Raw genomic sequence first — 72,089 nt, 5'->3', positions numbered from 1 at the left:
GCAGGTCTTGGCTTGCAGCGTTTCATACATAAGAAAATAAGTTTTATTGACACATATACTATGAGGGCAATAACAGTAATGTGTATTATGAGCTGCAGAACGCCCCCTATCCATCCTCCTATGCCAGGTAGCGGGATTCAATATTGAAAAGGTATCCCCCCACCACTTATCCCTGTTGATTTCATTGTCTTTGGCATATTTGTCCCTTAATTTGTGTATGTTCTCAAGCTGGTGGTGCATCTGAATTGTTCCTGAAGTGTCTATGTAATGGCAACAAGTAGGACCTATGCAATAAGTCTTTAGGCATTTTTTTTTTTAAGTAACACCAGAAAGGTATCTGTCCTAATCTACCGCAGTAGCCCACATCTGGGTTATTCCATGTTGGTTCAGTAAGTTGGTATTCTAACGTGTCATTGCATGGTTGGTGTCCTGTTATATTATAGCAGTCTACGTCTTGAGTAGCCTGAGTAAAGAGGGTGTTATTTGGCCACCTTGGGTCATGTAAGTACCTTTCTATCTGACTGGGTTTAAGAAGATCAGTACTTGCAGATGTCCTGTTAAAACTAACTTTTATTCCTTCTGTGGGGATCGCTCCTAGGTCTAGTATATGTGTGACCACTCGAGTTACCCAGGAACCCCCTTTGAAGACCAACATTTGGTGTGGTCCTGGGCCTGGGCTCCTTAAGTTTCCCTGCCACCATGGCTGCCCCACCCATCCTACTATAGGAATTCCCACTGAGGTGTTTCAGTTCTTTGCATATGGTGTCTCGTTGTCAGCAAGCATGTCAAAACAGTCTCCCTGAAATAATTGATATGAGTGCACAGGGATAGCAAAGTAAGGCATGCTTTGGGCAGACACAGGGGCTAACATTATATGGTGTTTCAGGAACTTATTGTTTGGCTGTCTCTCTAATTCATTCTGCAGAGTCACCGTGGGGTGAATCAAAGTCAATAAAGTCATTAATGCAAACATCATGAGACTTAGTTTCTTCAACCATCTGCCAGAACAAGGCCAGGGCACCAGCGGGTACATCTTTCGGTAGGCTTTCAAGGTCAGGGCTGTCTGCCCCCGTTATTACCTCCTTTGGGTGATGTTGGACGAGTTTGATCCGAGAGGCGTGGATGCAAGAAGGGCTGTTTTCTGTGAGGACCGCCGTCCTTGTCATGGCAACGACTGTAGTTGGGGGTCCAAAGGTGAAGTCTCCGGGCTTCTTTCCTTTCGACAGAGTCTTAACCAGGACAGTGTCGCCTTCCTGGAACTGGTGTGTTGGTTCCTGTGGGAGAGAAAGAGAATTACAGACAACTTTTTGTTCTACTTTATCAAGGGTTTGGATGAGGTCTGTGACATATTGTTCCCTTATCTGGTCGAGGTCCCCTTCTTCTGTTATAAGTGGTCATTGGGCCCATGGAGTCGGGAAAGGCCTACCCATGGAAATGAGCAATAAAACTGGGGCACTGTGTTGGGTTATGCATGGTGTCCCCTCTTTGCAGATCAATCCTGTTACAGGATTTTTCTGCAATACCGGATAACACCAATCATATTCCTCTTGTTCGGGAACAGAGGACTGGAGAGAGAAGAAGTTGTGTGTCTTCGAGTGAAGGAGGTGTAAGAACTGGTAACATCAGTGAGACGGGTTCTTGTGTAGCAGCCAGTTTGGCGGTGTGGTCTGCTAGAGCATTGCCCTTTGAAATGTGATCAGTCCCACGTGTGTGTGTCCTGCAGTGAATGAAGACTAATTGTGATGGTAGGGTAAGTGCATGTTAATGGTGACAGGTTTCTTAGCAAAAAGGGTACAGGCTCTTGTGAGGGCGATGAGTTCTGCAGCTTGTGCGGACTTATAGGGGATGAACTGGGCCTTGAGGACAATGTCAGGTAATTGGACAATGGCATAACTGGCATAGTAAACATTGTCATTGGGGCGGGTGCATGACCCATCTACAAAGACTTCTGGAGCATCAGGTATGGGCACTGAAGAGAGGTCGGGTCTGGGTGAGGCGTCAGTGTGGATGACTTGCAAGCAGTCATGTATGTCCGGCATTACATCATCATGAATTTTCAGGCCAACTAGTGCGCAGGGCCAGATGTAGGGGAGGCATACACCATTTTCAAGGATGGATTACTGAGGAGAATTACCTCATATCCAGAGAGCCGTTGTGTTTACATGTGTTGTGTATGTAGGCCTTTAAGGAGAGAGATAACATCATGAGAAGTGTACAAGGTAGTGTCATGTCCTAAAGTAAGGGTGGTAGCTTGTTCAACAATCATAGCACAGGCAGCAAGAGCTCGCAGACATGCCGGCATCCCCTGTACGGAGACGGGCATTACCTTTGAGAAAAAAGCACAAGGACGCAGTTTGCCTCCGTGAACTTGTGTCAGCACACCCGCCATGGTTTTACAATTGTCTCATGCATACATGTGGAAAGGCAAATTGTAATCTGGGAGACCTAGCCCTGGACTTGCCATTAAAAGCTTTGTACATTTATGAGGACCATTTGATGAGATCTGGTTTGCCTGACAGGGTTGCATCTCTATGAGCAGTCGGGAATCCACTGTCTGCAGTAGTTTATCATACCCAAGAAAGATTGCATTTCCTTCTGGGCGTGCGGGGTGACCAGGCCCGCTACAGACTGAACTCTAGACGTACTCAGTTCCCTTTTCCCTTTTGGCAGAACAAAATCCAGATATTCAACCTGTTCACAACACCATCCTCAAGGCAGGCCTCCTCAGAGAAACTACACAGTAACAAATCATCAACATATTGGAGGAGAACAGAACCCTGGGGGGCGTGCCATGATTTTATAAAGGCTTGGAGGACAATGCTGAACACAACTGGTGAATCAGCAGACCCCTGGGGCATTCTACACCAGGTTAACTGTAGTCCCTCAAAGGAAAAAGCAAAAAGGAGTCTGGTCTCTTTGTCCACTGGGATCGAGAAGAAAGCATTCTTCAGATCGAGGACAGAAAAATTAGTTGCCTGTGCTGGGATTGATGACAACAGTTGGGTGACATCAGGAACTTTAGGGGCAATAGGCACAATTAGTCTGTTGATGGCTCTCAGGTCTGGTACAAAACAGACAGTATCATTGGGTTTAGAGACAGTATGTTCCAAAACTCAAGTTTGTAGGAAATGTTTGATCATAGGGCAGATACCTTTGATTTGTTTCCTGTGACAAGGGGTGCTGTTTATGGTAGACCGGGAGAATGTCTGGTTTGAGTCTTGCCTTGTATGGTGTACAGTCAATGTGTCCCACATCATGGTCACCATGTGATCAGACAATGGGGTCTACCTCAGGTGGGACTTGGGTCGGGGACATAACAGGATAATGTTAGTACCCTGCAGGTGTGACTATGGGTGCGAGGTCAGACGTGACATATAACCTGGACTGGGATGAAGTGATATGTAATTTGAGTTTACATATGAGGTCTCTTCTCAGGAGGTTTACAGGGCATTCAGGTATGATGCGAAAGGAATAGAAGGTTAAATGGTCACCCTCGGGGCATTGTGTATACAGGTACTATGAACATACTCTATTTCAAACAGTAGACATATATATATACAAACACACATATCTATATATATATGCACATACATATATATCCCCTGAAAAACAAAATTACTCCAGATCCAAAGAAGAAGAAGAGGCTGTCATGCTCCCTGTAAACCCCGCCTTACTCCTCCCAAACCTCTATGTCACCAGTCACCGCCCCTTTGAGTCTGGCTTCTTGTCTTTCCCCAGTTCTGGTCAGTCACCATGAAACGTCTATTATCACATGTGTTACTGACAGTGTTACTTAACATCAAGAGACATACAAGAAACATGTAACATGTAACAATACCGACATTTACAAATACTTAACGTACAACACACAGGGCCCACATTCTCACCAAAGATATAAAAATAAAAGTGTACACAGCTCTCTCAAAAATTTGAAAAATAATTATCTCCAATGCGCATTGTTTATAATCCTGTAAACCATTAGCTTGAGTGTAAATGCCTAAAGTAATATTTATCAATTAAATAGTGATCACTTTTTATATTTATTTTATCTTCTTGGCCAAATTTCTTCTGTTATTACTCCTGTAATATAATCAGACAATTAATCGCATTTCCTGATACATTTCATTTTTTTTCATCAACCCTGTGTTACTGTGAAGGCAAGAAATTAATGAAATATCATCAAATAGTTCAATTTAATACCACGTGAATATATTTTTCTTTTAACACCATTTTCATTACAACACAACAGCTTCACAGGGAAAACATTCACTGGTCATTTTCTATACACTCCTGATTCTATACACCTCACACATATATAACATACTTTATATCATAAGAACCATCCTATAAACGCCATCATATGACCACATACACAGGGCTTTCCTAGCGATTTACCACATCACTCCATTCCATAGCATTGAACACTCATCTTCACTTCATTTATTCCAGCAGTGTCAGCTCTGCTCATCCTACATTCCTCACACTGCTTCACATGCTTTCTCCTTCACAAATCACCTGCTTCTCCACCAAAACGTTGAGTCTCTATTTCTGACAACAATCTCAAATCCTATCAAACAATTTACACAGCCCTGCATCATAACGCTAACATGCTGTGAACCTTTTCCAAAAATCCAGTAACAGTTTCACCTAGCTTTTTTGTTTGCATGCCACAGCAATGGGCAGTGATGATTTTTGTTTGAAAACTTGGTTAAGTTCCTCTTCTAATTCTCTCCATATACGCTCTCTACCCTTCTCGAGATTACAAATGTAGTTGTTAGAGTGGGGGTCAGGTGGTATTTATCATTGGCCCCCTCCCTTGGGAATGGGCTGGAGTCCTTCATGAATTCTGACCAACCAGCTATATCATCTACCCACGGATTCACTAAGTCCCATCCTGTAGGGCTAACTCGGGCCACATAATCCTTACATGTTTCACCGGGAAGGGGAGGAGGATAGGACTTAGATGATTTGGAACCCATGTTCCGTAATTGGTGCAAAACCACAATCTCTGGATTTGGCTGTACTGAACTCTGAAGGTTCCGACAATTCCTCTCAACAGATTAGGGATTCTCTGATTTAATTGCACCAATCACTGAGCATGCACGGTATCTCTGAACAAACTGTCACTTGCTTTCACCACATCCCGGGTCAACAAGTTTCCTCTAGCCGGGAGGGTGGGGCGTCTTACAGATGTTTTGAGAACCAGCAGATTATTACTATTATTATTATAACAGTTATATGCACCTTACTCTAGACATTAAAGCAATGGGTAGTATACTCACGTGTCTTCTTAAGCGTAAGGGAAAAAGTTACAAGTTACAAGTAAAACACTAAACAGAAATTCCAAAAGTTTTGTAAGCGTTAAGCCAAATTGAAACATGACAACCACCCTGGATTGTCAAATTACTCTTAGTTCCTCATCCCCTGTTCCCTGAACAGAAGTAAAATACTGTAATACTGTGTCCTAGACACGATATGAAAGTAACTCTTATACTTACTGGAATCGAGACGTGGCCAGTGCCCCCCGGATCGCCAATACCACACAAGGATATGGTTCTTACCGGTCCGGAGGATGACCCTCTCGATCCCGGACGAGCCCCCAGCTGAAAGGTTCTCTTTCTACTCAGTACCCCTGGTACTGGTTCTCTGTCTTTTCTGTACCCCTGGTACTAGGTCCAATTTGGCTTAAGGCTTGTACTGGCCAGGAGAGCGTCTTGTCAGGTGTGGAAAAAATACATGCACACAAGATGCCCTCTAAGTACGCTCTGTTTTACTATTTGCCAACGTTCATATATATATATACCATGTTGCTTAATAGTTACAAGTCAGCAGAACACAAATACAGGATGTACGTGCACAACAGTTAGGAATCAGCAGTTGAGAAAACGAGAAGTACGGTACGAGCCTTGCGGTTCCAAAAGGCAGAATTAAGATATATCATACAGTATTACAGAATTAAGATATACATCATACAATATTACAGATCTGTATTATTTTATCAAGACCCTTGTATCCTTCAATAACTACTATAATACTGCTCATATATACAAGAATATAACTACTATAATACTGCTCCTATATACAAGAATATAACTACTATAATACTGCTCCTATATACAAGAATATAACTACTATAATACTGCCTCCTATATACAGGAATATAATTACTATAATACTGCTCCTATATACAAGAATATAACTACTATAATACTGCTCCTATATACAAGAATATAACTACTATAATACTGCCCCCTATATACAACAATATAACTACTATAATACTGCTCCTATTTACAAGAATATAACTACTATAATACTGCTCCTATATACAAGAATATAACTACTATAATACTGCTCCTATATACAAGAATATAACTACTATAATACTGCTCCTATATACAAGAATATAACTATTATAATACTGTCTCCTATATACAAGAATATAACTACTATAATACTGCTCCTATATACAAGAATATAACTACTATAATACTGCTCCTATATACAAGAATATAACTACTATAATACTGCTCCTATATACAAGAATATAACTCCTATAATACTGCCTCCTATATACAAGAATATAACTACTATAATACTGCTCCTATATACATGAATATAACTACTATAATACTGCCCCTATATACAAGAATATAACTACTATAATACTGCTCCTATATACAAGAATATAACTACTATAATACTGCCCCTATATACAAGAATATAACTACTATAATACTGCTCCTATAAACAAGAATATAACTACTATAATACTGCCCCTATATACAAGAATATAACTACTATAATACTGCTCCTATATACATGAATATAACTACTATAATACTGCCCCTATATACAAGAATATAACTACTATAATACTGCTCCTATATACATGAATATAACTACTATAATACTGCCCCTATATACAAGAATATAACTACTATAATACTGCTCCTATATACAAGAATATAACTACTATAATACTGCCCCTATATACAAGAATATAACTACTATAATACTGCTCCTATATACAAGAATATAACTACTATAATACTGCCCCTATATACAAGAATATAACTACTATAATACTGCTCCTATATACAAGAATATAACTACTATAATACTGCTCCCTATATACAAGAATATAACTACTATAATACTGCTCCTATATACAAGAATATAACTACTATAATACTGCTCCTATATACAAGAATATAACTACTATAATACTGCTCCTATATACAAGAATATAACTACTATAATACTGCTCCTATATACAAGAATATAACTACTATAATACTGCCCCTATATACAAGAATATAACTACTATAATACTGCTCCTATATCCAAGAATATAACTACTATAATACTGCTCCTATATACAAGAATATAACTACTATAATACTGCTTCTATATACAAGAATATAACTACTATAATACTGCTCCTATATACAAGAATATAACTACTATAATACTGCTCCTATATACAAGAACATAACTACTATAATACTACTCCTATATCCAAGAATATAACTACTATAATACTGCCTCCTAGCTGAGAGGTTGTGTGTGTGTAGCTCTCCTGATGTCTGGAGAAAGCCCGGGGAGGGGCCACCCTGGGTGGGGAGACTCCCCAAGCAAGGCCCAGGCTTCTCGGCCTATTCTGGGAATTAATCCCCAGACACCACAAACCATGGATGAAAATCCTAAAGTTTCTCTGGATGTGAGAAATGTTCAGAATGTTGTCAGTTCTGGTGCAGTAAGAAGCACAGATGAGAAGAAAGCTGTGGAACTAAAGAAGGAATCATCAAGTAAGGTAATGGCTGCAGGTACAATCCACCCCTCCTGCAGTCAGACAGAGGAGAACATCCCTGGAGAAGCAGACCATGCAGGAGAATCTGCAGCAGCCTGTCCTGATACGTTCTGACCGCACAAGATACGGGAGAGGGAGCAGCGCAAAAGTTACAAGCACGCCAGAGGGGACCAGAGGGAATACACCAGGAAGGCTTCAGGGGGCCACAAGTGCGGTCACTGGGAAAAACAGGGGCCCAGTCCCCAGTCTGGAGATTGTGACCCCGCAGCAGTGACCACAGCAACACCGAGACAGATCCCACCTCAGAAGCAGAGTCCTGTGAGTACCCCACCAGCGCGGCCCCCCAATACTCAGCGGGCACCTGAACTGTGTTTGGCCGAGCAGATCCCAGCTCTGGTAAAGAGACTTGAGACTTTAAAAAAGACAAAGTTACAGCTGCAGAAACAAATTTACTGTATATACAAGCTAAAGGCAGCAAACCCCAATAACCAGGCCGTCCATGACAAGAAGCTGAGCTCCCTCGCTGTGCAGCTCGCTGACACTGTGCAGGACATGGAGGACGTATTGGACCAGATGGGACCAGTCGCTGAGACCTTCAGGAATCAGCAAAGATTTGAGGGATATAAGGAGAGACCAGCAACAAAGTCCTCTCCATCTACTGCTGAACCCAAGTCTTCAACCTGTCCAGATGACATCCAGCAGTCCTGTGCAAGACAAGAGGACATCCAGCAGTCCTGTGCAAGACCACTCCTCAGACCAGCCAGCTTCCCTTTTGAAAAAGGGGATTTGTACAAGCAAGGGGGAACAAGCGTCCAGCAACATCAGAGACCTGCAGAGACTCCTCCAGAGGTACCACAAGTCCCAGCAGTCAGCACGGTGAAGCAGGACTATGGACACGTACCTGAAGGTAACTCTGTAACAGTAGTGCAGTCACCACAAGCCCCTGGGGGCAGTAGAGAGCAGCAGGACTGTGGACTCTTACCTGAAGGCAGCAGTGCAGCAGAGAGTTCACAGGACATGGCTCTGCAGGGCTTGCTGGGCTCTGTAGTGCAAGATCATTCTGCCAGTGACTGCATTGATATGAATGTGTGTGATATTACTGATAATGTGTCTACAGAGGGGGGCGCTTCACAGTCTGTGTGGGATCTGGGGTCATCTCAGGGGTCAGGTCCACCATTAGTTCAGCCTTCAGAGGCTTGTGACCCCCAGAGTATAGAGGTTGATGGTGGGGAGGGGGCTGTACAGTCTGATGCACAACACTTCCCCCCTTTAGTCACACAAGTATCAGAACCCCCTAGTACGGCTGGTCAGCAGCCACCACAGCGCCCCCAAGTACAGCAGGAGGGTAGAAGTAGTGGCGCCTCCTCTGGTAATGCCTGGAGTCGTGGATCACCATTCATGTCCAATGTAAACTACACGGGTCAGGCTTTCAAGAGGAGGAACGTGGTCAGGTTCAGACATAGAGGGGCCAAGGAGGAGCTGCCTGACAGGAGGTTTGTGGTCCGTGAACTTCTGTGCCACCAAATGGGCTTCCTGCCATCTAACATCCTGGCAGTGATAAACCTTCCTGACAGGCAGGGCTATGACGTCAGCTTCAAACTCATGTCTGACCTGGACCGCTTCTGGGCCCATGTCACCCGGGTGAGAGATGCTGATGGCTGGAATAAGTTCAGCTTTGTCCCCATCTCCAGACCGGACACAGCGAATGTCACCATTATATTCTGGAACGAGTCTGTCCCCCCCCAGGATATTGTCGTATGGTTAAAGAGACACTGTGACCTAATGTCAGACCTGACTAAGACCAGGGATGAGGATGGCATATGGACGGGCGGGTGGAAGGTCCTGGTGAAGTTACGGCAGATAAATAACATTACCCAACATCTGCCCAATTCTTTCTTCATTGGTCGGGAGAAAGGGGTTTGCTTCTATGCAGGTCAGCCCAGAAAATGCTTCAAGTGTGGGAAGACCGGTCATATTGCGAGTGTGTGCACCCTGGTGAAGTGTAATTTATGTGGGGAGATCGGCCATGTCAGCGCCACCTGCCAGAATATCCGCTGCAACCTCTGTGGTAAGACCGGTCACTCCCACAGGGACTGTCCTGACGCCTGGCATAACATCTGTAAGGACTTCCCTGATGAGGACCTGCTGGAGGGGGCAGAGGACCTGGAGGGGGAGACATTGGTGTCAGGGTCAGCAGTGACACAGCCCGAGCCTCAGCATAACACTAGGGGTGACAATATGGGTGACACAGTGCCCGACCAGTCCCAGCCAGGAGCCACTGAGGGGAACAGGGAGGTCACTGAGCAGGTTGTGGCCATGTCTTCTTCTGCCCCAGCATCAATAAATCTGCAGAAGAGACGGAAAAAAGACAAAACCAGCCGTAAGCCTGAGGAGGGCTGGACCACTGTCCAAAAGCGCTCCAAAAAGAAAGTAGACCCCGGGTCAGGTGTAATGACCATCACAAATAGGTACAGTGTGTTGTCAGAGTCAGACGCTGAGGAAGAGATGGAGAGGGAGCTAAAGAGAGTGATAGAGGAATTTAATGAAGACCAAGAGGGTGATCCCCCCACAAAAAGGAGACCCCAACGGGATAAACGTCTGTCCGAATCGGACATGGAAAGAGGTGGTCAGCAGGAGGGCTCGGACTCAGATCTGTGATGATGGGGGTGACATCTCTGCTTCTTCTGCTTTCCTTTGTTATAATGGCCGACTTTACCCTTAAAGTGTTCTCCAGTAATGTGAACAGTGTCAGAGTGAGGAGGACCAGACACGCGGTTTATGACCATCTAAAGTCTATTGATGCCGATGTCTTCTTCTTACAGGAGACACGTTTAAATACTCTAGGACTGTTACGTGAGGCAGAGCGTGAATGGCGGTCTGGTCCGTCCTTTTGGTCACTGGCTGTGGAACCAAGTGCCGGGGTCTCTATCCTCTTTACCACCAATGATGTAACTATACATAGGCTGACAGAGGTATTGATGGGAAGGTGCCTAATGCTAGAAGTTACTATTCGGGGTAGAAGGCTCCGATTTATTAATATCTATGGTTCACAGACAGTGACTGAAAGGGTTAACCTTTATAATGAAGTGAAGCCATATCTCTTCACGTCTGTCCCTGTCATCTTGGCTGGAGATTTTAATGCCTCCAGAACATCTAGTGACAGAACATCTAATAGACCTCTAACCCGAGACTCCAAGGTCTTAAACCAAATCATTCTACAGGCCAGGTTTTCAGATGTGTTTGTGCAGGGTGGTTGGAAGGCAAAGTTTACCTATTTCTGTGGTGGAAGAAGCAGTAGGATAGATTTGGCTCTGGTTAGTCCTACAGAGACGATTGTCCTTATTCTGACCATCTGGCCTTATATTTCTGTTTGGGTGTCACACAGTGTCCTGAGACAGGTAGAGGGTTGTGGAGACTGAATTCCAGCCTATTAGAGGATCCTTCTGTGCAGAGACAGGTTCACTCTCTTATACAGAGTCAGCTAGAGAGGGTGGACTTCTATGATGATATGGCCGCCTGGTGGGAGGATGTCAAGGATGAGATCAGAACCCTCTTAAAGAGACTGTCAGTTATAAAGGGGAAGAGTAAGTATGGCCAGTATCTCAAGCTGCGCAAAGAATTGGAGTCACTATATTCGGCGGGTGGGGACCAACAAAGGATAGACCGGCTGAAATCTGAGATAAGGCAGTATCAGTACAGCAGGTATACCTCCCTGGTTATTGAACGGGATTATGGGTCCTTAGGGTCTCCTGATCCCTTTGAGAATTGCCGGGAGCGGGTGGCAAATAAATCTGTCACCGGTCTCACTGACTCCCAGGGTGTTTTGCAGGCATCTCGGGAGGGTATCCTGGGGGTGGTGAGATCGTACTATGCTGACTTGTTTCAGAGGAAGGTTTTGGATAGAGACAAGATGACCCAATTCTTGGAGACAACTCCGCTCCCTGATACTAATGATTTGGACTTTTCTCCTTTGACAGCAGAATTGACGGTGGCGGAGGTCAAAGAGGCCATTGATAAGTTACATCTGAAGAAGGCACCAGGTCCAGATGGGATAACAGCAGAATTCTGTAAGACATTCAGAGACCTCTTGGCCCCAATCCTCGTGGATGTTTATACAAATTGTCTAGAAAGTCACCTGATGCCTCCATCCATGAGAGTGTCCTCGCTGATTCTGCTGTCTAAAGGTAAAGAGCCGAGTGACATCAAGAACTGGAGGCCAATTGCCCTTTTGAATGTCGACAGGAAGATTCTGGCAAAGATCCTGTTTTCTAGGTTAGTTTGTCTGTCCCCGACACTGTTGGCAGGCTGTCAGTATGGCACAGTAAAAGGGCGGAACATCTCTGGGGCAGTGATCTCCATAAGGGAGATGTTTGAGAGATGTAAAGCCCTGAGGTGTGGGAGATATGTTGTGAGTCTTGACCAGGCTAAAGCCTTTGACAGAGTAGATCACGAGTATCTATGGGCCACTTTGTCAAAGTACGGTATTCCGGGACAATTCATCGATTGGCTGAAGACTTTGTATTGTGAGGCCGAGAGCTTTCCTCTGATCAATGGTTGGCAGGGTGACACGTTCAGGGTTGAGGCGGGGGTGAGACAAGGTTGCCCACTGAGCCCGCTGCTGTATGTATTTGCCTTAGACCCGTTTCTGAGGTCACTGCAGGAGTGTGGTTTTCAGGGGGTGCCGGTCCCCCACTGCCTGCCCCTGAGTGTTGTTGCCTATGCGGATGATGTGACTGTAGTGATATCTGAGCCTCGTGAGGTGGAGATGTTGTCTGCGGCCATCAGAAGTTACTCGGAGGCCTCAGGGTCTCTGGTCATCCTTGAGAAGAGTCAAGCTCTCTGGGTATCAGATACTGATCCAGATTTTGATCTGCCCCAATTTGTGAGAGCCTCCTCCTATATTAAAATCCTAGGGGTCAAATTCGGGAGGGACGATAACGCCAAACTAAATTGGGAAGAGAAGTTGGAAGCCGGAAATGCAAAGGTTCAGCGCTGGAAGAACTGGAGGCTGACCTATAGAGAAAGGGTTACAATGTTGAAGACTTAACTGGTCCCCGTCTTCTTGTATGTCTCTGTTGTTTTTCCTTTGCCAGAATCTTTCTCCGCTCGGCTCTTTAGCCTGTTCTTCCAAATGTTCTGGGGGAACAGGTTGAATCTGATAAAAAGAGGCGTCACCTACCTACAGAGGAGAGAGGGTGGGTTGGATATGCTGAATCCAAGGGTGTTCTTTGACTCCATGTTTCTAAAAGTTAATTTTGGTTGCTTGGACTCAAACAACAGCTCCCTGTGGGCGAATAGTATCAGGGACTGGATATTGCCTTTTGCAGAGTCTTGGGTGCGAGACGGCAGTCTCAAGAGGGGGAGATGGACGCGTGACTACCTCCCCCCGTACCTGGAATACGGGCTCAGATGTCTGAAGAGATGGCGCATTGAGAAGTCTTATATAGAGAGTAAGCCAAGGAAGGATCTATACGTAAGGGTTTGTAGGGCTTTCTTCTGCTCTCCGCTTGCCTTGAGGGACTGTATGACCGGCACTTTACAAGAAAGTCTTAAGTTCCTCAATGGGAAACGACTCCCCGCAAAATTCTTTGACATAGCTTGGCTGTCGCTCCATGGGAGGCTCTTTGTCAGGGGTAACCTGAAATATCTAAGCGTTTCTGATAGGAACTGTCCTCTGGGTTGTCAGCAGGAGGAGACGATGGAGCATTTCATATCTGACTGCAGGGGCGGGAGGAGGATATGGGAAGAAGTGTCCAGTAAGCTGAACATCCCATTACTGCAGAACCTGACGTATCCTGACATCATATATGCTGTACCATCCAGTAACAGGACTGTAGACAGAGAGACAATGTACATAATTATAACAATCATTAAATATTACCATTGGCACATGAGAACTAGAGTGTCCATACACAATGAGCCATTCCATCACATCACAGCAGTAAGACAGATCATGTCCGAGCTCCAGTGGGTAAAGTCATTAGAGATACGGAGGAACCAAAATAATGGGAAATTATGGAGAAATGTTTCTTTGGTTTAACACAGATGATGTCATGTTATTTATTTTTTTTTTTTTTTTGTGTTTTTCCTTTTCCAGCAAATGTGGACTTTCTAAGTTTAATATTACTCTGTACATACTCTAGTTGAGTAGTCATTGTGTGTACAATGCTTGTTATTTTTGTTTTGCATTGTAAGAATTTATGTTAATTGTAATTTTGTTTGTTTTCACAATAAAAATTGCCTCCTATATACAAGAATATAACTACTATAATACTGCCCCCTATATACAAGAATATAAATACTATAATACTGCTCCTATATACAAGAATATAACTACTATAATACTGCTCCTATATACAAGAATATAACTACTATAATACTGCTTCTATATACAAGAATATGACTACTATAATACTGCTCCTATATACAGGAATATAACTACTATAATACTGCTCCTATATCCAAGAATATAACTACTATAATACTGCTCCTATATACGAGAATATAACTACTATAATACTGCTCCTATATACAAGAATATAACTAGTATAATACTGCTCCTATATACAAGAATATAACTACTATAATACTGCTCCTATATACAAGAATATTACTACTATAATACTGCTCCTATATACAGGAATATAACTACTATAATACTGCTCCTATATCCAAGAATATAACTACTATAATACTGCTCCTATATACAAGAATATAACTACTATAATACTGCTCCTATATCCAAGAATATAACTACTATAATACTGCTCCTATATACAAGAATATAATTACTATAATACTGCTCCTATATACAGGAATATAACTACTATAATACTGCTCCTATATCCAAGAATATAACTACTATAATACTGCTCCTATATACAAGAATATAACTACTATAATACTACTCCTATATACAAGAATATAACTAAGTCCAAAGTATTAGGCACAGCTCACTCGTACGCCCTTTCTGCGTCTCGGACGAGACTGAACCACAACTCGTATAGTAATATAAAGAATGAAGAGATGTCCAGCGCAGGTTCCAAGCAATACGATATAATTTATTCAGCGGTAACACGACATGATGACAGGTAGGTGACGTGTTTCAGCCACAATCTGCGGCCTTAGTCATACAACAATACATTACAAATGAATCTCTTTTATAAGGGAGAGAGGCAGGGTTCTATCCAGCAGGAAGGGTGTGCCCGGTGAGTAAAATCACCCTCAGGGTTAACCCGTTGCTGGAAGTTAACTCGCTCATCCCCCGTGCAATTGTGGTATAAAAACGCATGGTTTGTGTGAACACATGCTAAAAATGACAAATATTACAAACAAACCCATATTGAATGGGATTCACAATTATAAAAGGTTCTTATGTACGGATTGAATAATGGTGTCTGTAAATTAGTCATAAACCAATATTTGATGGTCACTATATAACTTATAAAAATAGCAATTTCATATGAAAATATTTATCAAATGTATATAATGCAATAATTTGCTAAATTTTATACGACAAACACCATGTCTTAGAGAAATGGGAAGAACAATGTGAAAATACGAAATATTGAAATAGACTCATATGTGTTAGTGTTGCGAATTTATCTGGATTTTCTTCATACGAACAAGATCACATGTTGATGACAATAATTTAGTCCTAAATAATTAGATAATATTCATTATATTGCACAGAGGGCATAAGGCGATATAAATTCAATTTGATTATCTGTGTATTTTAAACATTAAATATTTTAACTACTAATTTCGTAATATATATAAAGAGTCATAATTTCAATAATGCAATATCACATCTTGTCTTTGATTCAGACCTTGGGGGTACCTAGTTTGTAATTTTATAATCCAATAAACTTCCCTATCCAGTAGTTTTTGTTTAATATTTCCACCCCTAATTGTGTGGGCAACTTTTTCTATTCCCTGAAGGCTAAGACCGGAAAAATCCCCCTCATGGTTTTCTGCACAATGTCTACTGACCATGGATAAATGTCTAGTTTGGAAATGAGGAATATCAGACAGGTGTTTTCTGATCCTCGCCTTCAGGGGATTCGTGGTGCACCCAACATATTGGACTTGGCATAGTTCACATGTCATTAGATACACCACGTTATTAGTGTTACAATTTATGTATCCAGACATGTTAAATGTTTCTTTTGTTGTAGTGGAGAAAAAAGTTTTACTGTTTTTCATAATTGTACAACAAATACATTTATTATATATATATATTATATATATAATATATACATTTGATAATTATTTTCATATGAAATTGCTATTTTTATAAGTCATATTGTGACCATCAAATATTGGTTTATGACTAATTTACAGACACCATTATTCAATCCGTACATAAGAACCTTTTATAATTGTGAATCCCATTCAATATGGGTTTGTTTGTAATATTTGTCATTTTTAGCATGTGTTCACACAAACCATGCATTTTATACCACAATTGCATGGGGGATGAGCGAGTTAACTTCCAGCAACGGGTTAACCCTGAGGGTCATTTTACTCACCGGGCACACCCTTCCTGCTGGATAGAACCCTGCCTCTCTCCCTTATAAAAGAGATTCATTTGTAATGTATTGTTGTATGACTAAGGCCGCAGATTGTGGCTGAAACACGTCACCTACCTGTCATCATGTCGTGTTACCGCTGAATAAATTATATCGTATTGCTTGGAACCTGCGCTGGACATCTCTTCATTCTTTATAAGAATATAACTACTATAATACTGTTCCTATATACAAGAATATAACTACTATAATACTGCTCCTATATACAAGAATATAACTACTATAATACTGCTCCTATATACAAGAATATAACTACTATAATACTGTCTCCTATATACAAGAATATAACTACTATAATACTGCCACCTATATACAAGAATATAACTACTATAATACTGCTCCTATATACAAGAATATAACTACTATAATACTGTCTCCTATATACAAGAATATAACTACTATAATACTGCCACCTATATACAAGAATATAACTACTATAATACTGCTCCTATATACAAGAATATAACTACTATAATACTGCTCCTATATACAAGAATATAACTACTATAATACTGCTTCTATATACAAGAATATAACTACTATAATACTGCCCCTATATACAAGAATATAACTACTATAATACTGCTCCTATATACAAGAATATATCTACTATAATACTGCTCCCTATATACAAGAATATAACTACTATAATACTGCTCCTATATACAGGAATATAACTACTATAATACTGCTCCTATATACAAGAATATAACTACTATAATACTGCCCCTATATACAAGAATATAACTACTATAATACTGCTCCTATATACAGGAATATAACTACTATAATACTGCTCCTATATACAAGAATATAACTACTATAATACTGCCTCCTATACACAAGAATATAACTACTATAATACTGCTCATATATACAAGAATATAACTACTATAATACTGCCTTCTATATACAAGAATATAACTACTATAATACTTCTCCTATATACAAGAATATAACTACTATAATACTGCTCCTATATACAAGAATATAACTACTATAATACTTCTCCTATATACAAGAATATAACTACTATAATACTGCTCCTATATACGAGAATATATCTACTATAATACTGCTCCTATATACAAGAATATATCTACTATAATACTGCCCCCTATATACAAGAATATAACTACTATAATACTGCCCCCTATATACAAGAATATAACTACTATAATACTGCTCCTATATACAAGAATATAACTACTATAATACTGCTCCTATATACAAGAATATAACTACTATAATACTGCTCCTATATACAAGAATATAACTACTATAATACTGCTCCTATATACAAGAATATATCTACTATAATACTGTCCCTATATACAAGAATATAACTACTATAATACTGCTCCTATATACAAGAATATAACTACTATAATACTGCTCCTATATACAAGAATATAACTACTATAATACTGCTCCTATATACAAGAATATAACTACTATAATACTGCTCCTATATACTAGCATATAACTACTATAATACTGCTCCTATATACAAGACTATACCTACTATAATACTGCTCCTATATACAAGAATATAACTACTATAATACTGGTCCTATATACAAGAATATAACTACTATAATACTGGTCCTATATACAAGAATATAACTACTATAATACTGCTCCTATATACAAGAATATAACTACTATAATACTGCTCCTATATACAAGAATATAACTACTATAATACTGCTCCTATATACAAGAATATAACTACTATAATACTGCCCCTATATACAAGAATATAACTACTATAATACTGCCCCTATATACAAGAATATAACTACTATAATACTGCCCCTATATACAAGAATATAACTACTATAATACTGCTCCTATATACAAGCATATAACTACTATAATACTGCTCCTATATACAAGACTATACCTACTATAATACTGCTCCTATATACAAGAATATAACTACTATAATACTGCCTCCTATATACAAGAATATAACTACTATAATACTGCCCCTATATACAAGAATATAACTACTATAATACTGCCCCTATATACAAGAATATAACTACTATAATACTGCTCCTATATACAAGCATATAACTACTATAATACTGCTCCTATATACAAGACTATACCTACTATAATACTGCTCCTATATACAAGAATATAACTACTATAATACTTCTCCTATATACAAGAATATAACTACTATAATACTGGTCCTATATACAAGAATATAACTGCTATAATACTGCTCCTATATACAAGAATATAACTACTATAATACTGCATCCTATATACAAGAATATAACTACTATAATACTGCCTCCTAAGTACAACCATGTTTCAGGGAAATCTTTATTGTAATAACTTACAGATTTTCATAGCGCCCCACTTAACCAATTAACGATCGGACACACACATTGATTATCTGCAGCCATAGACCTAAGGCGTAGACATTTTAACCCCAGCAGTGCCAGAGACGCGACCTTTTACAGACTATAACAATAAGCAGCTGTTATGAACATCTCAGAGGAGCCTATTGATGAGAAATGCTGCCAAGAGATTTGCGCACTGTTGCGACACTTTTCACATCTGAGTCTGATCTTGCAGCATTGTTGTTCCCCTTGTTGTTATATTTCTTGGTTCTTTCTTTGGTGTTGATTTCTGGGATGTATCAAAAGAATTAGATCAAAAGACTGGGTGAAATGTATCGAGCTGCTTTGGTTATCTTGGGCGTTAAAAGTGGTGAATTTTCTTTGCATGGCTTATAAAGTAAATGTGATCTTTGCACCTTGGTTTTTACATTACTCACCTAATGGGGCGTGGCTTCTAATTAGCATTTGTTTTAGTGAAATTTAAATAGTACCTTTCATATCCCACAAAAAAAAACTAAAATGTTATATGTTAGTCAGTACCTAATCCTGATCATGTAGTTATCATTTTTATGCGTCTAGCACCTATATTTCTCTCAAAATACCTTATGTGGTGTCCCAGTACTGCAGTGGGTCCTGTCAGGTAAACATTGCTTGTGGTGCCTGCGCTGGGCCCCACTGCCAAGGTGATGCCTTAATATTCATTATAGTCTTTGCCTGTTGATTTGTATTGTTTTTTACTGTATCTTTAAGAAACCTAAAGGATATTTGTTAGTATGTATGATGCAGAGTTCCCATGCACCCCTGATTGCCCAATGGGAGGCCCCCCTAGCTAGGCCATATTTAGTGTAGGGGGAGGAGTTGTCTAATCTTAACCTAGTCTTAGCCTAGCTCTAGGCTAGTGTGGAGTGCAGAGCTCAATTTTAGCTGCAGTGTGGAGAAGAGACAGCAGGAATGTGAGGTGATTCAAGGCAAGCCTAAAGAAAATCTACAAGCCAGCGACTGCGACATTCTGCAAGTATTCCCCGCTCAGGAGGAGTCAGAAATTCCTAGCTGTGGGCACATGAGCCAGTGAGTTGACGGGCCACATAGTGCTAGTTACAGATACAGTAAAAAGCCTTAGGCAGCTGGATGCCAAGGGCTAGTTCATACACTGGCTGTGTAGTGTTAAATGGACATTATCACAACCCTAGTCAGCGTGGGAGGCCTCAAACCTAAGTCTAAAGTCCCAAGTCTGCAATAAGTAAAGTCAAGTGGGTGTAAAACACTACAAGTCACAGCAAGTCTACAGGGCTCCCAAGGGATACTCTGCATCTCCTCTTCTCTAATCTGGGCTGTGAGGATTGTAACAACTACTTACTGCCTCAGTAAGGACAGTTTTTCGTAACCTGGCATCAGTGTATTTATTATCTGACGCCTGGTCCAGGAGAAGCTATCAGATCCTCGGACCGTGTAGGTTAATAGTTCCCTGGCGTCACACAGTGATACATCTAACCACCTTGAGTCACGGTCCACAGTCTGTCTAACTCCCCATGGCTGCCACACTTATTTCTGTGGCTCACTTAGTTTGTCATCCTGTGCTCCGGAGGGGGCATGTCCTCACTCTGTATCACTCCTTTTCCCCCACAAGTCTGCTGTGCTGTGCTGGGTCTCTTTATCCAATCACTGCAGGCTTCTCTGTAACCCCCCTCCTCTCTGTTTTCATGCTGCAGTCTGATAGGACAGGAGTGAGCACAGAGGAGTTCACTTCTCGGACTTTGTCCCTGCCTGTGCTCGAGCTGGGACAAAGATGATGCTGCAGCCGGGCAGGAGTATGTTGTGGATGGTATGGGGACCCATTAGTGGTCTTTTTTTTAAACCATGATTTCTACAAAAGAGGACATTTTTCTTATGTATATATATATTCATATGTATATTATTAGAAAGGTTAATGTTTTGCAAAAATGTACAACACCCCAAAAATTTTTTTGTTGACCTGACTGTGACTATTTAACATTTACACATTTTTTTTTTTATACTCCACCTCCAGGCGCAGTTCATACACACTTAACTGAAAGGTAAGGCGAATAATTATTTCCGCAAAATGTATCAAGAACTGCGCACTTTTAAGTATTTGGTGCTTAAAATATGTGCCTCAAAAACCTGCAAAAAATTGTAGCCAAACATAACCCCCCCATCTCTTTGTGAAGACTCCCCCTACAGTCTACATTATGCCATGGTTCACACTATACACCCCCAGAAGAACACTTTTTAATGCAGTTTATTTTTTTATTTTTTTTTTGGGGGGGGGGGGGGGGGGGGGGGGGTTAGTAATACTACAGTGGTGAGGATGATATAGATGCTCCTTGTATGTTCTGTTGGAAGGATTTAGTTCTCCTGCCCTGCACTATAATGACCACTAGATGGCAGTGTAATATAACCAGGTCCTCTGATCCATTATTGTTCTCGTATTCCATGTTTTACTCTGGGGGTGTTTATATTTCCACCTTTTAAATCTTTTTTGCAGTCTCCTTAATGTAGGACCGACGCTTCACACGCCACACGGTCACACTGCGTTAGCGCTGCTTCGTCATTTTATCTTGCTCTTGGCAGTGGGGATTATTTTCGTATAAGGTGACGTGAAAATAGTTGAACATTTTTCACCAAATTTGTCACTTAAAAAAAAAATTAAAAAAATTGTTGGAAATAAAGAAATAAAAAAAATAAAAATAAAATACAACCAAGACTTTTTTTGAGTTTTAAATATAAAAGCAGGAGATAATATATAATATAAAATAATAATAATATTAATATTAATAATAATAATAATAATAATAATACTATATTTAAAAAAATATATAACAAATATTCAAAGTGAATAATAAAAAAAAACAACTAAACAATACAAATAAAAAGCATTTTCATTAACTTATCAAGTCTAAAAATGTAATTAACAAATTAAAATAAATAGTTACAACTGTCTATAATATTATTTTCCAAGCAGTGCGCCTTCAGCTGTTGCAAAACTACAACTCCCAGCAGGCCTGGACAGCCTTCGGCTGTCCAGGCCTGCTGGGAGTTGTAGTTTTGCGCCAGCTGAAGGTGTCATCCAGTAGTGCACAAGAAGTCAGCTGACCCAGGACTAACCACTTTCTCTGACATGTTAAGTGATTTTCTGGTGGTCTGACAGCTGGTCACATGACTCAGTTACAGTAATGAACAGTATGGATTCATCTGCATGCTGGGAGTTGTAGTTTTGCAACAGCTGGAGGTATCATCCATAGTCCTCAAGAAGTCAACTAATATGGGCCTGACCACTTTCTTTGACTCATTGAGCACTGTGATTTTCTGTCGGTCAGATTTGTGATCACATGACCCAGTTACAGAAATGAAACATATGGAGGCAGCTGCTGGAAAAAAAAGTTATATCACCGTAATGAGGATAAGTGCACATGTCAGTGTTTCTTTTTTCTCACAATTATAGCATCACCCAATCCAAGATCCCGGCTTCGGGACAGAAAGGAAAACATAAAACATCGTCCACAAATATCAGGGTAAAAATCTCAATAATCAGGGCAGAAAAAAAACGAGTCTGATGGTAAATAATCTCATCTCCTGTATAGTGATCAATAAAAAAATCATTAAAAAAAGGAAAAATAAATAAATAAATATTTTGTCTATTATTGTTGTTACTTTTGTTATTTTTGATTCTTATATATTTATACTTATATTTTTATACTCATATGATATATATTGATACTTATAATATATAATGATAAACATATAATATATTAATATATTGATACCCATAATATACCGTATTGATACTTATAAAATATATTGATACTCATAATATATTGCATTGATACTTATAAAATATATTGATACTCATAAAATATATTGATACTCATATAATATATTGATACTTATAAAATATATTGATACTCATAATATACTGTATTGATACTTATAAAATATATTGATACTTATAAAATATATTGATACTCATAATATACTGTATTGATACTTATAAAATATATTGATACTTATAAAATATATTGATACTCATAAAATATATTGATACTCATATAATATATTGATACTTATAAAATATATTGATACTCATAATATACTGTATTGATACTTATAAAATATATTGATACTTATAAAATATATTGATACTCATATAATATATTGATACTTATAAAATATATTGATACTCATAATATACCGTATTGATACTTATATATTGATACTTATTTATATTATTATTATTATTGTTGTTACTATTATAATTTATACATCTTTCCGGCCTCCCCTGCCCCCCCCCCCCCAATCCCTTTGCACGCTGTTTCTGCCCTTTTCCAACATTAGCGTCACATAATGAGTCTTAGGCGTTTGATACAATGTTTCGCCCGTGACTTTTCATTAAAGTATAATTAGCAGCTCCTCGGTATAAATGGCGCTGGGCTCGCGAGGTCACCGCTCTTGAAGGACATTTACAGAAATGTAAATACTTGCAGCTGCTTTTCTTTTCGCCATTTAAAACCTAATGAACGAGGGAAACGCACAAAAGACAATTAACGAGGCCACGGCGACTTATCCGCAAAGTATTAATGTGAAACCTAATGACATTTTATGTCGGGCATTTAGAAGCGGTTGGGGCCATTTTTTACATTAGTAGAAACTTTGGGGACTGGGAAGGTTTTTCGATCTATTGAAGATTTTGTTTTGCCTCCAGATTCTGCAAGTTTTACTTTAGGTCATAAATTCATTTACTTTATTATGAAACGTACCACAATCCAGCGCACTGCAGCACTGCGCCACCTGGAGGCGACCTTGAGCACTGTTTACCTTGAACTTAAAGGGGTACTTCGGTGGAAATATTTTTTTTCAAATCAAATGGTACCAGAAAGTTAAACAGATATGTAAATTACTTCTATAAAAAATCTTAACCCTTCCAGTACTTTTCAGCTGCTGTATGGATACTGCACTTAATGTGGGGGAACTATACTGTACTTAATGTGGAGGAACTATACTGCACCTAATGTGGGCGGAACTATACTGCACTTAATGTGGGGGAAACTATACTGCACTTAATGTGGGGGGAACTATACTGCACCTAATGTGGGGGAACTATACTGCACCTAATGTGGGGAACTATACTGCACCTAATGTGGAGGAACTATACTGCACCTAATGTGGGGAAACTATACTGCACCTAATGTGGAGGAACTATACTGCACCTAATGTGGGGGAACTATACTGCACCTAATGTGGGGGAACTGTACTGCACCTAATGTGGGGGGAACTGTACTGCACCTAATGTGGGGGAACTATACTGCACCTAATGTGGGGGAACTATACTGCACCTAATGTGGGGGAACTATACTGCACCTAATGTGGGGGAACTATACTGCACCTAATGTGGGGGAACTATACTGCACCTAATGTGGGGGAACTATACTGCACCTAATGTGGGGGAAGTATACTGCACTTAATGTGGGGGAAACTATACTGCACTTAATGTGGGGGAAACTATACTGCACTTAATGTGGGGGAAACTATACTGCACCTAATGTGGGGAACTATACTGCACCTAATGTGGGGGAAGTATACTGCACTTAATGTGGGGGAAACTATACTGCACTTAATGTGGGGGAAACTATACTGCACTTAATGTGGGGGAAACTATACTGCACCTAATGTGGGGAACTATACTGCACCTAATGTGGAGGAACTATACTGCACCTAATGTGGGGAAACTATACTGCACCTAATGTGGAGAAACTATACTGCACCTAATGTGGGGGAACTATACTGCACCTAATGTGGGGGAAACTATACTGCACTTAATGTGGAGGGAACTATACTGCACCTAATGTGGGGAACTATACTGCACCTAATGTGGAGGAACTATACTGCACCTAATGTGGGGAAACTATACTGCACCTAATGTGGAGAAACTATACTGCACCTAATGTGGGGGAACTATACTGCACCTAATGTGGGGGAACTATACTGCACCTAATGTGGGGGAACTATACTGCACCTAATGTGGAGGAACTATACTGCACCTAATGTGGGGGAACTATACTGCACCTAATGCGGGGGAACTATACTGCACCTAATGCGGGGGAACTATACTGCACCTAATGTGGGGGAACTATACTGCACCTAATGTGGGGGAAGTATACTGCACCTAATGTGGGGAAACTATACTGCACCTAATGTGGAGGAACTATACTGCACCTAATGTGGGGGAACTATACTGCACCTAATGTGGGGAAACTATACTGCACCTAATGTGGAGGAACTATACTGCACCTAATGTGGAGGAACTATACTGCACCTAATGTGGGGGAACTTTACTGCACCTAATGTGGGGAAACTATACTGCACCTAATGTGGAGGAACTATACTGCACCTAATGTGGGGAAACTATACTGCACCTAATGTGGAGGAACTATACTGCACCTAATGTGGGGAACTATACTGCACCTAATGTGAGGGAGCTATACTGCACCTAATGTGGGGAACTATACTGCACCTAATGTGGAGGAACTATACTGCACCTAATGTGGGGGAACTGTACTGCACCTAATGTGGGGGAACTGTACTGCACCTAATGTGGGGGGAACTATACTGCACCTAATGTGGGGAAACTATACTGCACCTAATGTGGGGGAACTATACTGCACCTAATGTGGGGAAACTATACTGCACCTAATGTGGGGGAAGTATACTGCACCTAATGTGGGGAAACTATACTGCACCTAATGTGGAGGAACTATACTGCACCTAATGTGGGGGAACTATACTGCACCTAATGTGGGGAAACTATACTGCACCTAATGTGGAGGAACTATACTGCACCTAATGTGGAGGAACTATACTGCACCTAATGTGGGGGAACTTTACTGCACCTAATGTGGGGAAACTATACTGCACCTAATGTGGAGGAACTATACTGCACCTAATGTGGGGAAACTATACTGCACCTAATGTGGAGGAACTATACTGCACCTAATGTGGGGAACTATACTGCACCTAATGTGAGGGAGCTATACTGCACCTAATGTGGGGAACTATACTGCACCTAATGTGGAGGAACTATACTGCACCTAATGTGGGGGAACTGTACTGCACCTAATGTGGGGGAACTGTACTGCACCTAATGTGGGGGGAACTATACTGCACCTAATGTGGGGAAACTATACTGCACCTAATGTGGGGGAACTATACTGCACCTAATGTGGGGGAACTATACTGCACCTAATGTGGAGGAACTATACTGCACCTAATGTGGGGGAACTATACTGCACCTAATGTGGAGGAACTATACTGCACCTAATGTGGGGGAACTATACTGCACCTAATGTGGGGAAACTATACTGCACCTAATGTGGAGGAACTGTACTGCACCTAATGTGGGGGAACTGTACTGCACCTAATGTGGGGGAACTGTACTGCACCTAATGTGGGGGAACTGTACTGCACCTAATGTGGGGGGAACTATACTGCACCTAATGTGGGGAAACTATACTGCACCTAATGTGGGGGAACTATACTGCACCTAATGTGGGGGAACTATACTGCACCTAATGTGGAGGAACTATACTGCACCTAATGTGGGGGAACTATACTGCACCTAATGTGGAGGAACTATACTGCACCTAATGTAGGGAACTTTACTGCACCTAATGTGGGGAAACTATACTGCACCTAATGTGGGGAAACTATACTGCACCTAATGTGGGGAAACTATACTGCACCTAATGTGGGGAAACTATACTGCACCTAATGTGGAGGAACTATACTGCACCTAATGTGAGGGAGCTATACTGCACCTAATGTGGGGAACTATACTGCACCTAATGTGGGGGAACTATACTGCACCTAATGTGGAGGAACTATACTGCACCTAATGTAGGGAACTTTACTGCACCTAATGTGGGGAAACTATACTGCACCTAATGTGGGGAAACTATACTGCACCTAATGTGGGGAAACTATACTGCACCTAATGTGGGGGAACTATACTGCACCTAATGTGGAGGACTATACTGCACCTAATGTGGGGGACTATACTGCACCTAATGTGGGGGAACTATACTGCACCTAATGTGGGGGAGCTATACTGCACCTAATGTGGGGGAACTGTACTGCACCTAATGTGGGGGAACTATACTGTACCTAATGTGGGGAAACTATACTGCACCTAATGTGGGGGAACTATACTGCACCTAATGTGGAGGAACTATACTGCACCTAATGTGGGGGAACTATACTGCACCTAATGTGGAGAACTATACTGCACCTAATGTGGGGGAACTATACTGCACCTAATGTGGGGGAACTATACTGCACCTTCAAATATGCTTTAAAATGCATGATTTAACCTTTTATGAACAAGAAAATGATAACGTGCTGGTATAATGACGCAACACTATGGGGCTGGTATGTCATTTTTTCCAGGTTTTCACACCCGGTCCGGCCCTGGTCTCAGCATAACCTAGTTGTGGTGTCCCAGCACCAATAGCTGTCTCAGTTTGGTAGCGCGCGGTGTTGGGCCCACTAATAGACTTACTGTTATATTAATAATGATTGTATTCCATTGCAAAGTAATATATTTTTCCAAATCAATTATATTCTCGTTATGTGTACAGTGATCACTCAACATACGATGGCAATTCGCTCCAAATTAACTATCATTACTTATCATCGTATGTTGAGGGATCCGTGCAATAGTAATATAGAATGTTATACTCATGTGTCCCCGCCGCTCCGAACCGTCACTGCTGCCCTGGATCGTCGCTCCCATCACCGTCATCACGTCCCCGGGGTGTCCCCGCCCTTCCCAAACGTCACCGCTGCCCGGGATCGTCGCTCTCCATCGCTGTCATCACGTCCTCAGGGTGTCCACGCTGCTCCGGACCGTCACCGCTGCCCTGGATCGTCGCTCCCATCACCGTCATCACGTCCCCGGGGTGTCCCCGCCCTTCCCAAACGTCACCGCTGCCCGGGATCGTCGCTCCCATCACCGTCATCACGTCCCCGGGGTGTCCCCGCCCTTCCCAAACGTCACCGCTGCCCGGGATCGTCGCTCCTATCACCGTCATCACGTCCCCGGGGTGTCCCCGCCACTCCGGACCGTCACCGCTGCCCTGGATCGTCGCTCTCCATCGCCGTCATCATGTCCCCGGGGTGTCCCCGCCACTCCGGACCGTCACCGCTGCCCGGGATCGTCGCTCTCCATCACCGTCATCACATCCCCGCGGTTATAACATTGGGATGAATAAATACACACACAACACATACACAAATTCAATGCACAACACACACACACACACAACACATACAACACAACACACACAAAATATAGACCCACAACACACACAACACATACACACAAATTCAACACACACAAAAATTCAACACACAACACACACACAACACATAAAAAACACACACACAACACATGCACACACTCTTCAGCTATTGCAAAACTACAACTCCCATCATGTCCTGACAGAGAATGTAGTTGGAGAGCCCCATTTTGGGGAATAAGTTTACTCCCCCCCCCCCCACCCCACCGCTTCATAGGATAATTTCCTCCTTCACGTTCCGGCTCGGCGGTTCTGTAAGGTAATGGCGCTGCAGCTTGTTCCATTAGGGCAGGGGTGGGGGTGTAATGGTGACTTTTCTTCGTGTGCAGTAAGTGCAGGTTTGGATCATCTGCACAATTTAACCTCTTGATAACATGGATTACACGCCGCCCTCACATGTGCTTGTAAATAACAGGACCCCGCCGTGACGCCATCGAAACCTCTCCAAGCCATCCACAACCCTCCCCCGGCCGCGAGTCACCACGCAGATTATGTTTCCTTTTAATCCTTACCATAAGCCACTTACTAATAGTCATATATATTCTGTCCTCTAACCTTACAGGTCTGTATTATAATTATTATTATTATCCTGACATATCCGACATCGCAATGAACGGAAACTCTAAGACGACCGGTTTGTTATTCTTACCGGCAGCATGGGGGCAGCGTCACCTCAATGTAATAGTCATGATTAATTTAAATGGATTTATATATGACCATGGTGTAAGACTACTATATAGACATGTGGGAAACGTTAATGGAGTCATATGGGGAGTTTCTTGTCATGTGGCTCCAGCATTACAACTTCTAAACTCATAAGTCTCATACGTCTGCTCAAGTCTGGCTGGAGATGGATCCACTCGCTGAGGGTTCAGGTTACAGATGCCTATAGTAGTCTATGAAAAGAGGAGGGAATTAGTGAACAGTTGTAGACTTACAGTGGTGAAGATATAGAGTAAGCACTAGAAAGTGTTAAATCCCTCCTAGTGCACAATTCACAGCTTACACAGCTCAGTACTACTCTATAAAGTCCTTCATGTTACCCATAGAAATCTATGGAACACCTCAGTGCCGTACACACAGGACGCCTCATCAGTGCCGTACACACAGGACGCCTCATCAGTGCCGTACACACAGGACACCTCATCAGTGCCGTACACACAGGACGCCTCATCAGTGCCGTACACACAGGACGCCTCATCAGTGCCGTACACACAGGACGCCTCATCAGTGCCGTACACACAGGACGCCTCATCAGTGCCGTACACACAGGACGCCTCATCAGTGCCGTACACACAGGACGCCTCATCAGTGCCGTACACACAGGACGCCTCATCAGTGCCGTACACACAGGACGCCTCATCAGTGCCGTACACACAGGACGCCTCATCAGTGCCGTACACACAGGACACCTCATCAGTGCTGTACAAGCAGGACTTCTCATCAGTGCCATACACACAGGACGCCTCATCAGTGCCGTACACACAGGACCCCTCATCAGTGCCGTACACACAGGACACCTCATCAGTGCCGTACACACAGGACATCTCATCAGTGCCGTACACACAGGACTTCTCATCAGTGCCGTACACACAGGACTTCTCATCAGTGCCGCACTCACAGGACTCCTCATCAGAACACTTTGAGTTTACTGTATATGGTTTATATATTGAGCTCAATGATACATATACAGCAGGTTCCTGAGCTCCCTCTAGTGGTGGCTTCAGATGCTGATACAATGCATCAATATAAACGACAATCTCATAAAAGCCACTCCCCAGAACACTTCTATTAACAGATCCAGGTTCCCATCAGTCCATTAGATAACATAGAAGTGATGATTGTTGTTGTGATGTATATAGGGGTCTGGTGCTTTGCCCCCCCCCCCTTGTTGCCCCATACATTGCCGCCCTCTGTTCCCCATTTACAGTCGTGTCCGTTCGTCTTTCCTTGACCTTCTTCTGTCTCTCACATACATTTCATCCATTTTTATCAGCTCCTTGTTATTCCTGGATGTAGATTCCTCCGGACGCCGCTGTCTCCAGGCGACTTGTTGTATTGAATTATTGGTCACCTCCAATGTCAATAGATTTGCGTTATTATTCGTGCAGCGTTCCAGCCCTTCTCCACAACTTTGGAGTCTTTTCTTTTTATATATCTTAACATTTTACCATCTTTTGCTGATTTAAATTAGCATTTTAATTAATATTTTCAATGAATTTCCCTTTTTATTAATATATATATATATATATATTTTTTTTTTTACTTCCAAGAAACATTAATGGTGAAGATTGAATCCAATACTAAATGAGGCGCCGTGAGAATATCCGTAAAAAAGTCCCATCCACACAAAGCCTTGGGCTACGAGAATTCACTGCCGGCGTAATGAAGGACGGAGCGCGGCTACTTATCAGATGATACCTGGGAGGGCGGCGCGGGGTTAAGGCCGAGCAATGATAACGACAACATCAGGAGAAACAAGATAGCAGAATACAACACATGATGTAACAACTGTGTGATACATTGTATCCACAGCGCTGCCTTCTGGGAATAAAGCTTAAAACATCTGATCAGGTGACACCTTATCATGGGCGTCCTGCGCACAAACTTGAGGAGCGGCGCTATTTATTACTAAAATGATATTTTATTGTTCTAAAGGGGTACTCGGGCTTTATACATCTTATCCCCAATCCAAAAGATAGGGGATACGATGTATGATCGCAGGGGTCCTGCCGCTGTGGACCCCCGCGATCTTGATGCAGCCCTGGCATACTGTGCCGGGCGTCGCCTCCGTGAAAGGGATGTGACATCACGCCATGCCCCCTCCATTCATGTCTATGGGAGGGGGCGTGACTGTCATCACGCCCCCTCCCATAGACATGAATGGAGGGGGCATGGCTCAAAGTCACTAGGGGGCGCGGCTGTGACAGCACTGAGATCGCGGGGGTCCCCATCGGCGGGACCCCTGTGATCATACATTTTGTCCCCTCTCCTTTGGATAGGGGATAAGATGTAAAAAAATGGAATAACCCTTTAATTATGTATCTTTTTTATTGTAAATGGGAAAGAGTTTTTTTTTTTACTTTTATTTATCTATTTATTTATCTATTTGTTTGTTTGTTGTTATGCTTTTATGTAAATTTTTCTGACCTCCCATTCTCACCTTATCCCTGCGCAGAGTTTTTAATAATTTCTTGGCTTTTGTTTTTTCACCCACTTTTCGAGGATCGACCACAGGTTCTTCATGGGATTGAGATTTGGGGATTTTTCTAGGCATAAACCTAGAGTCCCTTAGTTATCACGTCTGTCTTGTGACATGGTCTCCATCATTCATCATATATTACTCCTGGATGGTTGGAGAAGTTGCCCTTGGAGGATGTTGGTTACCGTTCTTCATGGCGGTGTTCTTACACAGAATTGTGGGGGAGCCCTGACCCCTGGATGAGAACTGCTGGTATGTAGCCATCCTGCAAGACCAACTTTTCCCACCATCCAGGAGCTTTAGGCCATGTTCACACATCGGAATTTCCGTGCAGAATTCTGCATTGGAAGTCCACATGGAGATTCCGGCGCAGCAGAGTCCCATTGTATTCAACAGAATTCGGCAGAATTTTGGCGCCGGACACTCCAATTTTGGTGTCCGCAGAGAGAATGAACCTGTCCATTGTTTTTGATGACTCTGCACGGAATGCATTGCTGTCTATGAGATGGCGCATTTCTGTACGGTCTTAATGTTGGCATGTGATGCCGATGCCTGCAGTCTGCGTAAGTGATTTTCAATGCAGACATTCCAACGTGTGAACATAGCCCTAGTGATGAAGGAGGCTTTCTCCAGCATGATGGACACCATGGCACACGGCAGATGTGATAACTAAGGGGCTCAGTAAACAAAACATTCTGTTTTGGACCCCTCCCCTCAAGATCTCAATCCCATAGGGAACTTGTGGTCAGTCCTCAAAAATGGGAGGACAAACAAAAACACCAAAACTGTGATAAACTCTGCCCAGGAAGAGGTAAGAATGGGGGGTCAGAGGTCAAGATTGGGCCCAAGTATAGGGAGAGGAGGAGGAGTAAGAGGAGGAGGAGGAGGAGGAGGAGAAGGAGGAGGAGGAGGAAGAGAAGGAGGAAGAGAAGGAGGAAGAGGAGGAGGTAGAGGAGGAGGCAGAGGAGGAAGAGAAGGAGGAAGAGGAGGAGAAGGAGGAGGAAGAGGAGGAGGAAGAGGAAGAGGAGGAAGAAAAGGAGGAAGAGAAGGAAGAAGAGGAGGAGAAGGAGGAAGAGGAGGAAGAAGAGGAGGAGAAGGAGGAAGAGGAGGAAGAAAAGGAGGAGGAGGAAGAAGAGGAGGAAGAGGGAGGAGGAGGAAGAGGAGCAGGAGGAAGAGAAGGAGGCGGAAGAGAAAGAGGAAGAAGAGGGAGGGGAGAAGGGAGAGTAGCAGGAGGGGGAGGAGGAAGAAGAAATTCAGTCTTTATATGATCTTGATGTATTTGTCAATTAAAGTGTAAAACCTTCTACAAATGTATCTAATTGTCCTTCAGTAACTACAGAAAAATCTAAAAGGTCTAAAATCACTGATGCAAAAAACCAGAGAACCAAAACTTGTGTCAGTCTCCGAAGTTTGGTCAGGACTATAGTCCGGAGGCCATTACACTGACCCGCGGCCGGTTACTACGTTACCTGTAACAATAGCGATTGATCTATGAAGCAGATGTAGCACTACAAGTCCCAGCCTCCCTCAGCAGCTGTGGAGCTACAGGTCGTCTGTAGATGATTATGTAATTGTGGATCAATGCACCTAATATTGTTTTCCCGTCACATTTCATGGCGTTCAGTGATCGCGGCCGCCATTACTCCTGGATCTCATCCCTTATTGTGATTTCTCATAATAGGATTCACTGGACGGAGATGAAGCCCAATGTGAACAAGGTCCCCGGTCCCCGAAGAGAGAAGGAGAAGGCGCCGCTGATTAGTATATAGACTTATCCTGTATATTCTGGATGTCATCTCCCTGTATACACCGCGCTATTGTATATGAGCTCCCCCCCCCCCCAGCACAGTCAATGACATTGATTCCAGGAAAGACTGAAAAACAGAACAAGGACGAGGAGCAGACGTGAGGAGGGGGAGGATAGAAGAAGGGATCATTTAAAGGGGAACTCTAAGAAGTCAAGAAACGTTCCTGCAAAACATTTTCACTGCCTTTTTTCACATTTTTATTTCCCTTTTTTACACATTTTTGGTGGGGGTTTTTTAAGCTTCTTTTTTTTATTTTTTTTTGAAACATTTGTATTGCCCTTTTTATACATTTTTACAGCTTTTTTTAAAGCTTTTTTTCCAATTTTTATTGCCTTTTTCCCATTTTTATTTCTTTTTTACAAATTTTTATTGCTTTTTTAAGTTTTTTTACACATTTTTATTGCAATTTTTACGCATATTTACAGCTTTTTTTAGTTTTTTTCACACATTTTTATTGCCTTTTGTTTACAAAGTTTTACAGCTTTTTTATTTTTTTATTTAACAAATTTTTACAACTTTTTTGAGTTTTATTTTACAAATTTTTATTGCATTTTTTACGCATGTTTACAGCTTTTTTTTAAGTTTTTTTCCACACATTTTTATAGCTTTTTTTTGTTTACAAATTTTTACAACTTTTAAATTTTTTTATTTGACAAATTTTTACAACTTTTCTTGAGTTTTTTTTTACACATTTTTATTGCCATTTTCATAAATTTTAACTGCTTGTTTTCTTTACACATTTTTACTTCATTTTGTCTGTTTTTGATGCAGATTCCTAAAATCGTGTTAAAAAACAAAAATTTTTTTTACTGTTATACTATTGCAGTAGAACAGCGCCATTTTTGTGGTGATCCTGAGCTCCTCGTAATGATTACTGTTGCAGCTTCCACTTGTATTTGGCGCAGCGCTGAACACCTGTCCTCCCGGTGCTGTCACAATGACATTTGGCAGCGAGCGCGCCCCAGTCCGGCACAGCAGATGCTTCATCCATGGCGCACCTCTTTTCCAGCCGGCACCGGTGACGTTCTGCGTTTCTGGACGGCATCATTACGCCGCGGCCAATTTTTTGGAGGCTTTGCTGCTCGCCGCATGTGAGATCTTTATCTGATCCTTCATGCAGATAATAGAGAAGACACCGGGAGGACGCGGCGCGGCTCGCAGCTTCTGCCATCGCCGCTTCCTTCCCATTTACAATCTGTTGCGCGACTTAGAGGAGACACCCAAACAATCTCCACATAATCGCCCGAACCGTGCCAAGAACCCAACGACAGCAATCTAGTGGTTTACATGACGATGGCGGTGAAGCGTTGTTACCGCGGGGGGGAAACTAGAGGAAAGCAAAGCTTCTGGCGCCCGGGCTTAATGCTTCGAGTGCAGAGAAAAAAGGCAATTATGCAAATGGAACAGCAGGGGGCGCTGCGGCTGGGGCAGGATTGTGTGCTGATTGCAAAAACTATTCAACTTCTCTAAAAATTCTTCACGGTTAAGTCATTCGTGCCTCCAGCTGTTGCAAAACTGCAACTCCCAGCATGCCCCGACAGCCTTTGTTTTTAAACAGTGTACCTCCAGCTGTTGCAAAACTACAACTCCCAGCATGCCACGACACCCTTTGTTTTTTAAACAGTGTACCTCCATCTGTTGCAAAACTACAACTCCCAGCATGCCCAGACAGCCAAAGGCTGTCTGGGCATGCTGGAAGTTGTAGTTTTGGAACAGCTGGAGGCACCCTGGTTGGGAAACACTAGTGTAAGTAAATTTTTTTACCAACCTGCATCACTCCAGATGTTGCAAAACTACAATTTCCAGCATACCCTGACAGCTTTTTGTTTTTCAAACAGTGTGCCTCCAGCAGTTGCAAAACTACACCTCCCAGCATGCCCTGACAGCCTTTGTTTTTTTAAACAGTGTGCATCCAGCTGTTGCAAAACTACAACTCCCAGCTTGCCCAGACAGCCTTTGTTTTTCAGTGTGCCTCCAGCTGTTGCAAAACTAAAACTCCCAGCTTGCCCAGACAGCCTTTGTTTTTCAACAAGTGTGCCTCCAGCTGTTGCAAAACTGCAACTCCCAGCATGCCCCGACAGTCTTTGTTTTTTAAACAGTGTGCCTCCAGCTGTCGCAAAACTACAACTCCCAGCATGCCACGACACCCTTTGTTTTTTAAACAGTGTACCTCCATCTGTTGCAAAACTACAACTCCCAGCATGCCCAGACAGCCAAAGGCTGTCTGGGCATGCTGGAAGTTGTAGTTTTGGAACAGCTGGAGGCACCCTGGTTGGGAAACACTAGTGTAAGTCAATTTTTTTACCAACCTGCATCACTCCAGATGTTGCAAAACTACAATTTCCAGCATACCCTGACAGCTTTTTATTTTTCAAACAGTGTGCCTCCAGCAGTTGCAAAACTACACCTCCCAGCATGCCCTGACAGCCTTTGTTTTTTTAAACAGTGTGCATCCAGCTGTTGCAAAACTACAACTCCCAGCTTGCCCAGACAGCCTTTGTTTTTCAGTGTGCCTCCAGCTGTTGCAAAACTAAAACTCCCAGCTTGCCCAGACAGCCTTTGTTTTTCAACAAGTGTGCCTCCAGCTGTTGCAAAACTGCAACTCCCAGCATGCCCCGACAGTCTTTGTTTTTTAAACAGTGTGCCTCCAGCTGTCGCAAAACTACAACTCCCAGCATGCCCCGACAGCCTTTGTTTTTAAACAGTGTGCCTCCAGCTGTTCCAAAACTACAACTCCCAGCATGCCACGACACCCTTTGTTTTTTAAACAGTGTACTTCCATCTGTTGCAAAACTACAACTCCCAGCATGCCCAGACAGCCAAAGGCTGTCTGGGCATGCTGGAAGTTGTAGTTTTGGAACAGCTGGAGGCACCCTGGTTGGGAAACACTGGTGTAAGTCAATTTTTTACCAACCTGCATCACTCCAGATGTTGCAAAACTACAATTTCCAGCATATCCTGACAGCTTTTTATTTTTTAAACAGTGTGCCTCCAGCAGTTTCAAAACTACAACTCCCAGCATGCCCTGACAGCCTTTTTTTTTTAACAGTGTGCCTCCAGCAGTTGCAAAACTACAACTCCCAGCTTGCCCAGACAGCCTTTGTTTTTCAGTGTGCCTCCAGCTGTTGCAAAACTAAAACTCCCAGCTTGCCCAGACAGCCTTTGTTTTGCCAAAGGCTGTCCGGGCATGCTGGGAGTTGTAGTTTTACAACAGCTGGAGGCCCCCTGGTTGGGAAACACTGGTGTAGGTACATTTTTTCCCAACCTGTATCACTCCAGATGTTGCAAAACTACAACTCCCAGCATGCCCTGATACTATTTACCTGACCCTTCTTTAGTCATCCAAATAACATACTAAAAACGTATTTTAAACACAAAATGGGATAAAATCATACAAAGGAATGACGAAATAAATTGATTTTAGGTAATAAGTATGTACTTTAATGGGAAAGGTATATACAGATACGAATATATGGCGTCCATTTTAGGACATCATCCGTTGTCAGCCGTAACTCCGTCCCGTGTCAAGCGAAACAGCCTCCCGCCTCCTCTCTCGGACCAATCGCTGTCAGTTGTCAGCCACAACTCCCTCCTCCATCATCCGCAACTCCCTCGTCCAAAACACCGTCATGCGTCAGACGATTCTCCCTCAGACGCAACTTCCTGCCGCATAGCAGAGCCGACGCTGCACAGCACTGTATAGCAGAGAGCCAACACTGACTCGACTCTGCTACACGGCAGGAAGGTTTTTCATCTGAGGGATGACGGAGTTTTGGATGAGGGAGTTTTGGATGATGGAGGATGGAAATGAGGCTGACGCCTGACGGAGATTGGGAGGAGGCAGGACGCTGTTTTGCCTGACGCGGGATGGAGTTACCGCATGTTGACTGATGATGTCTTAAAATGGACACCGTATGAATAAATTCATATCCACATACCGTATTTTTCGCCATATAAGACGCACCCAATTTTAATGGGTGAAAATCTAGAAAAAAAAGATTCTGGACCTTCAACCTGCGGACCTCCAGATGTTGCAAAACTACAACTCCTAGCATGCCAGGAGTTGTAGTTTTGCAACATCTGGAGGTCCGCAGGTTGAAGACCACTGGTATTGGAGGTTATACTCACGTGTCCCCGCCGCTCCAGACCGTCACCGCTCGTCACCGCTGCCCTGGATGTCGCCCTCCATCGCTGTCGCCACGTCCCCGGGGTGTCCCCGTCGCTCCGGAACGTCTCTACTGCCGGGTATCCTCACACTCTGTTGCCGCCATCACGCCGCTATGCACGCCGCTCCTATTGGATGACGGGAAGGCGTGCGCTACGACGTGATGACGACGAAGGAGAGCGCCGGCCATGCAGGGGATCCCGGCACAGTGCAGACACCGAGGAGGCAGGTAAGGTCCCTCCCGGTGTCCTGTAAGCTGTTCGGGATGCCGCGATTTCACCGCAGCCGAGTTAGTGTCACTTTCGCTTCAGACGCGGCGGTCAGCTTTGATCGCCGCATCTGAAGGGTTAATACAGGGCATCACCGTGATCGGTTATGTCCTGTATTAGCCGCGGGTCCCGGCCGTTGATGGGCGCAGGGACCGCCGCCATAGGACAGGGTTTTAATGTGTATTTACCGTATAAGACGCACCAACTCCCCCCTACCCCCCCCCCCCCCCAGTTTTGGGAAAGAAAAAGTGCGTCTTATACGGCGAAAAATACGGCACCAGATATAATGTCACCAAATGCACCATACAAAAAATATTGTACAATTGACTTTACACTAATTGATATTCTGTTTGTATCCAATTCTGTCTCTTACATATGTTTTTTGTATGATATTTTAAGCAATAAAGATACAATATAGCTTATTATGCATTGACCCAGAAGACATAGCTTTCCCTTGGCTCTTTATCACTTCTCTCCCATAGAGCTTCTGCAGAACATTTCAGTACATAGCAGTCTATCGCACAATGAGGCTGCAGCTGCTGAATCCATTCCCTGTCTGCTCCTCTGCCATTGCTCAGCACAAGGCAGCATGCTGTAACCACACTTCGTTCTTCCGAAATGTCTGGAATTTTTTTTTATATATGTTTATATGATAGGGAGCTCATCATGTAAGTGGGAGGGGCTGGCTTGTGGTGACAACACTTAGGGGGCGGGACTAAAATTCTGACACAAGATCCAGCGGCACCTTCTGAGACAGCAGAAAATGATGATGAATTGTCTCTGAAAAGATAGAAGAGCTGCTGAGATAACACCATACTGACATTGAGATGACTACACAACTTTCTGTCAGAAGAGGAGGAGCTAAGAGCTCCTGAGACAACACCATACTGAAATTGAGATAACTACACAACTTCCTGTCAAGAGAGATGGTGAAGCCAATGAGCTGCTGAGACAACAACATACTTACAATAAGAGGACCGCACAACTTCCTGTCAGAAAAGGGAGAGGAGCTAAGAGCTGCTGAGACAACACCCTCCTGACAATGATAGTACTACACAACTTCCTGTCAGAAGAGAGAGGGGAGTTAAGAACTGCTGAGACAACACCACACTACATTGAGATGACTACACAAATTCCTGTTAGGAGAGAGGGAGAAGCCTATGAACTGCTGAGACAACAGCACACTGACAATAAGAGGAATGTACAACTTCCTGTCAGAAGAGAGGGAGGAGCTAAGAGCTGCTGAGGCAACACCACACTGACAATGAGAGGACTACACAACTTCTTGTCAGAAGAGAGGGAGGAGCTAAGAGCTGCTGAGCCAACCCCACACTGACATTGAGATGAGTACTCAACTTCCTGTTAGGAGAGAGAGAAGCCTATGAACTGCTGAGACAACAACACACTGACAATAAGAGGACCATACAACTTCCTGTCAGAAAAGAGAGAGGGGCTAAGAGTTGCTGAGACAACACCCTCCTGACAATGAGAGTACTACACAACTTCCTGTCAGAAGAGAGAGGGGAGTTAAGAACTGCTGAGACAACACCACACTGACATTGAGATGACTACTCAACTTCCTGTTAGGAGAGAGGGAGAAGCTTATGAACTGCTGAGACAACAACACACTGACAATAAGAGGACCATACAACTTCCTGTCAGAAAAGACAACACCCTCCTGACATTGAGAGGACTACACAACTTCCTGTTAAGAGAGAAGGAGAAGCCTATGAACTGCTGAGACAACAACACACTGACAATAAGAGGACTGTACAAATTCCTGTCAGAAGAGAGGGAGGAGTTAAGAGCTGCTGAGACAACACCACACTGACATTGAGAGGACTACTCAACTTCCTGACAGTAAGAGGACTGTACAACTTCCTTGCAGGAGAGAGGGAAAAGCCAATGGGCTGCTGAGACAACAACACACTGACAATAAGAGGACCATACAACTTCCTGTCAGAAGAGAAGGAGGAGCTAAGAGCTGCTGAGACAACACCACACTGACAATGAGAGGACAACACAACTTCCTGTACAATTAATGATTACACTATATTAAAAAAATATATACAATTTCCTGGGTTGATCAAGGTGAGGGTTTAACATGTTCAGAGGGTGGTATTCGTGTATTGGGGGCTATGACTTTTTGGGGGGTCCCGTACACTCCCTGCTGGATAGACTGGCCCTGTCTGCTCTAAACCTCATCCTTTTTGTACGTTCCTGCACAGAACAGACGCGACCAAACGATCCCTGAGTTATTGAAGGATTAAACACAAAGTTTTCTACATTTTTAAATCCCCATAATGACTCGATGGTAAAATTTTCGGCAGAATTCTTCCCCGCATCTGTTTGATGCGAAAACAATGTAACTTTTATATATTTTGATTAGAAATTCGGAGAAATACAGTGATTTCCATTTGTGGTAATAAACATCACCATCTGCCGGTAATTGGCGCCGCGTGGGAAGCAAATTCTTGGTTTCAGCCGCTTTGTCTGCGGACAAATAACTATAATCATTCCTCAGCCGGCAACAAGACGACGACGGCAGAAAGATGGGCGAGAAAAAACTGCGCAGTGATTTCTGCCGCTCGCTCCCCCGTCATACAGCGCTACGGATCCAGATCAACCACTAAACCCGCAATTACTGCGATTTACATGAAACCCACGGGAGAGAAGCGGAGAAGGTCGGAGCGTTATTGTGATTGACTTTAACCTATTTAGTATTCGACTCTAGATGGGATTTAACCTTAGAGAGACACATGGCGGTGGCTGCCACGACGTAGATGAAAAACGTTGTCGTCGCGCGGTTTTACTACAAAGCTGCTCAGTGTTCAGGTGAACGTCCAAATAGTATTGGATGGTGAATGGAAGTTTTATTTGCAGGCGTTAAAGGGGAACCCCACCCATAGACATCTTATCCTCTATCCCTCGCGATCTTCGTGCACGCAACCGGCATTCCGAACATAATGTTTAGAATGCTAAGTTTGGTCGGCTGTGGTTGTGACGCCACGCCACACCCCCTCCATCCAGGTCTATAGAAGGGGGCGTGGCTACATCCATGCTCCCTCCCATGGACATGAATGGAGGGGGCGTGGTGTGACATCACAAAGGGGCGTGGCATGATGTCATAATGTTCAGAACACCCAGGTGCTTGCATGTTGATTCCGGGGCGGGGGGGGGGGGATTCTAGCCTGAATAAATAATTGTTAAAGGGGTATTCTGCCCCTAGACATCCTATCCTCATATGATGTCTAGGGTCGGAGTGCCCTTTTACCAGTCATTTGAAAACTGCAGCGACTTGTGATAAAGTTGTCTGCTGGCATGAACCCCAATTCATCTTCTCTGCCGTCCTCCTGTGTAAATCCTGCTTATCTTGGGTCAAACAGGAAGAAGATCTGTCCTTCTGATAATTAAAGGGGCTCTCTTATAAAGACAATAGACATATGCAGAACCAAATATTTGTTTTCGGTTCTGTGAATATTCGGAATGCTGTGCATTCGTCATATTCGGTTTTTGGATGCATCCGCAAAAATTTTTTTCGTTTTCGGATGCATTTGTTTAAAAAAACGGATGCATTCGTTAATTCAGATTTTTTGGTTCTGCACATGTCTAGTGATCCCTCAACATACGATGGTAATTTGTATGTTGAGGGATTCGTGCAATGTAAAAAAGTAAAGTCCTAGTCACCTGTCCCCGCTGCTCCCGATGGTGTCCCCGGGCCTCCGCTGGGCTCTCCTTGTCCTCTTCGGTACTCCGCTGGGCTCCGCTGGGCTCTCCTGGTCTTCTCTGGTCCTCCGCTGTCTGCCGCAAGGCCTTACTGGGCCTCCGTAGCGACGTCATCACGCTGTTCCTCATGACGACATCAGAGGGAGACCCGTATGAATGCCCCGGACCAGCCCAGGACCCACCGGAGGAAGGCCTGGAGCAGCGCGGAAAGGGGAGTGAACCTGCCCGGGCTGCTTCAACTGCTATCCGGCAGCAGCTTAAGCATTATGCGCTGCCGGATAGCAATTGATGCATGGCCCCGACATTCGGTATACTGATATTGAATGCACTCGTTAACTGTATATTCGTATTCGTATGCTTTTTCAGGATTTTGTGATTTTTTTTTCCGTGCATTCTTTTAGTAACGAACATCCGAAAACGGGAAAATTTGTATTGTTCCATGTTCCGAAACGAATTGCACATGTCTAAAAGACAAACCAAGTCAATATGCCCTGTCCGGTCAGTCTAAAATCCTCTTGTTGATTAAAGGGGTACTCCAGTGGAAAAATATTTTATTTTAAATCAACTGGTGCCACAAAGTTAAACAGATTTGTTAATTACTTCTATTTAAAAATCTTAATCCTTCCAGTACTTATCAGCTATTTTATTCTCCAGAGGAAGTTGTGTAGTTTTTCCAGTCTTACGAGCACAGTGCTCTCTGCTGACACCTCTATCCATGTCAGGAATTGTCCATAGCAGGAGAGGTTTGCTATGGGGATTTTCTCCTACTCTGGACAGTTCCTGACATTGACAGAGGTGTCAGCAGAGAGCACTGTGCTCAGACTGGAAAGAACTGGACAATTTCCTCTGTAGTATTCAGCAGCTGATAAGTACTGGAAGGATTAGGATCATATCCTGACCTCATATCCCGTCCTCATATCCCGACCTCCTATCCCGTCCCCATATCTTGTCCTTATATCCCGACCTCATATCCTGTCCTCCTATCCCGACTTTGATTTTGAGTGTAACTCCATATCCTGTCCTCATATCCCATCCTCCTATACGTCTTCATATCCTGTCCCCATATCTTATCCTCATATCCCGTCCCCATATCCCGTCCCCATATTCCGTCCTCATATCCCTTCCTCATATCCCGTCCTCATATCCCGTCCCCATATCCCATCCTCATATCCCGTCCCCATATCCCGTCCCCATATCTTGTCCCCATATCCCGTCCTCATATCTTGTCCCCATATCCCGTCCTCATATCCCGACCCCATATCTCGTCCTCATATCTCGTCCCCATATCTTGTCCCCATATCCCGTCCTGATATCCCGTCCTCATATCTCGTCCTCATATCCCGTCCTCATATCTCGTCCTCATATCTCGTCCCCATATCTTGTCCCCATATCCCGTCCTCATATCCCGTCCCCATATCCCATCCCCATATCTTGTCCCCATATCCCGTCCTCATATCCCGACCCCATATCTCGTCCTCATATCTAGTCCCCATATCTTGTCCCCATATTCCGTCCTCATATCCCGTCCTCATATCTCGTCCTCATATCCCGTCCTCATATCCCGTCCCCATATCCCGTCCTCATATCCCGTCCTCATATCCCATCCTCATATCCCGTCCTCATATCCCGTCCCCATATCCCGTCCCCATATCTTGTCCCCATATTCCGTCCTCATATCCCGTCCTCATATCCCGTCCCCATATCCCGTCCTCATATCCCATCCTCATATCCCGTCCTCATATCCTGTCCCCATATCTTGTCCCCATATTCCGTCCTCATATCCCGAATTTGATTTTGAGTGTGGCTCCATATCCAGACCTCTATGGGTTGATAAATTTGATTTCCATTGATAATTTTTGTGTCAGTCAGATCACAATAAATATTGTATCAATCTGGTCATGCACAAAAGACCCTTGAACTAATATGTAAAGCTGAATGTAACATCCAAAAGATGTATCGCCATATAGATGTCCTATACAAGACAGCAAAAAACATTCATAAATAATTGTATCAAAAGATAATAAATAATGAACAGCAAGAGGGGACACTTACATGTCAAACGGTCTCTTGGAGAGGACTCCAGATAGAAGGGACTGTTAAGGGACTGTTTGAGGATAGTGATCCTGTGACACAATACCTGGAAGGTCAGACGGGCTGATGAAGAGATTAGTGTAATTCAGAGAGGCCCTTGTTTAGCTTTCTCCTCTCAGAGACAGGGATCTTGTGGAATGTATCCTCACAGCAGGATCAGTGACTATAGTGGAGACAGAATGTACCCAGGTATAAGATATGTGGACTAGGTGTAGGTAGGTCTAGCACCTGCAGAGCTAGAATATACACATTGGACCCTGACAAGTGCTGGGTCAGAACTAACTGGTTCTAACAGGTTTGGCTCCTCCCCTTCTCCTTGGAAAGAGTGGTTGTACTAGATATTTTTATGGCAATCATTGGCTAGGAGGATCATGTGATCATCTGGTACAGTAAATGCACAAAATATTACCCCCCCCCCTTACAATCTGTAAGAGCTCAGTGATATTTACATTTACATTAACCCTACAGTACCGAGTACACTTCAATACAATATGAATTTTTTTACTGTCAACCACCCAAAAACTTTCTTAGGATGGTATCTGTAACAGTACTGGGACACTGCGCTGACTTATGCATTAATCTGTTTCTGAACGTATATTAAGGCTGAATGGCGACCATCAGCAAGATATCTGTGATCAGTCCATTGATGTAACTGCAGACAGTGAATGGAAAGTGAAAATACGTGAGAAATGCAGGTGGGACCTCAGATCAGCACAGTCAACATTTCAGCTCCCTTTCCTTTTGAGCTGAGCTAGACTGTACAGAAGCCTTTCCCAACCAGGGTGCCTCCAGCTGTTGCAAAACTACAACCCCCAGCATGGCTTTGGCATGCTGGGGGTTGTAGTTTTGCAACTGCTGGAGGCACCCTCGTTGGAAAACACTGGTGTAGAGTTATAATGTCTTCAGTGCATAGTGCTAAATATTGTGCTAAATAAACATTGTGCTGGATATTTCTGCTCCTTTTGCAGCTGCTGGGCAGATCTGAGCAGACTGTAGAGTTCAGTTCCAAGAGCTGAGGGGTGTGTGTGCGGCCAGTCATAGCTCATCACACACTGAACTTCTCTCTGCTGTGTCTTCAGAACAGCATAGCAGAGTAAGAGTGGGGATCACTTTTAAGGGCTTGTGGTTCTAAATCTAAGGTGTCACAGTGTCACATGTCACATGGCAGTCCCGTGTCTGTTACTTGCTGTTGCCAGACTTTATAACAGCTCTTAACAAAATAGCCAAGTCACCGAGAAGTTTAAAGGGGTACTCTGCTGCTCTCTGATCGTAGGGGTCCCACTGCTGGCGCCCCTCGTGATCTCCCGCAGCATTCTAAACAAACGCCGGGTTGCAGTGGTCATGTCGTCAGGGCCCAGCCCCCTCATGATGTCACATCATGCCCCCTCCATTCATGTCTATGGGAGTAGGTGTGTTGGCCAACACGCCACCTCCCATAGACATAAATGGAAAGGGCATGGCGTCACGAGGGGGAGTGGGCGTGGCGTCACGATCACGGCCCCCGGCTCTTAGCGTTATGAACAAAACCTTTAGGTTAGTGGTGGAAATGTCGCATCAAAAAACCCATCAAAGATAGATTTATTTTTTTTAGCAACTTTTGCATTGAAATCCTGTGACACCATTCACTAACATTGCACGCGCCGTTGCGCGATATTTGTGTCGCGTGACCAGGGATCGCACTGTAAATGACAAATTTTACATGGAACTTCATCTAGTCTCTGGAGCTGTTCACACTGCTGCAGTATTCAAACAAGAATCTAAAAGCACAAGATGGGTGAAGATCGGCGAGCCTGCGCGTTGACGGGTTCAGTGTGCGGAATAGTTGTACATTGTAATAAGTGGATACATGGAGCTGTATATGACCGCGGTCCCGGACCCTCCATGTGCTGACGCTATCTTATTCTTCATGCAGAATATTTTGTATTATTTTTATACATTTTATATCCACATTTTGTGTCTCTTCCGATAAATAAATTTCCCTGCATTCATTTTAATGCCCTGCGCATCCCTCGCCTTCTCCTCACATCCCGCTCTTCCGCTTCTACATTTTTTAACATCTTTTCTATTCTGATCTCATTCCCAGAACTAACCGGGGTCAAATAGCAAAGTCCAGAACCTGCCTAATCCCCTGCGGGCCCCGAGCTGTCACTCACATCTCGCTGCTGACAGCCATTGTGGGCAGCGATTATGATCTGATGATATTATACGGCTCCTTCCTCCCGGATATCGGATCCGCTCCCATGTAGATTACATCTCGCCGTCAGTTCACATGTGAGGATTCTGCAGCTGCAGCTTCTTATTCTCCGCAGCGCTGACTTTGTCCTTGTTACAGGTTTATAATAATCGTCCATAAAAAATGATACAACGTAACGTCCCCTGGAATCATCACGCAATAAGTCATTAGCGTGTATACAAAATACAAACAAAATACTGGGACAGAACTTCATGGCATTAACCCTTTACGGCAGTCTTTTTCGTTTTTGTCATCCCTTAAGAGCCACAACTTTTTAAAATATACATTGACATAACGGTATAATTATCTTTAAATGTATTGTTTTTCAACTTGTATTTTTTAATAGTTAATTTTTAATAGTTAGTTTTTTAATAGTTTTTAATAGTTAGTATTTAAAGGGGTACTCCGCCCCTAGACATAAGATGTCTTCTGATCGTGGGGTCCCGCTGCTGGGCGATTGTTTAGAGTGTCGGGTGCAGCATCGGAGGCTCGTGACGTCATGGTCACGCCTCCTCAAAGCAAGTCTATGGGAAGGGGCGTGATGATCATCACGCCCCCTCCCATAGACTTGCATTGAGGGGGCATGGCTGTGACGTCACGAGCAGGGCGTGACCGTGATGTTATGCGCCTCCTCCCCACATCACCAGTCATCTGGCACTGGATGTCTGGGGTGCCGCAGCAGTTATCGCGTGGGTCCCCAGCAGCATCTTATCCCTTACCCCTATGAGGGGGGGGAGGGGGGGGGGGGCTCCCGTATACATGAGATTCGATCCTTGTAGTTCCTTACTGCCTTTTAGAATAATACCCTATCACTGTTCTCCTCTGTGTGGGAGCCTTAGGATACGTTCACACGAGCAGATCCCTAGCGCGTATTATGCTGCGGATTTGCCGCTGCAGACAGACTCACTGAAGCCTTCTAGAAGTTTCTGCATAGAAACTAGCTGAGGAATGTACCATGTGACCAATGAGTCAGTAAACTTTACATAGCATTATGCAAATACTTAAAGGGGTACTCCGCTGCTCAGCGTTTGGAACAAACTGTTCTGAATGCTGGAGCTGGTACCGGGAGCTTGTGACGTCATAGCCCCGCCCCACGATGACATCACACCCCACCCCCTCAATGCAAGTCTATGGGAGGGGGCGTGATGGCTGTCACGCCCCCTCCCATAGTCTTGCATTGAGAGGGTGGGGCGTGATGTGATGTCATGAGGAAGGCGGGGCTATGACGTCACGGGTTCCTAGCGCTGGCTCCAGCGTTGGGAACAGTTTGTTCCAAACGCTGAGCAGCGGAGTACCCCTTTAAGTATTTGCATAATGCTATGTAAAGTTTACTGACTCATTGGTCACATGGTACATTCCTCAGCTATTTTCTATGCAGAAACTTCTAGAAGGCTGTGGGAAGAGTTCCTAGTCTAACCCAATCTCCCCAGAGGGCTGGACCCAAACCAGTTGGTTCTAGTCTGTGTTTTACTAGATCAACATCTCCTACCAGGAGGACACACATGTAGTCTAGAGTGTTACCCCTAGGTCCAGTAAAGTTCAGGCCAAAAGAGACAGAACATCTAGTTAAAGGGGTACTCCGGTGGAAAACACATGTTTTCAAATGAACTGGTGCCAGAAAGTTCTACAGATTTGTAAATTACTTCTATAGAAAAAAAATCTTAATCCTTCCAGTACTTATTAGCTGCTGTATACTCCACAGAAAGTTGTGTAGTTCTTTCCAGTCCGACCACAGTGCTCTCTGCTGCCACCTCTGTCAGTGTCAGGAAGTGTCCAGAGTAGAAGCAAATCCCCATAGCAAACCTCTCCTGCTCCGGACATTTCCTGACATGGACAGAGGAGTCAGCAGAGAGCACTGTGGTCAGATTGAAAAGAACTACACAACTTCCTGTGGAGGATACAGCAGCTGATAAGTACTGGAAGGGTTAATATTTTTATATAGAAGTAATCTACATATATGTATCAGTTGATTTGAAAATATTTTTTTTTCCCCTCTGAAATACCCTTTTACAGAGGTACTCCAGTGCTCTGAACATTCGGAGTCGGAGGCGGTGACATGAATGGAGGGGGCGTGGTGTGACGTCACGAGGGTCGCGGCTGTGACCTCGCGACCACTGCCGCCAGAATAGCGTTTGGCTGCAAGAGATCCAGGGGAGCCCCAGCAGCGGGACACCTGCGATCAGACATCTTATCCCCTATCCTTTGGATAGGCGATAAGATGTCTGGCGGCGGAGTACCCCTTTAACCATCCCCCTGCTCCACCATAATTGCTCCACTGACCCTATAAGTTAAAGGAGAGCTGTAGTGGAAAGGAGATAAGTTATAGATCATGGGGGTCCGACCGCAGGGACCCCCGCGATATCTCCTGGGATACATGGAACGGGCATGTTGGCCGCCACATCATGCAGGGACGTACTGGGGCGGCCCCGTACAGGAGGACATGGGGGGTATTTATCAATTTTGCCTGTTGACAGTTTCTTTTTACCCTCCTTATTTTCACTTTGGTTTTCGTGGACATGCAGTATATCAGCAAGAGACGTGAGTTATTTTCTTTTGTGGGGTTTATAGCCGCCATGTGAAATGGATTTTTTTTTTTTTGGTTACTTTAGTGCAGTGGTCTTCAAACCTGCAGTGGACTAAAGCAGTGGTCTTCAACCTGCAGACCTCCAGATGTTGCAAAACTACAATTCCCAGCATGCCCGGACAGCCAACGGCTGTCCGGGCATGCTGGGATTTGTAGTTTTGCAACATCTGAAGGTCCGCAGGTTGGAGACCACTGCTTTAGTCCTTACCTTTCCTGACCCTGTGCGGCCATGTCCAATGCCGGCTCAACGGAGGGTGAAGGTCCCTCAGAGACAACTATGTCGCAGGACAGTATTGCGCAGCCCCGGAGGCGTCGCAGCTTTCACAATTTTTTTTTTTTATGTATGTTGACGCCTTTACATTTTCTGACATTGCTAAGTGTGTATTCCATGTGCAAAATTTCTTGGCAGTGATTTGCGCCAAAAAAAAAAAAAAAACCCTAAAGGCGCAAAATTGCACCAAAGATCGATTGGAGCAAATGATGAATTACTGACTAAAGTTGAAATCACACACAGGACCGTGTGATTTTGATAAAGTTGCAAAAATGACAGTGGAGAAAATGCGCCAAACTTTGGCGCAAAAAGACACTGCACCAAAGCATTGCGCCAAAGTTTCATAAAAAAACAAAACACATAAATCGTTTGTACACAGAGCAATGAGGGATCAGCTCGCAGCCCCCCCCCCCCCCGGCCTCTCCACCCTCCGCAGAAGGATCCACTCCGTTCTCTGTGATACAATCTCCAAGTCTTTATACATTGTTGCTGTTTTTCTTTTCCTCTTTTGTAGTTAATGCGCACGCAGCGCGCTCCCTATTAATGTTATATGATGCCTCTTATGTTCTCCAAAGATGAATGCTCAGCCGGCGAACGGACAAATTGCGCACTTAGCATGGAGCGCGGCGGCTGTAGAGCACTAATGGCTTAATAATGATATGTTTCTATATGTTCAGCGCATGAAATGAAGATGTATTCATCACGCGCGCAATTAACATCCCCTTCTCCGCGGCTTATTGCAGGGACCCCCGTCACCGGGTAATTGTATCTCGTTCGCCCAGGAACGCTCCATTGAGTCGATGCGGTAATCAATCCTTGGCGGCACAACCGGGCTCAGTTAACAGGTCGCATTAGAAAAGTTGTCAGGAAAAGGAGAAAAATAAAACAACTTTCCCAGGCTGACATGTAAATGAAGGAGTTTCTGCGCTCGCGGGGGACGGCAGCGAAAAATACAGGTTGTTGTTACATGAAGTGATCGGGGGAAATTGAGACGGAATAATATAGGATTTGTATCATTGGCTGCCGAGGCCGAAGCGTATACAGAGCGCTTCACCCTGAAATGTAAAACCCGCCATAAGTATAAAGGAGTCGTCGGCTTATTCTGCTCAGATGTAACTTAGTCGTATATGTTTCCGCAGAAGTCGTCTCAAATCAATATGGCTGCTGAAGGGGGGAATAGAAGGTCCCAGTGTCCTCACCTGTCCCTATAGTAACCATATCGGCCCCGGAAGAGACTGTCACCCTACTTTCCTAAAGCTCTGAAAGGTTCAGGTCGCCTCCAGCTGTTGCAAACAGTTTTGCAACAGCTGGAGACACACTGTTTGGAAAACACTGCTTATGCTATTATCTTGCACTGTTATGTGGTTGCAAGAAATATATATATATATATATATATATATATATATAACTCAACGTGTGTATGTATGTATGTATATATGTGTGTATGTATGTGTGTGTGTGTGTATATGTGTATGTATGTATGTGTATGTATGTGTGTGTGTGTATGCATATATATGTGTGTGTGTGTGTATGCATATATATGTGTGTATGTATGTGTGTATATGTGTGTGTATGTATGTGTGTATGTGTGTGTATGTATGTGTGTATGTGTGTGTATATGTATGTATGTATGTGTGTGTGTGTATGCATATATATATATGTATGTGTGTATGCATATATATGTTTGTATGTGTGTGTGTATGTGTGTGTGTATGTGTATGTATATATGTGTATGTGTGTGTATGTATGTATATATGTGTGTGTATGTATATATGTGTATGTGTGTATGTATATATGTGTATGTGTGTATGTATGTATATATGTGTGTGTATGTATATATATGTATATATGTGTGTGTATGTATGTAAATGTATGTGTATGTTCCACCATCACGTCCAAACAGCTAAAGATATCACCATTACACTTGACCACATGTTACTTATATGTCACCAACAAACATAGGATAGGTGATTTAACCCTTACTCACCCCCATTTGCCAGGGTCGGGGTTTTTGTATAACGTCCCATACAAGTTTATGGGAAATACATGTTACTGCAGAACTTCCAAACGTCTGGAGATATTTCCATAATACTTGGTCACATGTTACTTATATGTCCACTTAAAACATAGGATAGTTCATTTAACCCTTAACTACCCCCATTTGTGAGGGTCGGGTTTTTTGTTTAAAGTCCCATGCAAATCAATGGGAAATGTATGTTCCCACATAACTTCCGTACGGCTGGAGATATTTCAATACCTGGTACACGTATTACGGGTCAGGATAGAAGGGACGGGATAGGAGGTCGGGATAGGAGGACGGGATAGGAGGTCGGGATAGGAGGTCGGGATAGGAGGACGGGATAGGAGGTCGGGATAGGAGGTCGGGATAGGCGGTCGGGATAGGAGGTCGGGATAGGAGGTCGGGGTATGAGGACGGGATATGGAGTTGGGATATAACAACAATATATGAAGACGGGAAATGAAGTCAAAATCTTCCTCTGTTTATTTTCCTCCACAACAAGGATTAGGAAGGAAAAACCAGGGAACTCAGCTAGAGAATAAATAAATAAGTAACTAAAGCAAATAAATAAGTAAATAAAGCAGTGTTTTCCAACCAGGGGGGCCCCAACTGTTGCAAAACTACATCTCCCTGCTTGCCCGGACAGCCAAAGGCTGTCCGGGCATGCTGGGAGTTGTAATTTTGCAACAGCTGGAGACACACTGTTTGGAAAACACTGGTTATGCTATGATCTGTGCTTTTGTACTGTTATATGGTTACAATAAATAAAACAAATATATGAATAATTAAAGCAAATAAATCAGGAAATAAAGCAATGTTTTCCTAACAGGGTGTCTCCAGCTGTTGCAAAACTACAACTTCCAGCATTCTGGTTTAGAGGCTGTCCGCACATGTTGAGAATTGTAGTTTTGCAACAGCTGGAGACACACTGTTAGGAAAACACATGTTTAGGCACTTGGTTATGCTATGATCTATGATCTTGTACTGTTATGTGATTACAATGAATTAATAAATAAAATAAATACATAAAGAAAGGAAATAAATACAGTCATGGCCGTAAATGTTGTCACCCCTTAAAATTTTCTATAAAATGAAGTATTCCTCACAGGAAAGGATTGCAGTAACACAGGTTTTGCTATACACATGTTTATTCCCTTTGTGTGTATTGGAACTAAACCAAAAAAGGGAGGAAAAAAAGCAAATTGGACATAATGGGGGAGATTTATCAAAACCTGTGCAGAGGGTAAGTGGCCCAGTTGCCCATAGCAACCAGATCGCTTCTTTCATTTTACAGAGGTCTTGTTAAAAATGTAAGAAGCGATCTGATTGGTTGCTATGGGCAACTCAGCAACTTTTCCTCTGCACAGGTTTTGATAAATCTCCCCCTATGTCACCAAACTCCAAAAATGGTCTGGACAAAATTATTGGCACCTTTCAAAATTGTGTTTAAATAAGATTGTTTCCAGCATGTGATGTTCCTTTATACTCACCTGGGGCAAGTAACAGGTGTGAGCAATATAAAAATCACACCTGAAAGCAGATAAAAAGGAGAGAAGTTCACTTAGTCTTTGCATTGTGTGTCTTTGTGTGCCACACTAAGCATGGACAACAGAAAGAGGAAAAGAGAACTGTCTGAGGACTTGGGAACCAAAATTGTGGAAAAATATCAATAATCTCAAGGTTACAAGAAGTTTACAACCCATGGCACTGTAGATAATCTCCCTGGGGGTGGACAGAAGAGAAAAATTGATGAAAGGTGTCAGCGCAGGATAGTCCGGATGGTGGATAAGCAGCCCCAAACAAGTTCCAAAGATATTCAAGCTGTTCTGCAGGCTCGGGGAGCATCAGTGTCAGCGCAAACTATCCGTCAACATTTAAATGAAATGAAACGTTATGGAGGAGACCCAGGAGGACCCCACTATGGAGGAGACCCAGGAGGACCCCACTATGGAGGAGACCCAGGAGGACCCCACTATGGAGGAGACCCAGGAGGACCCCACTATGGAGGAGACCCAGGAGGACCCCACTATGGAGGAGACCCAGGAGGACCCCACTATGGAGGAGACCCAGGAGGACCCCACTATGGAGGAGACCCAGGAGGACCCCACTATGGAGGAGACCCAGGAGAACCCCACTATGGAGGAGACCCAGGAGGACCCCACTATGGAGGAGATCCAGGAGGACCCCACTATGGAGGAGACCCAGGAGGACCCCACTATGGAGGAGACCCAGGAGGACCCCACTATGGAGGAGACCCACGAGGTCCCCACTATGGAGGAGACCCAGGAGAACCCCACTATGGAGGAGACCCAGGAGGACCCCACTATGCTGTAGACCCAGGAGGACCCCACTATGGAGGAGACCCAGGAGGACCCCACTATGGAGGAGACCCAGGAGGACCCCACTATGGAGGAGACCCAGGAGGACCCCACTATGGAGGAGACCCAGGAGGACCCCACTATGGAGGAGACCCAGGAGGACCCCACTATGGAGGAGACCCAGGAGGACCCCACTATGGAGGAGACCCAGGAAGACCCCACTATGGAGGAGACCCAGGAGGACCCCACTATGGAGGAGACCCAGGAGGACCCCACTATGGAGGAGACCCAGGAGGACCCCACTATGGAGGAGACCCAGGAGGACCCCACTATGGAGGAGACCCAGGAGGACCCCACTATGGAGGAGACCCAGGAGGACCCCACTATGGAGGAGACCCAGGAGGACCCCACTATGGAGGAGACCCAGGAGGACCCCACTGCTGACACAGAGACAGAAAAAAGCAAGACTACATTTTACCGAAATGAACTTGAGTAACCAAAATCCTTCTGGGAAAACGTCTTGTGGACAGATGAGACCAAGATAGATCTTTTTGGTAAAGCAAATCATTCTACTGTTTACCGAAAACGGAATGAGGCCTACAAAGAAAAGAGCACAGTACCTACAGTGACATATGGTGGAGGTCAGTGATGTTTTGGGTTGTTTTGCTGCTTCTGGCACTGGGGGCCTTGAATGTGTACAAGACATCATGAAATCTGAGGATTACCAATGGATTTTGGGTCGCACTGTACAGCCCAGTTTCAGAAAGCTGGGTTTGTGTCCGAGATCTTGGGTCTTCCAGCAGGACAATGACCCCAAACATACGTCAAAAAGCCCCAGAAATGGATGATAACAAAGCGCTGGAGAGTTCTGAAGTGTCAGCAATGAGTCCAGATCTAAATCCCATTGATCACCTGTGGAGAGATCTTATAATTACTGTTGGGAAAAGGCGCTGTCCAATAAGAGACCAGGAGCAGTTTGTAAAGGAAGAGTGGTCCAACATTCCGGCTGAGAGGTGTAAGAAGCTTATTCATGGTTATAGGAAGAGTGGTCCAACATTCCGGCTGAGAGGTGTAAGAAGCTTATTGATGGTTATAGGAAGAGTGGTCCAACATTCCGGCTGAGAGGTGTAAGAAGCTTATTGATGGTTATAGGAAGAGTGGTCCAACATTCCGGCTGAGAGGTGTAAGAAGCTTATTGATGGTTATAGGAAGAGTGGTCCAACATTCCGGCTGAGAGGTGTAAGAAGATTATTGATGGTTATAGGAAGAGTGGTCCAACATTCCGGCTGAGAGGTGTAAGAAGCTTATTGATGGTTATAGGAAGAGTGGTCCAACATTCCGGCTGAGAGGTGTAAGAAGCTTATTGATGGTTATAGGAAACCACTGATTTTCACTTATTTTTTCCAAAGGGTGTGCAACCAAATATTAAGTTAAGGGGCCAATAATTGTGTCCAGACCATTTTTGGAGTTTGGTGACATTATGTCTAATTTGCTTTTTTTTTCCTCCATTTTTTGGTTTAGTTCCAATACACACAAAGGGAATAAACATGTGTATAGCAAAACATGTGTTACTGCAATCCTTTTCTGTGAGAAATACTTCATTTTCTGTAAAAATTTCAGGGGGGCCAACATTTACGGCCATGACTGTACATAAATAATAAAAAAATAATATAACTAAAGTAAATAAAGCAGTGTTTTCCAAACAGAGTGTCTACAGCTGTTGCAAAACTTCAAATCCCAGCATGTCTGGACAGCGAATGATTTAGGTACCTGGTTATGCTATGATCTATGATTTTGTGGTTACAATAAAAAAAAAAAGTAAAGTAAATAAATAAATAATGTACCGTATATACTCGAGTATAAGCCGAGTTTTTCAGCACGATTTTTCGTGCTGAAAACACCCCCCTCGGCTTATACTCGAGTGAACTCCCCCACCCGCAGTGGTCTTCAACCTGCGGACTTCCAGAGGTTTCAAAACTACAACTCCCAGCAAGCCAGGGCAGCCATCGGCTGTCCGGGCTTGCTGGGAGTTGTAGTTTTGAAACCTCCGGAGGTCCGCAGGTTGAAGACCACTGCGGCCTTCAACATCATCCAGCCCCCTCTCACCCCCTTTAGTTCTGAGTACTCACCTCCGCTCGGCGCTGGTCCGGTCCTGCAGGGCTGTCCGGTAAGGAGGTGGTCCGGTGAGGAGGTGGTCCGGGCTGCTATCTTCACCGGGGAGGCCTCTTCTAAGCGCTTCGGGCCCGGCCTCAGAATAGTCACGTTGCCTTGACAACGACGCAGATGCGTCGTTGTTAAGGCAACGGCTCTATTCCGGGCCGGAAGCGCGGAGAAGAGGCGCCCCCGGTGAAGATAGCAGCCCGGACCACCTCCTCACCGGACCACCTCCTTACCGGACAGCCCTGCAGGACCGGACCAGCGCCGAGCGGAGGTGAGTACTCAGAACTAAAGGGGGTGAGAGGGGGCTGGATGATGTTGAAGGCCGCAGTGGTCTTCAACCTGCGGACCTCCGGAGGTTTCAAAACTACAACTCCCAGCAAGCCCGGACAGCCGATGGCTGCCCGGGCTTGCTGGGAGTTGTAGTTTTGAAACCTCTGGAGGTCCGCATGTTGAAGGCCGCAGTGGTCTTCAACCTGCGGACCTCCGGAGGTTTCAAAACTACAACTCCCAGCAAGCCCGGACAGCCGATGGCTGCCCGGGCTTGCTGGGAGTTGTAGTTTTGAAACCTCTGGAGGTCCGCATGTTGAAGGCCGCAGTGGTCTTCAACCTGCGGACCTCCGGAGGTTTCAAAACTACAACTCCCAGCAAGCCCGGACAGCCGATGGCTGCCCGGGCTTGCTGGGAGTTGTAGTTTTGAAACCTCTGGAGGTCCGCAGGTTGAAGACCACTGAGGGCGAATGATGAGAAGAGGATGATGAAGGGGGGGGGGGGGGGGGGGGGGGGGATGATGAAGGGGGGTGGGGATGATGAAGGGGGGGGGGTGTGGGATGATTACAAGGGGATGATGAAGGGGGGATGTGTGGGATGTGTGGGATGATGACAAGGGGATGATGAAGGGGGGATGTGTGGGATGATAAGGGGATGTGTGGGATGATGACAAGGGGATGATGAAGGGGGGATGTGTGGGATAAGGGGATGTGTGGGATGATGACAAGGGGATGATGAAGGGGGGATGTGTGGGATGATGACAAGGGGATGTGTGGGATGATGACAAGGGGATGATGAAGGGGGATGTGTGGGATGATAAGGGGATGTGTGGGATGATAAGGGGATGTGTGGGATGATGACAAGGGGATGATGAGGATGTTAATGACGGGTCTGGATGATGACAGGGGGGGATGAGGTTTTTCCCACCCTAGGTTTATACTCGAGTCAATAACTTTTCCTGGGATTTTGGGTTGAAATTAGGGGTCTTGGCTTATACTCGGGTCGGCTTATACTCGAGTATATACGGTAAATTATTAAATAAATAAGGTAAATAAATAAAAAAAAATAGTGAATTAAGTAAATAAAAAAGATAAGGCAGTGTGTCTGCAACTGTTGCCAAACTACAACTCCCAGCATGCCTGGACAGTGGCGACACACTGTTTATATAACACTGAAATAAAGTAAATATATAAATTAAATTAATGAATTAATATAAATGATGCAATCATACTTTCCCTGGGATGTATTATTGTTTAATTCATTAATTAACTATTTATATAATTAAATAATTAATTCATGTATTACTTTAGTTATTATTATTATTATTTTATTTATTTCTTTTTTACATTATTATCCACATTTCCTTTAGCCTTTGGTTGTCCGGGCATGCTGGGAGATGTAGCTTTGAAAACAGCTGGAGGCACACTGGTTGGGAAACATTGAAATAAAGTAAATAAATACATAAGATTAATTAATAAATAATGAATGCTAATTATTCAATGATAAATGTATTACTTAATTTATTAAGCAAAGGCTGTCCGGGCATCCTGGGAGTTGTAGTTTTTGCAACTACTGGAGACTCACTGTTTGGAATACAATGATATAAAGTAAAGAAAAAAAAAAAAAGAAAAAAAAATAAATAATACAAATTATACAATGATACTTCCCTTGAAATGCATCATTTTAAAAATATTTAGTTAATTAATTAGTCTATTTATTTATGCATTACTTAAAGGGGTACTCCCCTGCTCAGCGTTTGGAACAAACTGTCCCGAAAGCTGGAGGCGGAATCGGGAGCTTGTGACGTCATAGCCCCGCCCCCTCATGTTGTCACACCCCACCCCCTCAATGCAAGTCTATCGGAGGGGGTTCCAGCATTCGGGACAGTTTGTTCCAAACGCTCAGCAGCGGAGTACCCCTTTAATGTATGTATTGTAATAAAATAACAGTACCAAATGTTAAGTAACAAATACAATAATATTAATGGCCTCCACAATCCCACCCCTAAAAAAAAAACAGGACCCTCACGACCCGCACAGAGAGGCTATGATGCTTTATTAAAGGGGTACTCCGGTGAAAAAAAAAATGTTTTTTATATCAACTGGTACCAGAAAGTTAAACAGATTTGTAAATTACTTCTATTAAAAAATCTTAATTCTTCCAGTACTTATTAGCTAATAAATAATACAGAGGAAATGCTTTTCTTTTTGGAACACAGAGCTCTCTGCTGACATCACGAGCACAGTGCTCCCTGCGGACATCTCTGTCCATTTTAGGAACTTTCCAGAGTAGGAGAAAATCCCCATAGAAAACATATGTTGCTCTGGACATTTCCTAAAATGGACAGAGATGTCAGCAGAGAGCACTGTGGTCATGATGTCAGCAGAGAGCTCTCTGTAGTTTCCTCTGTAGTATTCAGCAGCTAATAATTACTGGAAGGATTAAGGATTAATAGTTTATCAATAGGTCGTCTATTATAATTCACACAATCCAATGACTGGGGCACAATTACCACCAGTCCTGTGGGAGCCGTAATGGCAGCCATATTGGTGGTCACAAAGAAATTGTTCTTTAGAAATTTGGGGATTTTTATTTGTTGGAAATTATTATTATACAGTGATCCCTCAACTTACAATAGTTTCAACATACAATGATCTTTTCTGGACCATCGTAAGTTGAAACCAGACTCAACATACAATGCGACCGACAGTCCAGATCTGTGAAACCTGTCAATGGCTGGAATATCTGACCAATCAGAATGGGCATTCACTGGTAAAACCCTTGTATTACTGAAGTGTATGCACTGACTGGTGTCTGGTAGCGCCCCCTACAGTACAGGGAGGTATTACCTGTTCTGTACTCTCTACCTGTATTACTGAAGTGTATGCACTGACTGGTGTCTGGTAGCGCCCCCTACAGTACAGGGAGGTATTACATGTTCTGTACTATTTACCTGTATTACTGAAGTGTATGCACTGACTGGTGTCTGGTAGTGCCCCCTACAGTACAGGGAGGTATTACATGTTCTGTACTCTTTACCTGTATTACTGAAGTGTATACACTGACTGGTGTCTGGTAGTGCCCCCTACAGTACAGGGAGGTATTACATGTTCTGTACTCTTTACCTGTATTACTGAAGTGCATGCACTGACTGATGTCTGGTAGTGCCCCCTACAGTACAGGGAGGTATTACATGTTCTGTACTCTTTACCTGTATTACTGAAGTGTATACACTGACTGATGTCTGGTAGCGCCCCCTATAGTACAGGGAGGTATTACATGTTCTGTACCAGGGTTACCTACTCCTTTGGACACCAGGTGAGGGAGACTCCATGTTACTTTTTTAGGACATTGTGTGTACTGTATAGGACCCTGAAGAAGCTCCTGTCCTCTACATAGACCAGTGTTTCCCAAGCAGGGTGCCCCCAGCTGTTGCAAAACTACAACTCCCAGCATGCCCGGACAGCCAAAGGCTGTCCGGGCATGCTGGGAGTTGTAGTTTTGCAACAGCTGGAGGCTCCCTGCTTGAGAAACACTGACATAGACAGTGATTTACAGCTCCCAGCAGATCTTTCTTACTTTTATATGTAAGGATTTGCTTTATCTATATTAGTTATCTACTTATTTTTCTTTAATCCTCACTTTTTCCTATTTTTTAGATGATATTTTGGTGCCTTTAGAACCAATTACCAGGTTTCCATAGAGTTCTGGTCTCAACATACAATGGTTTCAACATACAATGGTCGTCCTGGAACCAATTAATATTGTAACTTGAGGGACCACTGTATGTATATATGTATGTATATATATATATATATATATATATATATATATATATATATATATATATATTAATATATATATATATATATATATACATATATATATAAATATATTAATATATATATATATATATATATATATATATATATATATATATATATATATTTTTTTTTTAACTTGAAAGTATTTGCTGTTATAAAAAATATAATGTATGCCGAGCGAACCAGTGAGTATCCTCATCATCGGGGGAAGCTGTATCTAAGCAACAACATATAACGTAGACTTTATATATATTCATATATGGCACAAAGCGCACGAATGGATCGGCAGAGAGAAAAATCCATTGTATCCTCCGTGTAAAGTGACATTTACATGAAAAATACCAATAACAATAATAAATCATACAGGGATCTCGGCAAATACAAACAGACAAAATGTATTCATGAAATTAATATTTTTCCAGGACTCGGTGTCTGAAGGGAAAGAAAAGCGAAGCCTGAAAAACAATAGAAAACGTTCAGTACAAGAGCAAAGCATTTATTACATTGTAACATGGGGCTCGTTTACTGCGCCAAACCTGACAGTTTTTATCGGGTTTTGTGGACTAAGGGTACGTTCAGACGAGTGGATTTTGCGCGCGGATTTCGCTGCGCATCCGCCGCTGAAGGACCTCTATATGCTGCCTTTACATGTGCCTGCTCGGAGCAGCAATACACCGCTATGAGCAGACACACCGCGATGTGCGAGTGGCGAGTACTCGCACATCGCGGCAGATCTCGGCCTAGCTCATTGAGCAGGGGGAGAAGCAGCGATGTGTGCGAGTACACCGCGCATGTGCGGTGACTCACACATCGCCTCAGTGTGTCTGCACGTAGCGGCGTATTGCCGCGCTGAGCAGGCACATGTAAAGGCAGCATACGGGGGTCATTCAGGGGCGGATCCGCAGCGTAAAATGCGCTGTAAATCCGCTCGTCTGAACGTATACCCTACATTTAGGCGCACGCCTGCACGACACTTTTTGCGACGCGTTTGGACAAAAAATTGTCTACAATCTCTCAAATCACTCGGAGAGTTTGAGAAAACACTACAAAGGGGCGTGGCTTATAAAAAAAAGGGTGTCACACAAAATTTTTGTCCAAAACCCAACGAAAAAGCGGAGAAGAGGGAATTTTGAAAACCCGACTGGGGCAAAAACAGCTAAAATGGTCGTTCCCCCCCCCAGTACGGTTCTTATGGGCAATATGCATAAACTATGTAAACCAAAATGAAAAAGACTGGTTCACTTAAATGGGTACTCCGCTGCTCAGAGTTTGGAACAAACTGTTCTGAACGCTGGAGCCGGCAGCTTGTGATGTCATAGCCCTGCCCATTATGGCATCACGCCCCGCCCCCTCAATGCAAGTCTATGGGAGAGGGTGTGATGGCTGTCATGCCCCCTCCCATAGACTTGTATTGAGGGGCAGGGCGTGATGGCATGAGGGGGCGGGGCTATGACGTCACAAGCTGGCGGCTCCAGCGTTCGGAACAGTTTGTTCCAAACGTTGAGCAGCGGAGTACCCCTTTAACCCTAATTTCATCAAACTTATATTCCTGACTTGATAGGATATATGGATGAATATTTAATTTTCTTACCTTAAATGTTTGGAGATGTTACTATTTACTTTGATGTTTGTGTTGTTACATGATAGTATTTTCTATCTGTGATTTCTTCAATATTTATTGCACAACTTTATTTGTAGGATTTCTAACATAATCCACGTTCAGCCTTTTCTTCCATCCGGTCAGTAGAATATTGTCGCTATTGTTTGCAGCCTCAGTGTCAAAACGCTCAAATGTTATTCCCGAATTGTGAAAGTGAATTATTTCTTATATAAAATCGTTACGGTTCACAGAGCAGAATTTACACCCAACTCAATTTCTCAGGAATTCGGCAAATGCTTTGGAAACTTCCCGCTTTTGCGCGGTTGGTTGTTGGGGTGGTGTCTCCTGCATCAGATTTTCACAGACCTGAAGATCCACTGGTTATTTTCACACTTTGCTGTACCTTCCGGTGTGGCCAAAAAATAAATAAAAATAAAACCTGTGCGCCTACACTCGTAGTAAATCAGGGCCATTGTGTAGAAACTGATATAATGTAAAAGTCATCTGACCCCAAGATGGGTTCATACCAGACTGAACACCTATACATAAAAAGATGTGTACATACATTGTATTAATTCTCCTGCACTCACTATTCTGCTGGTGAGGTCACTGTGTACATACATTACATTACTTATCCTGTACTGATCCTGAGTTAAATCCTGTATTATACTGCAGAGCTGTACTCACTATTCTGCTGGTGAGATCACTGTGTATATACATTACATTACTTATCCTGTACTGATCCTGAGTTATATCCTGTATTATACTCCAGAGCTGTACTCACTATTCTGCTGGTGAGGTCACTGTGTACATACATTACATTACTTATCCTGTACTGATCCTGAGTTATATCCTGTATTATACCCCAGAGCTGTACTCACTATTCTGCTGGTGAGATCACTGTGTACATACATTACATTACTTATCCTGTACTGATCCTGAGTTATATCCTGTATTATACTCCAGAGCTGTACTCACTATTCTGCTGGTGAGGTCACTGTGTACATACATTACATTACTTATCCTGTACTGATCCTGAGTTATATTCTGTATTATACTCCAGAGCTGTACTCACTATTCTGCTGGTGAGGTCACTGTGTACATACATTACATTACTTATCCTGTACTGATCCTGAGTTATATCCTGTATTATACTCCAGAGCTGTACTCACTATTCTGCTGGTGAGGTCACTGTGTACATACATTACATTACTTATCCTGTACTGATCCTGAGTTATATTCTGTATTATACTCCAGAGCTGTACTCACTATTCTGCTGGTGAGGTCACTGTGTACATACATTACATTACTTATCCTGTACTGATCCTGAGTTATATCCTGTATTATACTCCAGAGCTGTACTCACTATTCTGCTGGTGAGGTCACTGTGTACATACATTACATTACTTATCCTGTACTGATCCTGAGTTATATCCTGTATTATACTCCAGAGCTGTACTCACTATTCTGCTGGTGAGGTCACTGTGTACATACTTTACATTACTTATCCTGTACTGATCCTGAGTTATATCCTGTATTATACTCCAGAGCTGCACTCACTATTCTGCTGGTGGGGTCACTGTGTACATACATTACATTACTTATCCTGTACTGATCCTGAGTTATATCCTGTAGATCTTTTATTAAAAAATATAAAACATTACAAAAAGAACGAACATCACCATAACAATAATACAAACAACATACACCTGTATAATATATACAAAAATGAGTCCATATTAGTCCAAAAATGTCCAACCAAGTATCTTCTGGTCCAGCCTCATTCTCACCAAACACACCGCTATAATAACAACAACTACTAAACACTGTACAATAATAATAATACTTACAGTAATAATAATAACAACAATAATAACTAAAAACTGGTCCGGTTGCATTTCCCCACCCAAAATAATAAATATAATAAATATGTGTCAAACCACCAACAAACACCGCAAACAGAAAAACCGAATATACAATTTTTTTTTTTTTTTTTTTTGGCCCTGAGCTGGTCCCGCATCCCATGCCCCCAGTACATGATAACAGACGTCCATGAACCAGTCCAGGATTTTATTTTTATTTTTTTTAATAAAAGGTCCCACACAGAAACCCCCCTCCCCCCATCTACCCACCACCCAACCTAACACTAAACCCCAACACTACACAACCCCTAGAGAAAAAAAACAATATATATACATATATACACATATACATAAATGTACAAACAAAACAAATATATACAAAATAATACAAACTATACAAACCAAACAACAAACAACAATAAGGCTTTTCAATCACACAAACCCCTAAAGCTCAAGTTCAGTGCCTGCAAGCCCTATATCACCATATATCTACAGCACAAAACAAAAAGACTAATGTGCCAGCATCAGCCCACCACCAGGGGGGAGACAACAGGCTAAGGCACTTTAAAGGCAGAGCCCCTCCACAGACGAGAGGCCCTGCCAGCACCCAGCCTCTCGTACTCCAGAGAACGCACCTTCACCAGGTCACCAAGAATGTTCCTAACCACCTCACCCACAGGGAGGATTTTACGCTGCGTCGACACTAAACACCGTGCGTTCCACGTGTAATACCTGACCACTGAACTGACTAGGAATAAAGTGCACCGGTCCCAGCCTCCAAGGTTTCTGAATGCCCCATAGGCCCATTCCGCATAGGAGAGACTGGCCAGCCGAGGCCAACCAATGGAAGCGCCCACCCTGTTGTAAACCTCTGTGTTAAAGGGACAATGAAGCAGAAAATGCTCCATGCTTTCCAGCATGCCTCCACACTCTTCGCGGGGACATCCCCGGTCATCAGAGCTCCTGCACTTCAGATTGTCCCTCACACACAGTTTCCCATGGAAGCAGCGCCAAGTCAAGTCCCAAAACTTAAAGGGCATCCTGATAGAATTCAAAAGCTCTAAACCCACCTCCAGATCCCGACTTGGGCAGTCCTTGAGCGCCAATGGCCTCTGGAAATGAGATGACAGGACCCTCTTGTCAAGGAATTTCCTCGACAGAGTCCTAATCTCCCACATCCCCAGACCCCACCGACGAATAACCTTCAGAGCCGGGGTAGCGTAAGCCGGGAGATGCCCGTGTGGTGTGCGAAGATCCTTCACTTGCCCTCCTGTCTCCCATTTCTGGAAGAAAGGCCGAAACCATCCCCTACAGGAGGATACCCACGGAGGAGCCCTCTCTGACCAGAGGTTTGCTATATTGGTCTTAAGAAAGGTATTCACTAGGAACACCACAGGGTTGACCATACACAACCCCCCTAGTCTCCTCGTACGGTAAGTAACCTCCCTCTTTACTAGGTTCAGTCTATTCCCCCATAACATTTGGAAGAACACACTGTAGACCCGGGTCCAAAGAGGTTCTGGCAACATGCATACACTGCCCAGATATATCAGCAAAGGGAGCAGGAAAGTTTTCATCAGGTTAACCCTTTCCCGAAGGGTCAAAGACCAACCCTTCCACTGATCCACCCTCTGAGCGGCGATCTTAAGCCTGCTGTCCCAGTTTTGTTTGGGGTAATCCCCTTGACCAAATTCGATGCCGAGGACTTTTGCGGATTCCTGGGGCTCTGGAAGGGCGTCCGGGAGATTAAAATCAGGATCTCCCCCTCCCAGCCAGAGACTCTCACACTTATCCTGATTGATCTTGGACCCGGATACCTCCGAGTAGCGGTCCACCTCTGACATCACCCATCTGCCCTCCTCTTGTGAGGAGACAAACACGGTGATATCATCAGCGTACGCTACCACCCTCAGAGCCGAATCCGGCACCGCCAGGTCCATTCTCACCCCCGCCAACGGTCCACAACCAATCCTTCTAAGGAAAGGATCGATTGCAAACACGTACAGCAAAGGGCTCAAAGGACAACCCTGACGGACACCAGACCCAACCTCAAAAGAGCGGCCAATCCAACCATTCACAAGCGGGAAACTCTCTGCCCCTACATACAAGGTCTTAAGCCAATCAACAAAACCCCCTGGCAGGCCATATCTCAGAAGGACAGACCAGAGGTACTCATGGTTAACCCGATCAAACTCTTTTGCCTGATCCAAGGACAGCAAGTACCCCTTCCAGTGGCCAGCCCTACCCTGCTCCACAGCCTCTCGGACACTGAGCACAGCACTGAATGTACTGCGGCCCGGAACAGAGCAATGCTGAGCCCCCGAAAGGAGCCGGGGTGCAAACTCCACCAGCCGGTTAAACAGCACTTTTGCCAGAATCTTTCTGTCCGCATTGAGAAGTGCTATGGGACGCCAATTCTCAATGTGGGACGGGTCTTTACCCTTTGACAGGATGATCAGCGCTGACCTCCTCATTGACTTTGGCAGAGTGCCCGAGGATAGACACTCATTAAAAACCCCAGTCAAGAGGGGAACCAAAGTGTCCTTAAAGGTCTTATAGAACTCAGATGTTAAGCCATCCGGACCGGGTGACTTCTTGAGGGCAAGCCCATCAATAGCCATCCTGACTTCCTCTTCCCGGATCATCTCTGTCAAAACGTCAAGAGAGGGGTCTACTCCTGGTTCAGGGATGGTTTCGGCCAAGAAAGCTGATACCTTATCTCGATCTAGATCCTTCCTTCCCAAGAGGTGCGAGTAGAAGGATCTGACGACCTCCAGGATCCCTGATCTGGACCTTTTCAAGGATCCCGTACTATCAATCAGTCCTGAGACTATTTTACTATTCACTGACATCTTGCAGTTTCTGTAAGGGTCGGGCGAGCGGTACTTCCCGTAATCCCTCTCAAAAACCAAAGATGCGTGCCTATCGTACTGGCACTTCATCAGCAAGGACTTCACTCTGGAGATATCCTCTCGGCTACCTCCAGTCGAGACAAGGTTCTCAAGTTTCTTCCTCAGGCCCTGGTACAAGCGGTACCTATTTAGGCTTCTGAGGCCCGAGAGCTGGCGGAAGAATCTTGCAACCCTTTCCTTGAAGATCTCCCACCACTCTGACTTACTGCTACAAAGGCCCAGCAATGGTACCTGGCTCTGAAGAAAATCCTCAAAGGACTGTCTTATCTCCGCTTCTTCCAAGAGAGACGAATTCAGCTTCCAATAGCCTCTGCCCATCCGGGGGTTCTCTGTGACATTCAGAGAAAACAAAATGAAACAGTGATCGGAGAACTCCACCTCAATAACAGACACTGCTGAAGAGACGGCTTCTTCCTTTAAATAAAACCTGTCTATCCTAGACCTACAACTACCCCTATGATAGGTGAATCCCGCGTGGCCTGGGGTGTGCCGGATGTGGACATCCACCAGGCGAGCCTCACTCGCTATGCTATTAAGGGCGACGCTATCATAAGTCAGCTTGTCTCTGGCACCTCCCCTGTCTTGGGGCCTCGTGACAGCATTAAAATCCCCTCCAAAGACCACCTGCCGACTTGTAAAAAGATAGGGCTTGATCCTCATAAAGAGGCACTTCCGGTCCCACTTAGACTGTGGGCCGTTGATGTTAATAAGGCGAAGTTCTTGTCCCCTCATGAGGACATCTAAGATCAGGCACCTCCCCATTTCTAACTCGATAACCCGTCGGCATTCTACCGCTGCGGTAAAAAGGACCGCCACTCCGCTATACGGCTCGGCCCCAAGAGACCAGTAGGAGGGCCCATTCCTCCACTCTCTTTTAGCCTTGTAGATAGATGACATATCTGTTAGCCTGGTCTCCTGCAAAAATAAAATATCAGCATTAATATGGGCAAAAAAATCATAGGCCGCAAATCGAGCTGTATCTGACTTAATGCTGGCAACATTAATGGATGCCAGAGTCAACGGAGAGGGTGCCGCCATCAAGGGTGATTGAGTTAGACAGCTTTCTTTTTCCCACTCCCCTTCTCACCCTCCACATCAGAAGAACTCTTCACCCTCTTTAGAGAAATGGAAGTGTCCATCTCACCAGACGTCGTTTTACTTTCCTCGTCTCCGGATTCTAGGCCAGTCCCTTCCCCCGAGGACATGACCTCCCCAGGGGAAGAGGACTCGGCGCCCCCTGGAAGCCCCTCTGCCACCTCCCCCTCATCCTCCCCTTCCGAAGAAGAGGAGGAGATGTCCCTGAGGGGTCGGAATCGATTGGAAAGGCCAACCAGAGGGGAGTCAGTTTTGCCTTCCTTTGGCACCTGGACCAGGGTGGGAGAAGATCTCAAATCTCCCTTTTTTTTTTACTTGTACCCCGCTTTCGTGTCTCCTTCTGCCATCCCACATCATCCTCCTCCACGCTATCTGAGGAGATGGCACCTTCCTCATTCTGGATCCTCCTGACCTCCTCATTCAGCTCGCCATCCCTCAGGGTCTCAGCAGCAAGGTTGGCCTCTGGGACAGAATGAGAGGTCGTCCCAGTAACCCGGGCTTTCCCCATCACCCTATCCCTTTGGCGTTTATCAAGACGTCTTAGTTGGGCTGGTGTCTTTCTCTTGCTGTTCCTCACTGACCCCTCAGTTCCTCCACCCCTGCTAGTCCCCTCCCCAGCAGATTCCGGCTCGTGATCTTCACCCGCTGGGGACAAGACTGCATTAGCGAAAGAACGAGGGCAACGACTGAATGGGTGACCTAAGTCACCACACAGGTGACACCTAATCTCTGCACAAGATGCGGCAAGATGGCCTACACCCCCACACAAGGCACATTTCTGCACCGTACAGTTTGCACTGAAGTGTGTGGGGTCACCACATCTGTGACAGAGCTTCGGCTGACCCCGGTAGAAAATCTGGATACGATCCCTGCCGAGAAAGGCAGAGGATGGAATATGGGTAACTGTATTTCCTGAACGTTTAAGTTTTACCAAAAACATCCAGGCTCCTGACCAGATGCCAAACTCGTCCCTGTTCTTCTGCGGGACCCCCATTACCTCGCCATACCGTCCTAACCAGGTGATGATGTCAACACAAGAGAGTGATTCGTTTCGGGTCAAAACGGTCACTCTCTTGATTTCGTTTTGACGAGACAATGCCTGTACGGCAAAGTCTCGCCAGCCGGGCTCATTCTTTACCAATTCATAATTCGACCAGAAAAGCTCAAGCCCCTCTGGCCGAACAAAACTGATATCGAATTCAGGAGCACCGTAGGGATGAATCAAGGCAAAGATATCAACTGCCTTGAAGCCCATCTTTAGCAAGAGCTGAACCACTTTGGTCCTTGAAGGACACGTATCTTCACCCTGCCACCGAAGATGGACCACATTCCTACGGTTACTACCTGCCCCGGCTGTTGGGAGGGACCACACAGTATCGCCCCCTCTTTCCTCTCGGAAGGCAGAGAGACCGTGTCTCTCTATCCAGAAGGACAGATCAACTGCTCTACCCTCTACATTAATCGACCTTTCCCCCTTTTTCAGAGCCTCCAGGAGACGTCGCTGCAATAAACCGTCCCTAGAGTCAGGAGACGAGGAAAGTATTCTACTTCCCCCAGCAGTGACATTGGCATAACTCCTATGATCTGTCACCACTGGGGGGGCAACCGGACCAGACCCTACACCTACACCACTTCTAATGACAACATTCCCACCACCCTCAATAACAACATTAGCACTTCCCCCAACAACATTGTTTCCAATAACATCATCTGTAGTCCCATCACCACCCCTAATTTCCGCAACAGCAAAATCACCTTCTCCAATAACATTAACCTCCATCCGCTCCCCAGTCATACACCCCGTACCCCCATTTACCTTCTCATTCACACTGGCTGGACCAGAAACAGATAATCCGGAAAACGATGACGATGATGACATTTTTTCCCGTTTTGCCTCAGCATCACGGGGCACTAGGGCTGGGACAACCTCCGCTGGCCCTTTAAGGGACCGGGCAGCATGCTTGCCCGGTCTAGAGGAGGCCCCAGCCCTGTTCTTATTAGTGCCCTCCGCCTCATCAGCATCATCTCCAGTCTTTTCATGGCGCCGCTGATCAATGGGATCAGCGGCACCAATACAAAACAAACGTTTTTCTTCACTTTTGGGAGTGTCCGTTATGCCCTTTACTACCTCCGGCACTGAGTCACCCCCCTCTCCCACAGGGGAGCGAACTACAGCACCGGAGTCTGCCTCTCTGCCCACCGCTGGGCCGCCCTCACTGTACGGCCTTTCGGCCGATGCCTTCTCTGCTCCATCCCTGCTACTGCAAACAGGCATGGAGCTCTGCGCCCTTTTAGTATCTGTACTCTCCCCGCACCTTTGCACCGAGTCCACCACAGAACACGGGCTGGGCTGGGTTACTGGGCTTGCACAATGAGCTGACCCTGCGGCCGACTCAGGGTTTACAGGGAGGGGGGTGTAGATGTAACTCACCACTTCTTGCTGCTTTGGCTTGGTCTTTTTTTTCTTCTTACCCCCAGGTGCCTCATTTGGGAGCTCATCTCCAAACACCAGGTTCTGAGGACACACTGGGGATTCCAGCATGCGGATCTGGGCCATTAGCGCCCCTCCCTGGTAGCTGCTGTCACTGTCCTCCCCTGAGTCGGCAGGTGATACTGCTGGTTGCTGTGCAGGGGGCCCACTGTACGGGGCCTGCTGCTGTTGCCGCAGGCCACCAGGTGGATCTGGCTGTTGTTCTTCCTCCATCTCCTCCACATCATCCACCTGGCTCTCAGGTTGCAGCCCCATCAACCTTTTATTTTTATCTTCTTCTTTCACCCTGAAGCGCTCCTCATTTTCCAGTTTCTCTTTAAATGGACCACTCTTCTCCAATAATTCGGCTCTCCTCTCCTCCAAAACTTGTATTTCAGACATTAGTGTCTTTATCTGCCCCTGGATCTCTGTCTTTTTCCTTTTTGGAGTAATCTTGGCCTTGGCACGGGCACAGCGCAGTTCCTCTCGGAGCCTCCTGATGGCCTTACAGGCGTCTTCATACTCACGGAGGTGACTTTTTACCCGGGAGGTATAGGTGGAAATAGACTCCCGGGCCCTCAGCACTCCCCAGCCTTCCTCACTGAGGTCGGCTTCACCTCCGTGAGCACTCTGCCTTCTTCCAGACAAACCCAGCTTTCCGCTGGCTGCACCCAGCTTTTCCGAGGAGGATCCAGCCTTGCAGCTTCTCACCTCTGTGGGGGGAGTTGGAGCAGCATTGCTGCGACTCCTGGTGGAACGCCTCACCCCCAAATCCTCCGATGTACAGGCCGCTTGCTGGCTTCTACTGCTCCCCTGCGGCCTAGTCCGAGGAGCAGAAGCCTGGGCCTCGCCTCCCTCACTCATGCCTGGAAACCCACTCCCTCCCTGGGGAGGAGGAAGCAGGCCCCACGTGGAACAGATGGTAATTCCCTGGAGCTCAGGAGACACAGCAGACACACAGCACAGCTGAAGCACGACCACACCCGCAACTAATTGGTCAGCACTCCAGAGCTGTACTCACTATTCTGCTGGTGAGGTCACTGTGTACATATATTACATTACTTATCCTGTACTGATCCTAAGTTATATCCTGTATTATACTCCAGAGCTGTACTCACTATTCTGCTGGTGAGGTCACTGTGTACATACATTACATTACTTATCCTGTACTCATCCTGAGTTATATCCTGTATTATACTCCAGAGCTGTACTCACTATTCTGCTGGTGAGGTCACTGTGTACATACATTACATTACTTATCCTGTACTGATACTGAGTTATATCCTGTATTATACTCCAGAGCTGTACTCACTATTCTGCTGGTGAGGTCACTGTGTACATACATTACATCACTTATCCTGTACTGATCCTGAGTTATATCCTGTATTATACTCCAGAGCTGCACTCACTATTCTGCTGGTGAGGTCACTGTGTACATACATTACATTACTTATCCTGTACTGATCCTGAGTTATATCCTGTATTATATCCCAGAGCTGTACTCACTATTCTGCTGGTGAGGTCACTGTGTACATACATTACATTACTTATCCTGTACTGATCCTGAGTTATATCCTGTATTATACCCCAGAGCTGCACTCACTATTCTGCTGATGAGATCACTGTGTACATACATTACATTACTTATCCTGTACTGATCCTGAGTTATATCCTGTATTATACTCCAGAGCTGTACTCACTATTCTGCTGGTGAGGTCACTGTGTACATACATTACATTACTTATCCTGTACTGATCCTGAGTTATATCCTGTATTATACTCCAGAGCTGTACTCACTATTCTGCTGGTGAGGTCACTGTGTACATACATTACATTACTTATCCTGTACTGATCCTGAGTTATATCCTGTATTATACTCCAGAGCTGTACTCACTATTCTGCTGGTTGGGTCACACTGTTATGTTAGGATAACTCTCTTTTGAGGTTTGAGGGGTATCAGGGAGAAGGTTTTTCTCTATAGATGCCCAGGCTTTCTGTATTATAATAATAAATCTGTACTTACCTTCCGCTGTCCCCTGCTGCTTCTGGTTATGTCACTACCGATCTCTGTTGCTCTTCTTCCGGTTGCCGGTGCCCAATAGTCCCCAGTGATTGGATGAGCTGCACTTTGACATGTATTTGTGTCTGTAATGGCTTCATGTCCAGGCCTGACTGTAGGTGTGAGGAACCGTGCGCTAATCTGTCAGAGACTCGCAGTCAGGGCAGAACATGTGACTATGCGGACGCAAAAGATCACACATCTAATTATATAACTGTGAAACCAGAGTAAGGCGCCTTTCACACCGTCAAACTCATTTTTTTTTTTTTGCAATTTACCGGTTGTAATTTTGCCAGATACCGGCAAATAACGGGTCGCGATGGACCCCACTGTATGCAATGGCCGCCGTTATTTTCAGAGAGAAAATCTGGAGAAAAAGATGGTGCAAGCACAATTTGTTCTCCGGCTTTTCTCGATCCTAAAATAATGGGCAAGAGACAACTGGCAGTGTGAACGTAGCCTAAGACAACTGTCTCCTGTGGCTCAGTGGCTATGTCTGCTGTCTCCTGTGGCTCAGTGGCTATGTCTGCTGTCTCCTGTGGCTCAGTGGCCATGTCTGCTGTCTCCTGGGGCTCAGTGGCTATGTCTGCTGTCTCCTGGGGCTCAGTGGCTATGTCTGCTGTCTCCTGTGGCTCAGTGGCTATGTCTGCTGTCTCATGTGGCTCAGTGGCTATGTCTGCGGTCTCCTGGGGCTCAGTGGCTATGTCTGCTGTCTCCTGTGGTTCAGTGGATATGTCTGCTGTCTCCTTTGGCTCAGTGGCTATGTCTGCTGTCTCCTGGGGCTCAGTGGCTATGTCTGCTGTCTCCTGTGGCTCAGTGGCTATGTCTGCTGTCTCCTGTAGCTCAGTGGCTATGTCTGCTGTCCCCTTTGGCTCAGTGGCTATGTCTGCTGTCCCCTTTGGCTCAGTGGCTATGTCTGCTGTCTCCTGTGGCTCAGTGGCTATGTCTGCTGTCCCCTTTGGCTCAGTGGCTATGTCTGCTGTCTCCTGGAGCTCAGTGGCTATGTCTGCTGTCTCCTGTGGCT

Source organism: Hyla sarda, chromosome 8 (assembly GCF_029499605.1).
Source record: "Hyla sarda isolate aHylSar1 chromosome 8, aHylSar1.hap1, whole genome shotgun sequence".
NCBI lineage: Eukaryota > Metazoa > Chordata > Amphibia > Anura > Hylidae > Hyla > Hyla sarda.
Note: the sequence above shows the minus strand (reverse complement) of the source record.